The sequence below is a fragment of the Pholis gunnellus genome (genome assembly GCF_910591455.1).
Source record: "Pholis gunnellus genome assembly, chromosome: 19".
NCBI lineage: Eukaryota > Metazoa > Chordata > Actinopteri > Perciformes > Pholidae > Pholis > Pholis gunnellus.
This window is the reverse complement of record NC_136546.1, coordinates 3,593,009-3,665,097: the sequence shown is the minus strand read 5'-3', so window position 1 is coordinate 3,665,097 and position 72,089 is coordinate 3,593,009. Positions and strand designations below refer to the sequence as shown.

Here is a 72,089-nt window from a genome sequence, read left to right as displayed (position 1 = left end):
AATCAGTAAGCAGAGCTCCTCTGGGAATGTTATTTGATTTCACAGCTGGTGTCAGAATGCAGGGAAATAAAAGAGGCTCTGTGATGCAATGACTTGAATGGCAATTTTCTGAATTGATTTAAAAAAAGAAAAAAAGAAGTAATAAATTGTTTAACAAAAGGGCAAAGTGGTAACAAAAGAATAAGATAATTATTGTGTAAAAAAATAGCACATTTCTTCTGATATTTATAGAATTGGGAATATGGCATTTGTGTTTGTTTCATGTATTAAATGTTTAATAACTTTTAGTAAGTCTTTTTATTTCCAGCATGTCCACTCTATTATTCATGTGCTTCTTTTCCATTTCTGACTAACAGCCAGCCAGACGTCAGCTGGCGACACAGCACAACAACAGCAACCCACATTAGTTCTGCAGCTAATGTCTTCTTCTTATCTTGTTGAACAAGCTACTGAACAAATTGTTGTATATAGAGCCAATTAGCAACTGTAGCTTAATACCTTAGTCCACCTATAGCTGACCTGTGAGGCTGTACTTTGGCACAGCAGTGCCTCACTTTGGACGTTTTCATTTTAAATTTGCTAAGCATTTGAATCATCTTAAGGCATATAGCATGAATTGGAAGGGGTGTGTTCTTTTTTTTCTTTTCAAATTTTGGAAGTTCAACCTCAGCTCCTATAATAACTCAATAATACACTGTGTGGCCTAAATACAGCATAAAATCATTCATTCCATTATTTGTTGTATATATATATATATATATATATATATATATATATATATATATAATAACTATTATATAAGGCTTTCAGTCCACAGCCCTCGCTTCCAAATTGTATTTATTTCCACCAGATTGAGCCATTTTCTCATGGATGGAGAAAATACATTTTCATGCAATGCATTGAAATCTTTGTCTTTGCCAATCATTGATACATCCCGTACTAATCAAAAGTGTTGTTGGGGTTTATTTTTCATTAAATACAGCAGTGGCTTTATGTAAACAAACTGATATTTAAAGGGTTAAAACTCTGACAATGATTGGATATTTGGTAGTTATGTTCAGGACTGATGTTGGTTAAAAGGGTTACCTCAGCGAAAAGAGAAAAATAATATTAATACATAGTATTTATGTAAATTTGACACTGCAATAATAAAAGTATGAATATCAATGTTGTTGCTAATCACCGACATATCCCAGACTGTAACAGAAAAAGAACTCTCTCCCCCCCCCCCCAGCATTTGGTATACAGAAAAGAACCATTATACCATGCTAGCGGACGTCCACATATTCAACATCTTAGTTTGAGATTTGAACATGCTAACATCCCAAAGTATCTCTTCAAACTAAAACTGCAGCTGACACAAGTGTTTTGCTCAAACTTTGTAGCAGTTACTCAACCCATCGGGTGCAGGACTTAGGCCCTTCATACTCAACTGGCCATATAAAACGCAGTGTCAGCAGAAAGGTGGTATATGCGCCTGAGGCAGAAATAACTTGGCCGGACAGTTCCTCTTTCTCCCCTGTTAGTGAGGACAAAATGTCTGTCCTTCCTCCAAATCTACACCTACAATGTCCCTCTGTGAAGGTCTGATGCCAGTGAGCTGCACTCTAGGTAAAAAGCATTTTACAAATGTCTGCTTGACATCAGACTGTGTGATGTCATATTGCTGCTTGTCTGTCTAATCAGCAATAAATGCCCTCTGTCTTAGATTTTCTTTTTGGAGAGTCAATATGTTACATCCACGGATGTGTGTAATGTCTTATGGTGAAGGGATTATGTAGGCTATTACATAAAGTGTGTTTTCATTTCTTGTTATGTGTTTTATGCTGTGACTGTTTGTTGTTCTCTCATGAGCAAACTGAGGCAAATTCCTAACTATGTTGTATCACAATAAAGCAGGAGGACTCCAGCTCCACAATTGTCAAATATGGACCAAAGAAACCAAAATGGTGACTGCCAAAACACCAAACTGGAGGCTTCAAAACGGCAGTCCACAAACCAATGGGTGACGTCACGTTCACTTATACAGTCTTTGGTTGAGGACCCATTGGACAGCTGGTTCTGATGAAACCGGAGCTGGATCACATACAAGACACTGAAATGACAGCTGTAGACAAAAAAACTGATTTTTAAATTTGACAGTGCCAAGGCTATTGGCTCATAGATGCCATGGCAAATTCTGATTGGTTGGATAGTGAGAAATGTGAATGTCCTGATATACGCTAAAAAAACTTTGCATGCCGTTGAGCGGGTCCAGTGAAAACCTTTGAACCGGTGAGTTTAGTTAAGTTTGACAAAAGAAAATGTGGGGTTGTAAAATATATACATATTCGAAATTTGACCCCAAAAGTTGGTTGTTATAGTTACATAATTTAAGATGCTTGATTCAAGTATTTATCTATTCGGTTCCCTTATTACTCTTTGTTTTCCCAAAGGGCTCATATTAAGGATGATGAGTGTTTGCACCTGAGCAACTTTTGCTCTATCAGGCGATGGTAATCTGGACAATACCAGGTGAGATTTGAGGGGGGGTGCAAAGGGTTCTCTTTGATTCTGTCTTGTATTAGTTTTGTTGTCTTGACAGCACCAGTAAGATACATGTTTACATTAGATTTTGTACAATTATTGTGAAGGAAAAACTTGCAAACCTAATGTTGCTTGACAGCTTTAATTGTTTGCTTTGTCTAACTCTTGGCTAATGTCTCAGTGGTTTTGACCCTGGTGTTTTTAAAGATGTTGTTTGCAGTCTGTGAGTTGTCTTTACTGATCTGAATCAAGTTTTTGCTCTTTCAAACAAAGTGCCAACCTCCAGTTCTGCCGAATGAAGCCAATGGAGAAGTGTCTTAAAATTTGCATTTTCTCTACTGACCAGCAGGAGGCGACTCCTCTGGGTGTATAGAAGTCTATGAGAAAATGACTCTACTTCTCTCTTGATTTATTACATCAGTAAACATTGTAAACATGAGTTTATGTCTCAATCTCTAGTTTCAAGTCTTCTTCAATAGAGCATGATGTTCATTTAGTAGATGATGGTCCATTTAGAGTCAAACAGACCATAAAGCAGAGTATGATTCAGGGCGAAATTACTGTGATTGACAGGTCCCTTCGGCTACCAGAGCTGTATACGGCGTCTCTATGTCACTCCTTCGCATTTCAAATATGGTAACTTCCATTCATTGGCTGCAAAAAAAACAACATGGCGATGGTTGTAATCCAAGATGGCCAAGGCGAAAATGCCGAACTCGAAGCTTCAAAACGACAGTCCACAAACCAATGGGTGACGTCACTTCATATACACAGTCTATGATTTAAACCTTTAACTGCTGGATCAAATCCACCTTGACAGGGGTTTCACATATATACCTAATTACATTTTTGTTGTGAACGTCCTGTTTCCATTATCTGCTGCTGCAATTGTCTACAATGCAGCAAACCCTCAGATTTCCCACAACATCCGTCATTGCACTAGTTTCCTTATACTTATGGCACACGAGCATTGGAACCCCATACAGAACTAACTGGGAAAGGTTTGATAAAAAGGAGATGAGTGCTGTAGAGTAGAGAAACGGAGCATCGCAGGTAAATGGGCACAAATACTGTATGTCATTCAGAGTGAAAGAAAAGGAGTGGTTAAAAAGTAGGTTGGAGGGCCACAGATGTTCCAGACATAAGTGGAGATGTTAGAAAAAGAAAAAGCGAGAGAGGAAAAGTAAATTTGCATTCACAGAAAGAAACCTGGTAGAGTGAGAGGGAGAAAGAGCATCTCTGATGTATTTTTGCATTCACTACCCATGAATGCTGTGTACTGTCAGCCGTGACAGATAGACATCTCCATTCAAAAGCTTAATCACAGCTGCAGCAAGTCAGCTCTTAGTTTCTCCCCCATCATCACAGGCTGCCATTCAAATGTACGAAAGAGATTACCGAAAAAGATGCCAGCATGCATGATAAAGACACTTTGCTTGCTTTTTTCTCTTAAGTTTAATTTCAATCTTTTGGTGCGTGACTTACATCATTCGTGTTCATATAAAAGGGTGAAGTACATTGATTTGCTGTATGCTAACTGAAAATGAGTAGTACATACTGTGTGGTGTTAGTTATGTACAGTGTACCAGAATCCAGATATTTTTTCTACTCTTCTTAAAGTCCAATACATTGTTAGCTTGGAGCAGTTCCAAAATGAATGTAGAAATAAAGATGGGATCATTTTACAATGGCTTCATGCTGGATCTATTGGAGTCTCTCTTCTCTTTAGTCCAATGATCCAGATAATGACATCACTGTACACCTCATTAGAGCTATGCACTCATTGGTTTGTGGACTACAGTCTTGAAGCCTTGAGTTCGGCATTTCGGCCGTCGCCATCTTGGTTTTCGGTGGTTGCCATCTTGTGTTTTTTTTTTGCAACCAGAAAGGATTCTATGTACGAAAAGACATGTATGAAAGACATTTTTAGGCATACAATTAACTTTCAAGAGCTGAAAACACACTGTGAAAGGGTTAAAGTTTTAAGACAAAAACATACTTGCCGTGGTAGCGGGAACTGTCATTCACAAGGTAGCCCCGCCCCATCCCCTGCTTTATGGTCTGTTTGACTCTAAATGGACCATCATTTACTAAATGAACATCATGCTGTATTGAAGAAGACTTGAAACTAGAGATTGAGACCATAAACTCATGTTTACAATGTTTACTGAGGTAATAAATCAAGAGAGAAGTAATCATTTTCTCATAGACCTCTATACAATCAGAGGAGTCGCCCCCTGGTGGACATTACTAAGAATGCAGGTTTAAGGAACTTCAGCATTGGCTTCACTTTTCTGATCCGGAGGTTCTAGTCTGGTACTGTGTGTATGACATTGAAACACATGTCAGACTGTGCCTGGGGTTCCTTGAAAGCCCCGTTGCACTGCTTTTGGTGTTTATGTTAAAGATTTTATTTCATTTTCTTTTTACATTTGACTGGCACATGACATACAATTTTAGCTTTTTTCCAATATTACAACACTATTTGTTTCTGTCTTCTCTTCAGAAGCTACGCATGGAAGAATTCACCCCGTCAATCTGGAATAGGAACGCGAGAGAAACGGAGTGTGTGACAAACAATTTCAATTCATGAATGCAAATCACATCGCGACTCCTCTGTTCTCTCCTATCTCTGCATTTTCCTTCCCTCTGTTGTGTGTGTGCACCAATGTATATAGTGTGTGTGTTTGACCTGTCCGTTGATTCTCGCTCTGGAGTTAGAGAAGAGATGGGATCTGCACTGTTGATGAGTTGGAATGATTTAATCCAGAGCAGACACTAGCTCAGCCTCGCAGTACGTATGCACGCACACATACACACACTGTTGCATTGACACTATGATGAATTGGAGGGAATGTGGCAACACATACAGGCAAAGATGCATTGGGACACCCACCCATCTTTGCCCGTCTCAAACACGTCCATTTACTCATTCACTACTGTATGCACTGACAAACATATGCAACTAAACATGCAGTCAATTGTGAGCGGGCAGGACGCACACCATACAATTCTAGGCATGTTTCAGTGAGAGTAGCTGCACATGCATAAATACATCATAACTGTACTGTGTTTCAAAATGGAACTTGTACATGGAGCCCACATTATTGCTTCCACAAGAGTTGTTTAAGACGCTAGACCAGTGGTCCCCAAACTACGTCCCGCGGGCCGGATGCGGCCCGCCTCCACATTTGGTCCGGCCCCCTGAACAATACCAGAGACGCATTATGATTTTTTTTCAGTCTGCACAATTAATCGAATTTTAATCGCGATCACGATTTTGGCTGCCACGATTAAATGAGCATGATCGTCTGCGATATTGACGTTTAAAATACGTGCTCTGCTACATATCAAATCAAACGCTTCCTGAATCAGCCAACCACCAGGGGGCGAACGAGATGAGAGCTGTCATGCGCGCACCCTGTAGAAGTAGAAGAGTAGAAGAAGTAGAAGAGCCGAGAGACGGGAGCTTGAAGGACGAGTACTTGTGCTTAATTTATTTACACGCCGGCATGTCATGTCTGTCACTACATGGTCGCGCGTTTTCAATTCCCCTGCTCTCTGTATCGCGCACGGCGGTGTTCCGCCCCGATCCGCGCGCACGATGCAACAGTCGCTCACCTGCGAGTAGCACGCACGTAGCACCACCCCCCCCCCCCCCCCCCCATAATCGGGCCCTAGGTCAAACGATATGTTCAGTGATGTGGCCCTCACAGGAAAAAGTTTGGGGACCCCTGCTCTAGACTCTAATGCTGCAGCTAGTCGCTAAATACATACTTTTATTTCAATAACTGAATTCACTGCAAAACAAAAAAAGAGACTGAAACCAGAATTTGTAGTTTGTTCTTTGTATCGCAAAACAAGCACAACGGTGAGAATAATTGACACTTTGCTAAGACTCACCCCTCGAATGCAGACTGGCCAATCAAAGCGCAGCATCGACTAACCTCCAACAACAAACACTGCTGTTCTCCATAGACTCTCATGCAATTGCTTCAGTGAAGCATAGAGATCCAACCTGGCTTCAGGCCCGATGAGCGGAGGCTAATGCGAAAGATTTGCAGAGATTTACTTGGCAACTTGCAAGCAATTGCAGTGATTGCAGCAAGTGCATTGTAGTAAATGTATTTCTCAGGAAAGTTTTTTTTTTCAACACCGGTTTGACCCGGCCTTAAAAGTTCAGTCGAATTGAACACGTTAATGAATGGTGAGAAAACATATCTCACATCTTTTACCTTAGAAATGAATGGGGAAGCAGGTTAACGTTTGGGAAATGGAACAGATTGAGACGGAGAGAACATCTTCTCTGTTGTCAAGCACTGTGCAACAATTTGTGCATTTTGCATTTTTATGTCTTTTTCAGGAAACCCCTTCAAGACAATCTATCCTTGATTAAGTTTCTTCTTCCTGACTAGGCCACGGATTTATACAGCTGTGAGCCCAGCAAAGGTTATCCGCTCTGCGATCGCTCGATCCTCCATCTCCACAGCCCTTCGGTGGACCCCCACCAGCCCACACCGCTCCCTCTCCGAGACAATCAAATGACCTTCACCCAGACGGATTGTGTCAGCTGTTCATGATCAACACCAGCCACAATGCGTCACCTCCACTAGAGTGACGAAGGAAGGGAAGAGGGGGCGGAGGCTTGTTTTAACGACACGTGGAGAAAAAAGGGGGGGGTGTGTATGTGAGCATGAGGGAGCAGGATGGTTGGAAGACAGGTATATGTGAAGGATGCTGTGCTGCTGCACTATTCATTATCATAGAGGGGGAGAAAAATCCTCCCCAGGAAAACCCCCAGGTCAATTAATTAGCAACTCCCTACGTAGGGAAGATGGTGGTGCGAGGGAAGAGGAGAGGAACGCCAGCAGAGGCATTTGAGGAGCATGGAACGAAACGAGTGGAAATTTTTTTTTAAAAAGGGAGAAGAGACAGTTCTGTATCAGTGACAAGTGGGTTTTCTCACTGCATCGCCCCTTTTAGGAGAGTAGCGGCAGTTCCTCGGTCTATTGACTGCAATGGGAGAAGTGAACGTGACACAGAGATTATGATCGATTCTTTTGCCCCAAGTAAATATCTGACCCATTTTTTCACAAGCCACACATCTCTCGAGCATTCTGACACAAAATTGGTATTTTTTCAGACGGAAAAGAATTTTCATAGGATTTGTTGACAAACAAAGACATAAAATAACATAAGCCTCATCTTCTACACTGTGCTGCACAGCTCTCAGTCCTCCTCCTTCTCTATATAAGTCTTACAGGAAATGAACCTAAACATAACAATAAACATATACATATGTTATGCAAATGAAACCAATCAGCTCTCATCCATCCACTGATGTTCACAACACTTCCAAACGAGATGGTGGGGGATGGGGTGGCAAACACGCCATCACCACACCCACTTATGAGACAGGAAGTGGATACCATTTCAGACCACTGGCGAAGCATGAAATGCGTCATCTTTATCGTAGAGCATTTTTGCTAACAGCTCAGCTGTTGCCATGTTGAGGCACTAGACATGCTCTGAGTTTCATATTGAGCACTTTTTATCTGGACATAAATAGAAACACCAGTTTGTGGTTTGACTGGTACGTGTTGAAACTACCAGTCAAAGCTGGCTACTATGGCACAGATATATTGAGTGAATGTATAAACTGGTCTTCATGACACATGTAGGCCAGCTGTTTCCCCTGCTTCTCCATGTTATGCTAAGCAAGGCTAATTGTCTAGCTCCTTACTTAATGCACAGAGTTGACAAAGATACCAATCCTGTTTAACTTATGGAAAGAAAGCTATTAATTCTCAAAATGTTGGATTATTTCTTCAACATTACTTTCTTTTTTCGAAATATACTTTGTGCACCAGCTAAGCTAATGCTTCACCTTACAAATCTAAGCTACTGTTTTGTTTAGATAACAATAACAACACCACTTTTTTTTCCACTGTTAAGAGAGGGAGACATTCAGCTCAAGGTGGAACTAAAAGAAAGGTGGGAGAGGATCAGAAGAACAGGTGGAAAGGAGGTTCTAAGAAAGGGGTGGCGAGAACATCCAGAAGACTGACGGAAGATGTAACGTTGCACAGAGAAACCCCTTTAAGCCTGGAGGGCTATATATTTCAAGAAATGCTATGTCAGCATGTTGGCGTATCGGCCGCGTCAAGTGCCAGTGATTAATGAGATCGGGAATGACTGCTCCGACGTCATTTAATGAGCAGCTATATTTTTTGGTGAAGGCTGCTTTGCAGTGCATTCCATTGGCGGTTGGGTGCAGGCACCTTGTACCTCTAGCGAACACAATCACCCCCTTACGATCAGCGTTATTTATGCTTTTCATGGAAGAGAAATATTTTATGACAATCGTGTCGAAGATGTGTCGTAGATCAAGGGTTGTGGACACAGGGATGCAGTGTCGGATAGAAGACTCAGAGTCTTCCGGCAGGGAGTTCATTCTGAATCCTACGAAAAAAGCTGGCTTTCTCAAGCTCAATGTGACGTCTCTAATTCAGATAAAGCATTGAAAAGCCCAACTGGGTTACAGCGTTTAGCATATGGATTCTTAGTTTGGCTTTCATCCACTCTTAAGACTACGACTTGTGACCTATCATACTGTACATGCAAAGAAAAGAAATTGTTGCACATGATCAAAGCCAGTTGAGTTCAGATGGATATTCTCAATATCAGTTAAGCACTGTTTTCTCTCCATTCGTCCGTTTCTATCTCTGTTAATAGTATGGTTGTTTTTATGGGCTTCCTTTCTTTTTCTGCAGTAGAAATCTATTGCAGCCCATTGAAACGTTTGGTCGACGGAGTCAGCCATTGCCACGCTGCATTCGAAACTGCCTCGTTATGCACGAGGGATTCACAGAAAACAATGCATGTGTTTACTCAACAGCAGGAATGGAACTAGAGGGAGCAGTGAGCACTTAGATGCGGGCGAAAGTTGCTCATTGAATGTTGGGCAAAGGACGATTATAGACTATTATATATTATAGTCTTTGTCAAAACGTGAGGTTGATTGGTTGCAGTGTAAACAGATGCACCAGCTGCTCCTCTGTTGTATTTTTGACAAAGAGAGCTTCTCAAGGAATGCACGTAAACTGTAGTTGCTGTCACCATGCTAAGACTGAAATCTTAACAATTCCAACTTTAAAGCCACCATCTCTCAAGAAAAAAATATATGTTGTGTTTTGACATGTAAGCTGTAAGCCTGTGGAGCTAGGACAGTGACAGTAAACTTTGGCGTTGAAAAACAAGATCTTAACTGATAAAGAAAACATTGGCATTGAACACTTTCACGATTTGCATTGGGGAAAAAGCTGAATTGGCACTGAAAAGAGTTCTACAGTCTTTTCTTCGCCCTTTTTGGCAGGACCGGGGGCCAGCCTATAAATGGACAAGTCTGTCATTGAGTGAGTGAGTGAGGAAGTTGCTGAGTGATGAAGTTCCATCATTGATTAGTCAAATTGGAGTTTGACCACCGGCCACTGCTCTTTTAAAATGAAATGTAAATTTGGCACGGCCCACTTTGGTGCCCAAGTTTACTGTCCTAGCTCCATATTTGCCACAACATTGCCTATAGATTCACAATTCCCTTTGGAACCCAAAAGCATGACAGAAGCAATTAATGTAACAGGAAACTTCAGCTTTACAAGAATTAGGAAGGAGCGGTGAATCTGAAACGACAGCGAGTTAGCGATATGGCATGAAAACAGAACGGATGAAGAAATGAACTAAGAGTTGGCAAAAAGAAAGTACATTTCCAACAAGTTCAGGAAACCTGTTAAACAAGCTGCACTTTTAAAAATTTCATTCAGTGAAACTGACATTTTGAGCTTCTTTTGGATGCCTTTATTTTGGCTGTTGGGGTTTTCATATGGTAAATCTTTTAGACAAAGTCAAAGTTCGACATTCTAAAAACAATCAGATGGCTGGTTTGAAAACACGTACGTTATTGAAGTCACTCACATATTTAAACTAAACAAAGAAATATCGAGGCGACAGATCGAGAATTGGCACTACTGTAAAGGTCCTTCAGGGCTGTGAAAGCGATCAGCGCCATGGAGAGCGACAAGCCTCTACTGACTTTGGCATCAAAGATAGCAACTCTTTACATATGACTGAAGAGTGGGAAAATAGATGAGAAGCACAGATAATAAACCAATATATAAAACCTGCAACTCCGACAGTAAATTGTATGAATGTATTTATACCACTAACTAGATATGTCCTTGTGTTTATGGTACATTATTCTGAATTTCATAGTCAACGTCACTAAGGCACACTGACTGTACACTTACTAACATAATATGTACAGTACATGCAATGCAGGTCGCTTGGGTCCAACAGAAACACCCTAACCCTAGCCTAAACCTAATTCTAACCTGTTACTTGAAAAGTCTGACCCTTTAACAGGCCTTTGAGGACCAGCCAAAATGTCCTTATTTTCCAAAAATGTCCTCACTCTAAAGGTCTTTAACTTCAATTGGTCCTCACTAAGAGTGATGTACAAGTACACACACACAAACACAGCAAGCGCTGTGGCGCACAGTCCTGACAGTTGTGGAACTGCAATGCAAAAAGGTGGTAGTTTGCTGGTCGGGTCCAGGTGATTGATTGAGGCATATTTTTGTGGGCTGCGATGCAGACTGACTCGCTCATAACTGGTTGGATGGGTCCAGGTATTAAAAAAACTCTTACCCGGGACTCACTAACATACTGTTACACTGTGTACATTATGAAAGCTTTTAGCTTAATCACAGCTGCTTTGACTCTATATGAGCCAGTGCATCGCTCCAGATACTGAATTGGATCCATTCTGGCAAGTTCAGTAAAGTCTAGTAAAAAAGAAAAAGTGCAGAGGGGATTGGGACTTTGCCATCCAGGCTTTTTTACTGAATGCCTGAGAAGCTTAGGGCAGCAAAACCGGTGTGATCTTTGACATCACTTGCTTTTATATCATGAATTCAGTATTATATTGTGTTTGGATTTGGCTGTTTTATATGGTTATTAATATATATCATATTTCTTTGTACTATAGCAGCCTTCAGCAATAAAAAATTGGTCTATGAAAAAACATTCTGTGTGAGTCGTGGAAAAAGAAAGTTGTTAGTAATGTGCCATTGTTGTACAATAAGTGGGCCAAAAGGGACCCTTTCACCATGGCTACATTTGTACGCCACCTTTTGTATCAAAAGGTATTTGACCAACATTCATTTTGTGGGGTTTTTTCACAGAAAAACGTTACTGATCTTAAGACAACAATGGGTTTTAAATGACAAATGGATTTGTTTAGCGTCTTCCGACCACTCAAAGTGCTGTCATCATTCACACATTCACACACATTCATATACTGATGGCAGAGGCTTCCAGGCAAGGTCCCACCTGCCCATCAGTACCCTAAACTAATTCACATTCAGTAAGGTCATAGACTAGACACAATCAAACAATGATCAATGATGTCATCATCATCAATTTTAAGATGATCAACAATACAAAAAAAGCTAAGTGATCACAGAGAATGGATATTTAAAAAGGTACTTGTTCTAAATAGAAGGAGATGAAATATGTTTTTTGCTCAACTTATTTCGATACAAATGGGACCACGAAGAGGATCTGATCAGAGCTTCTTAGTGAATAGTTTGAAGATCAAAATACTTTTTAGACTGAGTTTTTCTAACATTGTGCCATGGGGTGTAAAATAACAGCAACCTAGTATAAATTGTCTGTTTGTGTATATAATTACCATTGAGGCGTTGGAGATGATTTTTATAGGCATTCTTGAAAACAATTTCAGTCCCTCATTGGTCGTACAAGTTGAAACCAGTCTCTTTCTAATATTATATGTAAAACAATGTCTAGAGCGATGGTAAGCACCAGAATTAAAAAGAAATCCAGTGAGGAATAAGTTATCCTATCCTATTATTCTATTATTATTATTATTAAGAGTTAGCTTCAGTCTTGATTTGAATTTTCCAGTTTCAAAATGTAAGAAATTGTATCGCATCTCTTTATGTTTTGTTTTTGTTTGACCCATCAACCTCTTTGCCCACCATATATGTCACCATCTTTCACATGTTATGCTACTTCACAAAGATGTTTTTATCGCAAAATGACTTTCAAATTGTTGTGTCATTCATATGGCATTTAGTGAGAGTTGGCTGCCATTACTGTTTAAAATGGCACGCATCGTACCAACCATTTGTCTACTGTGTTTTGTTGTATGTGTTTGCTTCTATAAAAAAAAACCTATGAATTATCGCTGCACCCTGCACTGACTAACTAACTCAGTCCCCTGGTTGTGGGTTAGTTAGGTATATGAGTATTACTCCCGCTTCACCACTCATGAGGCTTTGTCAAAACCACTGACCCCGTAGTCACGCAGTAGCTGATAATAAAGCTATGGCTGTACTGGGTTTCCCAGTATGAATGACTCAGAGGGAATACCAGGAAGCGTATTGCCATGTCTATTGTAGAGTGACACACATTAAGATTTTAAATAAATGTAGATTTCCACCCCCCACCCCCACCCCCACTCCTCTGGATGGAACAGCCATTGAGCATTAAAAAGGACGAGCTGACAGATTGGAGTGTGGCGTAAAATGGGTGGACCCGCTGACGGACGGCTATAATTCATGACACGCGTGTGTGTGTGTCAGCACAAGTTCGAGGAGGAGAGGGGACCACCTTCCATTCAGGGACCTCCAGTACAACTTCTCGCAGTCTGAGAGGAGTCGTATGGAACAATCGTTGCCCGAGGATTATGATCACAGAGTTTTACCAAGTTGAAAATACGTACTGCATCTTCTACCTACAAGACCCACTCATGAGAACACTGCTCAGTGCTTTTGAGTCTCCCTGCAGGTAGAGCAATGTGATGTTAGCTCAGAGGCCAGAAAGATGCAGAGGGTTTCCTCCATCCCCCCACACATCAGTGATCAACTTCTATCATCTACCTCCTACTTTCTATCTACTGCTCTGTCTCAGTGGAATAAAAAAGCTCTTTTCATGTTGGTAAGTGGTGGAAGAAACCCAGAAGGGTATCTCTCACTCTCTCACTCTCTCTCTCTCTCCTACACAACTTGAAATCCTTCAGGGGGTTGTTATGCACTGCATCTGCAGATTCATAAAACATGGTCTGCATCGTCCTGAGGTGTAAGCACTACTGCATGTTCATATGCTTCCTGCATCAATTATTAATGCTGTGCATTTGTGTTTGCAGTTATTTCTAAATAACAACGCAAGGAACAAAGTCAAGCAGGGAAAGGACACACAGTGCTCATTTTAATAGACATGTAGTGCATCAGAAAACTATAAAACAGCAAATCAAATGTGTGCATGTGTAACTGCTAAATGTAGTATTTAAACTGAGAAGGCAATGTCAGTCCGACCTAGAAGAAAATCTGAAAATACACTTATTTCCTGGAAATTGATATACAATTGTGTCTGTTCTTTAAAAGGCACTCTGTGGAGTTTTTTACCTTTAGCATTATTTACATGTTTTTATGGGCTTGTCCTCAACGTATATATACGCACATGACTTACCTCTGCTGCCAATCCTAAAGAACTCTTTGAAACTTCCTCTTCGCTCCTCCAACCCCCACCCCCTCCTCCTCCTTCCTCCCTTCTCCCAGATGATTTCGCCAACTTCTTTAACAGGAAGGTAAACGATATCAGATTCTCCTTCTCTCAGCCCCTCTGTCCACCCTCTCCCTCTCTACCCTGTCCAGCTCTTCCCCCACAGCTCTCCCTCCCCTCTCCATGCCCCATCTTACCCTATCTGGCTCCCCTCTCCCCTAACGAGGTCCTCAACCTTGTTGCATCTAACCGCCCCACCACGTGCTCCCTTGACCCGATCCCTTCCCCTCTTCTTCAGTCTATTGCGACTGAACTCCTTCCTTTCCTCACCCACCTCATCAACACATCTCTTGTCTCAGGATGCTTTCTCACGGCTTTCATACACAGACGTTTCCACCTAGAATAGTCATTAACCACATTAACAATGTATAGAGTGTATTTCTGATTAATTTAATGTTATCTTCATTGAAAGAAACAGTGCTTTTCTTTGAGAAATAAGGACATTTCTAAGTGACCCCAAACTTTTGAACGGTAGTGTATGTTAGTATATTTAGAAATAACAGTATGCACGAAACGAGCAGAAACTGCCACGCAACACTGCCACGTCCAAAACTGAGAGGGGAAACTGGAGCGCCATAGTTTGAAGCGTCGGGCCACTGACCAAGTGGAAGAGTTGGGAGTGAGAATGTGCTGGTTTTTCACATGTGAATATGACATGGACATGATATTGAGAGGGATTTTTCTCATCTCAGTTTCAGAGTGAAAGGAAATACTGAATTAAGTCCCAAAAAGATCACAAAGATACCCAAACAGATGCTTGTTGGTTCTCTTTGGCATTTATTTGTTACTGTGAACGGTAGATTATGATTACTTTTGTCTAGTAGAGCAGGGTGTCGGGGCCAGTTATTTTGAGATAAGTGGGTTTACTATGAACAGTCGAGGAGGCATTAGGGTCTAGTCTTTGTGTGGAGTACAAGCAGTGGAGTACAAGCAGAATCAATCAGCCACTGCCAAACCCTCATTACGCAAACCCTGTAGATTTTTTCAGCAACTCATTAATAGGCAGACGAGAAAGGTTTGTCGTCTTAAGATTTCTGGAGAATGAATAGCTCGAGAGGCTGTTCAATTTAGCTAAAACTGCATGAAGTCCGTCTCTTAAGATTAAAGGTCATTAGCGGAGAAACTGAAGTGAAAAAGAGCATGAATCCAGTGACAAATGTGAGGTTTTTTTCTTGACATAATAAGGTGGGAGTCTGTTTCCCCATGCATTTTAAGGAGTATTAACTATGTCAATCAACCAGTAAAATGACAACACCTGCTAAGCACTTCATGCAGTGCTCCATTAGATGGATTCAGCAGGTTTTTAATTGTGCTGTCCTGCAGGAAGGAGGGGGCATTCGTTTACTGTCACTATTCCCCAAAGTTATTGATAGACCAAAGACAGAAATAGCATAATGAAACCTCATTATGCGCAGGTATTTTTGGGATACCAATGACATTTTGCTGATGTTCCTCGTGCTGACTGTGAGCTATTTTCAGGGAGGTAGATGTGTATTCATGTCATTTCAGTATCAGAGACAATTGCTTTTATAAACTCAAATGCAATTAATCAGCAAATAGCTATTAGCTGACATTCACAGTTCAACGAGACAAGCCATTGGACTACAATATACTTCATTGTCAGAAATTCAAATGTTAATCAAGGTACTGGCACAATATTTAAGTTTCACTGCAGCTGACATAGAGAAGCACAAAGCACAAAGGGTTAGATTAGAAGATCAATACCACTCATATTTGTCTGTTGAATAGAAGACTACAGCCAGCTGGTTAGCATAGCTTAGCACAAAGACTGGAGACAGAGGGAAACGACTAGACAAAAAAAAATTACAATAACGCTCATCATTAGACTTTGAAGGTGTTGGATTGTGACGTAGCTTTTGGGGTTTACTTATGCAACACAACTACTGAGTTAGGCTTAGCAAAACATCATGGTCTGTTTAAAATAAGTGTTTGTTACACAAAATGAGTAACTGGCATTAGTTAGTTGATGCAGTTTCTCACAGGAGTTTCCTAGTCCTGTTTGTTTTTATACGTCAGTTGCTCTAATAATGACATGGATGGGTTTAAATGGGCGTGCCGTACAAAGCAGTGTCACTTTTAGTCTTTTTCCGTCTACCTTGAGAACAGCTTGATTATCTCTAGAAAAGGGTGAATGACTGCTGTTGCAATGAACACTGGGTTGGTTGATGCTATGATAACGTGGCAGACTATAGACATATCATTTAAAAATGTGTGTATTGAGTTACTCTCTCAAGAGATTCTTAAATATCAAGTGTCCTACAAATGAGCAATACATCTACTGCCACTACCTACAATCTAACTGTGTTTTAGTCTGGATGAAGAGCTTTTGCTGAGAACAAAAAAGATCTCTCAGTTTCAATCTGTGTCTTACTTGTTACACATATAGGGATGTGTAAATATGGATCCTTCATCTCTTTATCAATGAACACAACTTCAGCTTTCAAGAATAGATTTACTCAGTTTGGTCTTGGTTGGTTTACTGACAACACTAATTTACTTGCAAACAAATATGAGTTAGAGATTCAGGACTTTACACGTTCCACTAATTGTGCCTTTGAATATTATAAAGGGTGTTGTGCTATACAGTAAAAGTAGTTACAACAGTGCAGCCTGAAGCTACTTTCTTTTCTGGCAATACAAATGATAAACTATTGCCTCTTGAACCAATAGAAAATGTAATGGACACAAGGAAACATTTATGGCCCAAATTGAATCACATTTCTCCATATAAAGTGGGTCCATTTAAATATTTATGACCAGGTGTTTGCAGAGTATGTTCACCACTGCTCTATGTAAACCCATATTCATAAAGTACAGTATTTTATGAACTACTGAAATGGGGAGATATCGCAGATCAAGCGTGGGAATCTACAATATGGTGTATTGTATAAGTCAGCCAACATGAGATATATTGATGTGAGAGCTACATTGTATTGAATAATAAGTCAAATGTACTTTTTCCACTGAAAATTCCTGTATGTAAGTTTAGTATTTGAACAGTTCATGAGCAACTGAAGCTTAACAGTGAAGAAAATAATGTATTTTTGTGTTTTGCTCATGCAATTAATTTGCATGTTAATGCATTTTTTCAACAAACAGTTTTTGTTGTTAATACTTTGACACAGAATGTGAATATTATGTGGCAAAAGGCAATGTACTTTTTATGTCTGAATGACATTTTTCTGAGCTTTTGCATCGCTAATTAAGGCTTCAATCAATCAAGTTGTGTGTTGTGTGTCAAGTTGTGTTTAAATTTGTGAAACAGCAGCACGGAGGCTCCCTAGTCCGAACCAAGATGGCAAACTTTATTACTCCTTTCAACCCTGACAAAGGCAACGAATACTAGATCCACTCCTTCTGTCCTTACTTTTCACTATAAAAACCCTGAACAATAATAATAATTTAATAATAAGTATTTCACATACATTTATTCGTTATGCCCCTGGTGTGTAAAGGTCTTTAGCCTACAAAAGCTGTGAAAATGAGCCCCAGCTTAAAAATAACTGGGGTTCTCCTCAAGGCAGAACTTTAAACACCTACCTTTTATAAAAATAAATCTGAATATGCAGTAGTTAATGTCTTAAATATTAAACATTGCCAACAACCTTAAGACCCCTGTGTGTCTTCAAGCCAAAATAATGTTCATTCGACCTGATTAGCAAGTTTAATGAACAGAAGAGCAACTCCCAATGAGCTTTCTGCAAAGGTTGTGGATCCTGTCCTTATTTGTGCCGAGTAACCCTGTTACACTGGAGTATCAGTGTCAGTATAGGAAACTACAAACACTTCTCTAGCCTTGCCCTTGCTCAGTTGCTATCTAGAGTAAGCTTCCAAGACCATGAAATTATACATAGCCTGCAGCTATTCAGCTTACTAGCTAGAACAAGCAAAGTTAACTAAGCTGTGTCATAAAAGTGCAATATTGAGGTTTAACACAGCAACCAGTAAGATTATTTCAGCCTAAAGAGGACACGAGTGGGGTGTGATTTCATGTGAATCTGTCAAGTGTCTTTCTGTGCATTTTGATCATCGTGGTGTAAGGGTTGTCGTGTGAACAGTAAATGTGTTGGTGTGAGTCTTTGCGGAGGTGCTGATGAATGGCTTTGATTAGCAGTGACGGCTACACCGGAGCCCTTGGAGCGCCCTGCAGGATTACAGGACATCGCCAGCATTTGGGAAAACAACCACTCGGGCAGAAAATCACTTTCATGAAGTGACACAGAACCCGCACTCACATACACACAAACCGACTGGAAGGCACACACACGTACGGAAGCATACTCCATTTGAATGGATGAAGCCAACGCGTATAAACATACATTAACACAAATGTATATAGTAAACTTGTGAGCAAACAGCTGCTTAATTCACGACCCCAGCAGCAATATTACTGTTAACTCGGAGTTGTGTTTTTGAATGGAATGAAAGTCCAATATTGACACTTTTTAGCTCTGTTTTTTCGCTTCACCAACTACTGATGGAAATATCTGCAAAATACATCCCATTATGTTCACTAGCTTGTTGCTAACTTTTGTTTGTCATTTTTTAGGTGCGGGGCAGGCAGAGCAAAGTGGGCTGTAATAGGTTCTTTAGGGGAAACAGCTGCCGAAAACGATAACAATAAACTAAAACTCAATCCGTAAAGCTGTTTTAGCATTTGTAGGCTGATTATTGAAAACATCTGTGTCTGCTGACTTCTCCCAAATTCCAGCAAAGGTTTTAGCCTTTAGTCCTATTTCATTTTAATCTAAATCAGAGACAGCAATGTGCACAATCTTTATGTTTATGTTAATTTGGTGTCAATACTTAAATTAGTGGAAAAGTGAACAGCACAGTGTAGTATGTACACAGCCAAACACATCAAATGCTTGTAGAAAGAAAGTTGCTTTTTTAAAGATTTTTTAAAATACTAAATATTTGAAATAATTGTATTCAACATACTAATCCACTTAACTCTTACAATTATCATTCCTGGTTGCTATGAAAGTAATGATATTACAAATGCAGAAAGATCTTTGATGTACATATTTTATTTGACCTTCAAATTAAAAGTACATTGTGTTATTTGTCTTTACCACTGGTGGTTTTGTAGGACAATATTGTAACGAGTGGTCCCGTGTGTGGTGTGTATATGGTTTTCTTTTAAAGAATGCAAGTGGCCCAATACATATTTCTGCCAACTGTGAAGGGGCAAAAAAGTTTGCTGCAACACAATGAAGTTTGTGAATAACTTAACTTATGGTGTGTTCACACCAAATGGGAAGTGCACTTTTAGCACTGTGCAATTAAATGCAAAGATGCAAATACGCAGACTTGTAAGTCTTGATGGAGCAGCTACAATGTTAGCAAAGCCAAGCCCTGATCCATCCAAACTCCATTCAGAAAAGTAGCATTTTAAAAGCTGTTTGGTTGTCGCCTTGCGGACAGACCTGACAAAGCATGAATTCAGAGTTTTTGCAAACCAGTATCATTATGTTGTTATTACGGCATCATTTTGATGTGTTTATTGCGATTAAATCACAGCAAAATCAGTTTATTTTGAATTGGGTATACAGCTTAGTGTTTGGTGTGAACACAGCATTAGCATTTGTGCGACTTTTACATGTGTGCTTTCACCTGCATATGTTTTTCATGGGTTTCCCAATCCGACACAAAGAAACATGCATGTTCCTGTACGCATATGACTTTTGCCGTTTCAGCTAAACTGTATTTAGATGCCCTGACTTTCCTTTGGTTTGGCTTGGAACCAGAGTCATGAAAAAAAATTGTACAATGACAACATCCACCATCAAATACAGCAAAAAGAAACGCAGTTATGTACACACTGGTTTACTGCAGACTACTATCACAATACTAACAGGTTACCAGTGGTGAACCTCTTCCCTTTGACCAGCGACTTTGGTTTTCTAAAGGAGGCACTTGGCATCCAATCAGAGGCTAAATGGAATGTGGTCACTGTGCGACCTTTAATTAAGCCCTTCCAGAGGGGAGGAATTACTGCTTCGGGAAGGAGAAAAGAATGAGTACATAGTATTTTCTCTGCCACTTAGGGCAGTAATCCATAAAGCATTTGTGTTACTGCAAAGTGTGCGTACAGATGTGGTTCTCATGCTTAAGTAATGCATTAGCAGATGCATACTGTATGACAGCTATATCATAACATAGCATATTTACAACGACATGAAAATTAACTGCTGAATTAGAATATACCTTCTCTTTGGGGGTAATACATTAACATTAGCCATAACAGCGGTTTTAGAAGCAGTCCCCATGGCACTGGATGTCTGTGCCAACCATCTTGGATACCAGGCTTTTTGTAAAGGCTACTCCAGCCCAGCTGATAGTGTGTCGCAACGGAATGTTGTTTACTCAGCAGTGGAGGCCGTTATGAAGAATGACTTTTTGGAAAACTGAAATTTCAAAATATAATGTATTTAACGAAAGTGCACGGCCGAGAAATCCGCAGTGTGGGGGGGGGTGTGACATTTAAAATGACAAATGCCTCCGAACAGCTTTTAGCATCAAAGGAAACCAATAAGACCAAACGACGCTGTCTTACGCTCAGGAGGCCTGTTTGGCAGAGTGGTGAATGAGGTTTTACTCACGACAAGAAATTATTCAGGAGCAGAGGTAGCGACTGTACATGCCCTACTTTTTATGCTGCTTCTCTGCTGCTGCTGCTGAGAATATGAGGAGGTGCTGCTTGGAAAAATCCGGCTCTACTAAAGCAGAATAAAGGTCTTGGTCAACAGCAATGACGTCAGTATCCAACACTTACGCAATGAGATTTTAGGTCTGGGGGATTCTTCAGTGGCTTCTTTTTGTGTACAGACTGGGAAAGGGCTTCGGTGATGATAACCACTGTAAACCCAAGTGTATAGAGGCAGTATTTACAGTGTAACAAGTGTGAGGTAATGCTAATCCTGAGCTGTCATTGATTTTTCATTGACGAGATGTTCACTCAAAGACATTAGACGAGGACGAGGTTTAATCCTTGTCTGTGAAACTCGTCAACAAGCACGCAGCTACGTGAGTGGGCCAGATACTGTCGAGTCTAATGTTATCAGCACAAATTATTATTTAGTATGTCGTTTTTAAGAAAAAGGTTTTGGAAAAACATGTTAGCCCAGGCTGGATTACCAAGAAAGTGGGCGATGGCTCCAGGGTCCCATGGGGCTCCTACATGTTTACCTAATCTAATAAAAAATGTTGTTTTGAATGTGCATTCGACCAATTTTAACATGTCAAAATAGAAAGAATTCTATGGTTGTGGAGGAAAAATAAGGAGGACGTGGAAATGTACCTGGGTGGGAAGGTGTAACTGCATTGTGGGAAATGCAGGATCCATTATTTTTGGAGCTAAACCCATATAATATATTTTTTCAAAGTTGCTAGATTGCCCCTTTATTACCTTTTAATATTTCAGTCGATATTATGCCTACATGGTGAATATTTGTCAACAGATTTGTGTTTCATCACAAACTAACTGACATTCAGCAGACCTGGGGCAACACAGTCTGAAAAGTGAATTCAATTCAGATGTGCCTTAAACCTGCATTCTTTCTAATAGCCAAAGAACGGCAACTCCTCTGGTTGTAAAAGGAAGTCAAGTTGCATAGAATTCTATGGGGAAATTACTTTACTCCTCACATGATTTATTACCTCAGTAAACATTGTAAACATTAGTTTATGGTCTCAATTGCTAGTTTCAAGTCTTCTCCAATACAGCATGATGTTCATTTAGTAAATGATGGTCTCATTTGGAGTAAATGAACAATACTAATTACTAATATTAATCTCTGCTGTAAGACCTTGCACATCTGAAAGGTGGCTAAAGGGACATTAGACCATTTTTACACTGGCAATGAATACTGTAAGACAGGGAATTTAGTCAAGACTAGGCTGTAGGCTGCCACATACACGTGTTCCCTTAATTTAGTGACAAAAGCACAGTCGATGGAGCATCACTACAATCCCGGCATGCATTTAAAACTTACTTGACTGACCAAGATAGTCTGACAGAATTTGAGTTCTTATAAAACAAATAACAATGTTGAAATAATTTCATCATCTCTACTAACTTCGTAAAAAAAATGCATGTATGTGAATACAAACATTGATATTACATATGATGGTCTTGCATCGACTGTAGGGGGTTCTAGACTCCCGTAGGTCCCAGTATTAACAGAGGTGGTAATAACCGCCCAGGGTTTAAGAGGTATGTACAGTATGTGTACTTTTCAGCTATCTTTGTGAGTACCAGTTGGAGTTTTAGACCTTCCGAGTGAGTACATTTTTTTGGGCAGTGAGGACGTGTTGGTCCACACTTCTTCTATAAGGCCTGTTTGAGGGTTTTAGACTTGGCTTTTAGGTTCAATTTAGGGTTAGGGTGAGAGTTGGGGGTCGGGCATTTAGAAGTGAGGTTGGGTGAAGGGGCTATGGAATGCATCTTGTCCATATGAGTTTCCTCAGGAAAATAGAAGTACAGGGTTTGATGTCCGTGTGTGTGTTCGAATGTACTCGTTCAGCAGTCTTTGTAAGGACTAACTTGATTTTTCTTCAGAGTGAGGACATTGTTTGTAAAGTGAGGACATTTTTTGCCGGTCCTCACTTCTTCAAAGGATTAGAATAAAATTAGAATTAGAATTAAAATAAATGGTTGGAGTTAGGCATTTAGTTGTGATGGTAAAAAAAAAAATGCTGGCCCTGTCACATGACCTTGCCTGGCCTGCATAAACCACTCAGCACTAAGCACAGCACAAGGTGCCCCCCCCCCATTCACGAACCCACTGACTCGTGCGCGCTTATGGTCACTCGGCCACCAGCGGCGGGCACATTTGAACAACTATCATGTTGCCTGTTGCCTCCACTGTTCTTAAAATAACCAGGAAACATCAGCCCCCCCCATCCTCCTCCAGCCCCCCCCCCCCCCCCCCGCCGCTTCAACGCTGCCACATGGTTACAGTTAAGTACATAAATCAGGCGCCACCGCCGGTGTGTGTGAGAGGGGCTGTAGAGGCAGACGGGAGGCACACGAATGCACTTCACGCCGCCGCGGCTCGTCGCTGCCACTGCAGCCGGTGCGGCGCAGGAGAGGATTCGCGGCGCGTCTCTCCCCCCCCCTCCCCCCTCCACCCCCCATCCCCACTACATCACACGCGGGAGGCGGCGGAATGGCTTGAGAATCAGACAACGCGGACTCGATCTCGATCGGCTGATGTGCGATGGCTCTCTGACTGTCTGCCTGTCTGTGTGTGTGTGTGTGTGTGTGTGTGTGTATGTGTGTATGCATGCATGCGTGCGCGTGTGTGTGTGTGCGCGTGTGTGTGCGTCCGTCCGTCTTGCCGCGAATTGCTGCAGTGCTGTTTCTTTTTCTTTTTCCAGGTGTTGCGATATGTGTGTGTGCGAGTGAGTGTGCGCGCGCGCGCGTGCGTAAGCGGCAGTGTAGCCTGGTGTAAATCTCTTAACGAATTGGACTAAGCCGGGGTGGGGGGGTGGGGGGGGGGGGCACGGAGTCTGATGTCACATGTGCTTCATCGGAGGAGACGGGGCATCTGCGAGCGGGATTTTGTGGAGGATGCTGCGGCAAGTGATCCACAGAGGGCTCAAGGCTTCGTTCTACTGGCTGGGTTTATTCGTTAGCAGGCATCCCGTGTTCTTCCTCACCGTCCCCGCGGTCCTCACCATCATCTTCGGCTCCACCGTGCTTAGCCGATTCACGCCGGAGACGGACCTGGAGGTGCTGGTCGCGCCGACCCACAGCCTCGCCAAGATCGAGCGCAGTCTCGCCAACAGCCTGTTCCCCATCGACCAGTCGAAGCACAAGCTGTACTCGGATCTGCACACGCCGGGCAGATACGGCAGGCTCATCTTGCTCGCCAGGTCCGGGGGGAACATCCTGGAGCTCGCCGACCAGGTCCTGCGGGTCCACAAGCAGGTGCTGGACCTGCGCGTCAATTACAAAGGGTTCAATTACACGTTCGCGCACCTCTGCGTGCTGAGGCACCGGGACAAGCGCTGCCTCTTGGACGACATCGTCACCATCTTCGAGGACATCGGGCAGGCGGTGCTCTCCAACAGCACCTTCCATAAGGTGCCCGTGAGCTACCCGAACACGACGCTAAGGGTGAGTTTTTATTTTATTTTGCGCGCCCGCACAAACAGACACACATGCATGTCAGGCCGGGCCTGTGCATACTAGCCCCCCCCCCCCCCCCCCCCCCTCCACAAATAAAAAAGAATCCCTCCATCAGAGCTGTGGTGACGGTGCAGCAGCAGTCAGCATGTGAATAGCAGGAGCTCGGAGCTCGCCATAATTTGTGAATGAAGGAAGCCGGGCTGTGTTGTGTGTGTGTGTGTGTGTGTGTGTGGGGTTGGGGGGGGGGGGGGGGGGGGGCACATATGTCAGCAGGAGGAGGGAACCCTCTTTCTGTATAACACAGCCGGCTTGTTTTTTACAGTTCACCCTCCTCCCTTGTTGGTGCAGGTGAATTGATTGGCTGCATGTAGCCCCTCACTGCTCTCTGTTCTCACACACTAATACACACACACACACACACACACACACACACACACACACACACACACACACACACACACACACACACACACACACACACACAGGGATATCCTGCCTTTTTTTTTTTTTTGATGCAGTGTCTCCCCTCCTGCCTTCTCTGGGGCAGCACATGCCTGCATGCAGCATGACTTGGCTCCACGCAATAGCTAATAGACTGCCATGGCATCCTCTCCTGCCTGGAATTCTTTCCTCTCGGTCTCCCAGTGAGATCTGACCGCGCACATGCAGCTGAGTCGATGCTTTTAGCAGCAGCAGCAGCAGCAGCAGCAGCAGCAGCAGCAGCAAAGCAACGAGATGATGCTTGTGGCTGCACGTTCAGTGCACAGGCCCACAGATGCATCGCATAAGTGCGGTTGTGCTCTGCAGATGGAGCCCCGTTGCTATTTGTCTGATCGGGCGCGCGTGTGTGAGGCTGTTACACTAAAAATCTGTTGCACATATGCAAGAGTATATATACCGTTTGCCTTGGCTTTTTTTTGTGTATGTGTTGTACAAAGAATGAACAGATGTACATCCGTGTTACACCCCAAGACATGTGCAGTGCTAGGTTCAGGGTTTGTTGCTAGTTTTAAATCTCTATTGTGCTGCGTTCACAGTACTGTACAGATTTGATAGACATTGGGCCTCATGCATTTTTTTGCGCTTTTCGAAGTAATAGGGTTTGTTATAGCGTTTGATTTCAACTCAAACCAGATTGTCTTTTAGGGTTTAGACTCTAGAGGGTATGATATACATTTTGTTTCATATTTATTATCATTCTTATCTACCCAAACACTTCCTCACTGCCAGTATTTAGCTCATTTGGAATACTCTTGAGTACAATTGAGTATCATAAGTAAATCTTAAGTAAAGAGGCAAAAGTGAAACACCAAAGTACGGTTTACATGTCGTACTACGTTGTCATTCGCGAGTACTTTCATCATTTCAAGCGTTAACTGTGGAAGGTATTTGATTTTGGTGGTCAGGGGCACTCTTACCCAGAAAACATCTTGTTTTTACAGGCCACACATTCTTCGTCCAACGCAAGGAAACATACGTGTTCAATTTGGGGGATTTTAATTAAAGAGAATGCATGAATATCCCATAAACAAATTTCGATCATTTTCAGTTGGATGTTTGTGGATTGTTAAAGAAGTGCTGTTAGTCCATTGATCCAAACCCTTGCGTTCAGCTTCTGAATGGCTTACCTGCTTGCTCTTAGACGCTTTTGGATTTTCCCTGTAAAGCCACCACTGACCGCTCTGGAAAGTCACATTTAATTTGTTGAAATTTTATCCAACAGCACCTCAATTTCACTTATGCTGTAGTTCTTCATCCCCTTTTCTACATTTGTTTTGGTTGCAACAGAAATTTAAGAGAACGTTGCAGCGTGAGGCCCAATGGACACAAGCACACACTATAACACACTCATTCAGCACTATATATATATATATATATATATATATATATATATATATGTGACTAGGATGTGGTGTACGCACTTCTGTACACGTTACACACACATATTTAATGTATCACAGCCCTGGTCATCAGCACGGCGGGTTGAAGCTTCCATTGAGAGCTGCCACAGCAGCACCTCCGTCTGAGCCTCCTGATCTTCCGGTGAAGGGACACGCTGTGTATTCCTGTTTTGGATGACACGTGGGAGTCCAATATGGGTTGTGACTTTTGCATTTTCATCCCAGTAAGACTGTGTATTCCATTTAAAAAGGCACAGCATTGCCTCTACATAACATTGCCGTTCACTGAAAAAAAGCATGCATCTTCATATTTTGGGGATTTAGAATGAAGCAATAAATGTTGATCAATGTCTGGGTTGACAAAATCCAACCTCTTAAAGGGACACCTCCAGAGTCCAAGTGTGGTAGTATGATGTGGTAGTATGATTACCTACAGTGGATGGAGTTTAGAGAAAAAGACAGGAGTACCAGCACGGGAGCAAAGCAATGCACTGCTGTGGACGGGGTCAGCAGCAATCTGATATTCTTTTTTCTTAGTGTACGCCATATTTAGAATATTTTCCGCCCTTTGTCTTGTTGTCAGACATCCATTTCCATCAGGGAACTGAAGCTGTGGGCGATGCTTTCTTCAAAGACACCAGACTCCTTTTGAAAAGAATAATTGAACACAGGAGTTGCTGCTCTACCGCTGCCATTGTTGGTTAGTTTGTTTTAAAACACCAAAGTCACACAACAAATGATTTCCCAAACTTTTTCTACGAGGAGCCACTTCTTCAAAATGACAAACCACTGCGAACCAATTCGTAAACGGTCCTCATGTAACAATCGTGAGAGGAGAGAATTTGTGCGTAAAAGAACGTTCCTGAGCATTTTTACTGCCAACTAGGTAAACCAGCCGTTTGGAAGAGATGTACATTTGAGAAATCACACTTTCTTTTTATGCATGTTTCTTCACAAATGAGACCAAGTAAATGCATTTAGTTGGCTTAGATTAGTAACAGGCTATCTCATTCTTTTCATTTCGTCTCATCAGTTAAACAAGCAGATGTACGCTAGCCTTTCATATTAGAAGCCATGTTATAAGTAGACTACAATTATCACAATAATACGGACATTCAGGCTCCCTCATGTGGCCCACAAGTGTTCTGCAGATATAATTGTTCAATAAAAGACTGTGGAAGAAATTCTGCAAATTCATTTGCGGACCCCAAACATTTTTTCCTGCGTCCCACTCGTGGGTCCCAACCAGTCTTTGGGATTGACTGCTCTGAAGGGTTACTTCGGATTTACTTAAACGGATATCGATCCGTCTACAGCAGCACTATGTGGATGAGCACCTCATGCAACCCCACTCCGAACTATCCCCGTCAAGAAAAACACACCATGCAAATGATCTGGAAAATGTGTCACTGATCTGAAATACAGGGCGGATTTATTTAAAAGTCGGCATTTTGGAGATGCCGCAGTCCAAAAAAGGCGTTGATGATAACTGAACCTTTTTCACAGCGAACATTTCGACAGGCCGCAGCAGGAGAGGCACAGGTGTAATTAATAACAATAACGACCCGGGCTCAGTTCAATGAAGCGTCCCGGCGAGTCAGCACACACACACACACACACACACACACACACACACATTTATTTATGACAAAAAGAAAATAGACAGTATATTTTTGTGCTGGAGAACCGCACGATTACAATGAGACACTTCACAGTCTTGGCTCTGTTGGAGAACAAACTCAGCCACTCAGCAGAGTCAGATAGCTTATATTCACTATTAAATAGACATGCATGCTGCAATATCTCTATTTAAAGTTTATTTTTATTCTTTTGCGTCTGTATTTCTCACGTTGTCACCTGGCGGTGAGATTGTTAAAGGATTAGTTCACCTCAGGATACGAATACAATACCCTTAGTGGTATCAGGCCACTGCTGCTGCCCCAATGGAGGACGGAGAACGGACTTTTGTTCCTGTTGCTGAGTCTTTCAGGTTCAAATGATGAGGGTTAATAGTGAGGTCTATGGTTAATCCGGCGTAACAGGACATTGTTGTTGGAGAGTTTCCGTTTATCAGATTCAGATTGCACTGCAGCGACGTTTTGACCCACGCAAGCAATCTTCCTTTCAGTTGAATGGCAGAAGTTTCAAGATGTACTGGACATATTTGAAGACATCACCTTTGGGCTTTGGGGAAAGACGAAGTTTCTTTATGCTCACATGATTTGATTCAGCTTATCGACTAATGGAAATAATGATGAAGGCTGCAACTAACAAGTATATCTATTATCAATTATCGTTTTCTTTTGGACTAATTGACTAATTGTTTGGTCCATAATAAGTCATAAAATAGTAAAAAGTTAAAGACATACCAAAACCCAATTATATTTTGTTCACAACGATTTAAAACAGAAAAGCAGAAAGAATGGAAAAGCTAAAACAAATGAATATATAATAATATGAAAAACCCAGCAATTTAACCTAGGAGTTGCTGGTCTACCGCTGCCATGATTAGTTAGTTTGTTTTAAAACACAAAAGTCACACAACAGTGTTTTCCTAAACTTTTTCTTTGAGAACCGACTTATTCAAAATGACGAACCACCGCGAACCAATTCTAAACAGGCCTTATCAATAAATCGAGAGGAGTGAATTTGTGCTAAAAGAAAATGTTTTACTGCCATTTCCAACTCCCATTATAGTATCTAAAGTAAGTAAACAAGACATTTGGAAGAGATTTATACATTTGATGAATCACAATTTATCTGCTGACGTTTTTTTTTTTGTCTAATTGATTAATCACTTGGTCCATAAAAGGTCATTAAATAATACAAAAAAAATATATAAAAATCCACAATTAAAAAGCTAAACCCAGACTCCTTTGAGAAAAAACTGTGATTTAACACAGGAGTTGCTGGTCTACCGCTGCCATGGTTGGCCATACCTCGTTTGGCCATCCATGGCAACGACATTTGGCTTTTTTGTTTGAAAAAATCATAATCGATTATCCAAAATCAATCTACAGTAATCATGCATGGCACACTCACTTTATCATGAACTCCTTCCTGACAGAAGTTCCAGTTTTTCTGTTCTTGAAGGTTGGTGTGACCTCCTTCCTCTCCGGCTCCTCTCAGTCTCTCTCCCGTGTTCCTGAGTTCTTCTTCTCTCACCGTCTGCCCGTTTGACGAGCTGTCTGGGCTAATTCATTTTCCGGACTTCTCATGCCTCATACTCTGCTTTGATGTCATAAACTTGGGGTTTATTTCTGTTGCTTGTTATACAGACAAAATCCTACTTTTTTGCTGAGCTGAACTTTAGCACTGTTCCCAGGAGAAAATGCCTCAAATATGTGTTCTTTGTTTTGCCCCCTCTGCTGCATTTTCAGCCGTGTAATCTTTTTAAACTGTCAGGTGTTACAAAAATAAAATGACATTAAACAGTATGATTAAAAAAAAAGACTCAACAAATGGGGCATCATGAATAAATTAGGAGAACTATATCTAATAAAGAAATAAATATCTATCAAAGTACAATTACGCAGCATTCAAATGTGAAAAAATACCTGCCAGCACTTAATGACAATAAGCGTATTATTTATACATCATTGTATATACTTAAGCACAAAGTGCTTTCCAGATGAAAAGATTTACAGAATAAAAACGTTTTATTATATTTAACAAATTCAGTGTTACAAACAAAAATGACATCACATCAAGGAGCACTGAACCCATACATAAACAGATGGAGGTGCAAGTGCAAAATACAATTTTTTAAATAACTTCATATAATGAGATGTGGAAAAGGGAAATAACCATGTATATTTAAACAAATATGATGCAAGTATCAGAAGTGATCGCATAATAGACAGACAGACAGAATTCCAATAAAGGAACAAACTCCTGAATTCATATAAATAAAACTCTACACAAAGAGGAGATATGAATTGGTGCAATAATGGAAAAGTAAAACTTTTTTAAGTGTAGATCGTCTTGTAAAAGTGAGTTTTAAGGAGGCACTTAAAAGCTGCAGTGGAGGCTGGTACAAAGCCGAGCGGCCACAACTGAAAATGCACAATCAACCTTGGCTTTCAGTCTGGTCGGTGGAACGACTAAAAGGCTTTGGTCAGCGGATCTTAGGGGCCTGGCTGGGCTCTAAGGGGTCAAAAGGTCTCTGATATTATATGGTACCAGATCACGGATGGCCTCTTAGGTAATTGATAGAATCGTGAAATTAATTCTAAAGGTAATGGGCAATCAGTGCAGGGGTGCTAAAAGCAAAGTGATATGACAAGACCTCATAGATTTAGTTCATAATCTGGCTGCAGAGTTCTGGATAAATTGCAATTGTGAGACTGAGTGGGAGTTTAAACAGGTAAAGACAGATTTACAGTACGTGATGATATAAAAGCATGTATGCTTTTTTTCCTGTGTCATTAAAATTGAGCATGTGTCTTATCTTACAGATGTTCCTTAATTGATATTGATATTGCTGCTCAGTGGATGAGTGGCAAAGGTTACCCCAAGGTTCTTCGCCATGGACGTTAACACTATCAGTAAATGAAGCAATGGAGGACTCTATCTGTAGTTTATGATGTGCTCAACCAAAGATCAAAACCTCTGTTTAATGGCTACTGAATTGTAGGATCTTAGCTTGACATTGCACTGTGGTTTCATCCTGCATCCATACCACTAGCAGCCTATTATCTGATGGTCAAATAGAGCTTGTTGATTGCTAGTTGAAGAGCCAAATCTGTTGCAGCAACAGATTGGACGTATGGCAACGCTGGTATCTGATCATCTGATGATAGCCAATTGGGCTATCAGTTTGAGTTTTCCTATACTGACAGTCAGTTTGTCTCAGGTCATACAAATGGATTCTGGTTTCCAGTTGCCCATATGTTAAAAATGATCATGTGTTACAGTTTGAAAGCCCAAAACAGCCATGGTTGAATATTATGTTACATACAAGATCTCAACTTAACTATCTCATGATGTTGGGTTCCACAGGTCTACAGCAGTTAACGGTTAGAATTACCCATGTTTATGTGTTCCTGAAAGTTCACCTGTCAAGTGGGTAATTAAGACCGACAGATATTAGACTTTTGAGGCTGATACTGATATTACCAAAAAAAGATATAACTTTGAAACAAAAAAAATTGTTTTAATAAGGATCCTTAAATTTCCAGTGTGTAGCATTTTGGGGGATCAATTTGCAGAAATGGAAAGTCATATTAATTACGATATTTTCATCGACTAATCGCCTGAAAGTAAGAATCGTTATGTTTTTATTAGCTTAGAGTGAGCCCTTCATATCTACGTAGGGAGCAGGTCCTCTTCACGGAGTCCGCCATATTGCACCATCATGTTTCTACAGTTACCCAGAAAGGACAAACCAAACACTGATTCTAGAGAGAACCTTTTCTAGTTCATACGCGTTACTTTAAGGCCAACGTAGTTCTCCGACATGCTTGTCAAACTGTGGTACCGCGGGCCTGCAGCCTTCTAAATTCCGTTGCTCCTAAAGTAGGTGAAAGTCCTGAAAGATACCAAGGCTTTGCCACAGTTTTGCACTTGGAAGTTCAGATTACAGTCCTAGAAGGGGTATTAAGTTAACCTTTAGGTTTACTTTTCAGCCATGCTAGTGGTATGGCTCTAGGGATGGCAATGTAAGCCGAACGGTTGGTTCGGAGGTCAGTCAGAGAACCACTTTGTTTCAAAATGAAATATCTATATGATGGTTTGCCATGAAAGACATCCAAGTGACTTTGGTGATCCCTTGACATTTCCCCTAGCGCCACCAGCAGATTGATATGTTTTGGTTTTTATTAAAATGTCTTATGAATAGTTCACGCAATGTATGTCCTCAGAATGAGTTTTATTCACTGTGGTATTCCCCTGACTTTTCCTGCACAAACTAGTTACGCTCAATCAGCCTCAGCTGTACTTTGTGTTTAGTGCTAATTAGCTAATGTTAGCATGCAAGCAAGCTGAGCTGAGAGGAACATAGTAACATTATACTTTCTTAGCATCAGCATGTTTGCTTTAGTCACAATTGATAATCGGTTTTGTTGCAGCTTAATTTTCTGTCAATCAACGAATTGATTAACCATATAACCCTGCACTACAATTTCTTGTTACCTATCAGCCTACATATATGCCGATACCAATGTATTTCTGGTGTGCTAATAGTTGTCGGTTGGGTAATGACGTCTGTCTGAGAAACAAAGGTGACAGTGACGTTATAGTATTGTAGCAATGCAAAACCTCTTAGGGAGGAGGTCCAGTCCACTATTAGCATGTTGATACTTCAATGCTATTACCATACATTTTGTAACCTTAATCAAGCAATTTTTTTGCCCGGACCACAATCTTAAAGGTGGCTGATCAGAAAACACTACAAATACTTTGTGTAATAGTGATTCGTAATAGTTTTGCGAGGCACTGGCAAACTTATGTCATCGAGCCCATAGGGCTGCTAGATCAGAAAGCAATTGAATCAATTGTTTTGGAAAGTAATGACAATTTTATTTTCCTTTCATCCGTTATCCTGCAATACAAATTGTATTATGTTATTATTTTGACACATCGAAAGTGATCGCAAATGAAATAGCGCATCGACAGCAAGGCCATGGATTTGCTAGTCTTCGTGGGTAGAGAGTTTTTCTATTCTATTGTCAAAAGTTTACAACAAGTTGTCATATTGTGGTAATACGAGACCTTAGCAAAGAGTAATTTGACTGCTCTGGGCTTCCGTAGGTAAAGCTCTGATAGTCAAACTAGATTTAAGAAGGCAGAGGTCTGCTTTATCTGGAGTGCACACACATTCTAACACTAATAATATTGTGTTTGACAAGATAAAGCTTCTTGTTGCATTCATGAGAGGACAGGGAAATTGAGTGCCGGATTGAATTAAGTTATTGGTAGTTTGGGTTTGTATGATGCGTGGCAATGTCAAGCTAAGGTCAACGTCTATTTAACCCCCCCCCCCCCATTCACTTTAATAAATCATAAAATTGGAGGTGAGAGCGGCAGCGCCGAGGCAGCAGGATAACAGCCGATAAGCAGAGAGGGAGGTCCGTGACAGTTTGAATGCTGCAGGAGGGGGGATGTGATTGAAGGATGGGAGAACAGACAGGCCACAGGAATGGGCTGATGGGGTTAGCTATATGTGTGTGTCAATAATTGGCTCGCCGCTGGGTGCGTTTGGGTACTTGATAATAAAAAACAGTCATTACAATCCTCAGATCATTCTCCTGAAACTGCACTAGAACCCTTAATTTAGAATTTTCAGCATACAATATATTTTCTTAATTCGTATTTGCCTGGTTTCATGAATTTGGATAATATCAGTTATCTTGTAAAATGAAAACTAAAAGCCACAATACCACTGAAATAATTTTATTTCAATGAATTGTTGCCCAACCATGCCACAATAGTTTATTTATTATTATTTTGAAATCGATAGATTGGTTGCATTGTAGATGACAATGAATGAAAGGAAGCCAGAAAGTAAACTACTCCAAATGGTGCATTTGTGACCCAAAATAAATAATGTGTTACTTTGTGGGTTGAACGCCTTCATGATTCTTTTCTCAATGAAAAACAGAAACGAACAACGATTTGATTCGGTGATGTCCTCAATAATTGAAATGTTGCACCTTGAGATGTTTTTCATGTTGAAGGTGCATTTCACGCTGTTCTGACGTCTGATCTGTGATCAGACTCTACATTTGACACATATATATATACTACTTTTTATAAACTAGTTTTAGGCTTCAAGATTAAGCTTTAATCTAATTTCATTTAAGCAGTGGAGTTCCCCCAAAGGTTGTTCATACTCAAAAAACTGTAATATTCTGTTTCCTTACAAAACAGTAAAAGTATATTAACACTACATTTGTTAGCTCAGGGATGATGCATTTTTGCAGGCCAAACACAGGAGTTAGCATCACATTGGTTCCCTTGACAAAAAGCCAATGGGATTCTCCCATTGGCTTTTTGATCTTTGCAGAAAATATGCTCTGTGACAAATAAATGTATATCATGCTTACACATTTTCTTCAGCAAGATAATCTTCACAAAAAGCCCTTTCATGATTCTTGAAGTGTGACTGCAATCGGCAGATGTAAAAAGCTAACGTTAGGCTGTAAACTAACTAAAATACCGTCTCATGAGTAAGTGAGTATACACAGCAGGGCTGTAAAAGCTCAGGACTGCTCACCACGATGTAGTCTCAATTCGTAAAAGCAAAATCATGAGATTACAGGTATTTACTGACTTACTTTAAGTCAAAGAACCAAAACATCAGGTTGTGTTCCCGAGGCATCTAACCAAAAGCCCATTGAAAAATAAATGCAAACTCATCTCCTGGTTTTAAGGACTCCTTCCTGCACCACTCTATAGAATGGTTTCTCTGTTTAAATGTGTTCATGAAACCTGGAAGTGTCTCTCTCCACCTCTCCCGCCCGTCACCAGAGGAGAGTTGTCACTTCCTTTCTTTTCAGATATCACTCAACTTCTTACAGGGATTTCTCTATACACGCACACATGCCCTATCCACCACCTACTCTCATTCTTTAGCTCTTTGTCTCTAACACACGCATACACTGAGAACTATATTTTCTCTTTGCTAAAGGGTGCCAAAAAAACAAGAATAGAAAACAAAGCTTGAGCGTTTTTTCAAAAATCTCTACCGCGATTATGCATGTGTTTCCGCCCTGCACACAGTCTCTGCACAGCATTGGCTCAGTTTGGGCTGCAGAAGTTTATAGATAAGTGCGGTGGAACTGTTGAGATTCATTTTAATAAAGCTTTCGTGAAGTTGCAAAGTCAGTGCGGTAGATTGATTTGACCTTTGTGCAATTACACAAGTGAAATTAGAGGTAAAGCTTTCCAAGTTCCCTTAGCGATTACTGAGTGATTACATTACACAAACACACTTGTACACTGTCATGAAATGACAGATTTGAAGCACAGAGTGGGAGGGTTTTTGAGAGTAATAATGCAGCGCGGAAATAATGCAGAGATCTTGCCTGATAAATTGATACATTAGAGGTAGTCAGTTACATAATGCCCGGCCCCAACAGGAGGGCATTGACTTATGAATGTTATCAATTATGTGACTTTTAAGGTGCAGTCTCCACCACCACTAATTTATCCTGCTGCCCACATAATGCCACGGCAGAATAACTCATCCATTTATTTTTTTGTCTCTCTGCTGCTAAATTGTTCACAGAAAATGAAGCAAACCATCACTGGGATTTATTATTATCTAGAAGCGAGAGAGTTCTATCAAGCTAACCCGATGTGAAACAGCATACTGCGGCTGTTTGATTGTGTTTTGGATTATTGTGGTCGTAACAAAATTAACTTATATCTACAATAAGATGCAAATTGACGTTGACGTTGCTCCGGTTGCAACAATAAAGCAGTGTGCCGTGTTGGAGTTCACGATGTTGTGCGGCCGTTCCGTTTAATCAGAAAAGTGTCTCAATAAAGCATCAAACTTTGATGTATGTGCATGATTGCATTGGTCATGATGGAATTCAGGAAATGCACTGCATTCTTAAATGGGTCATACAGGTGGCTACCATAATCCGTGAAAGTTAAAGCCAGGGTGCAAGTGCATTAAGATAAAAAAATGAATAACACTGTTCCTTTCTTAGTTGGCTGTGATACTGAATCCCCAAGCTGAACTGTATCAGGATCCATTTTATTGCGTTGACTCCCCTAAAAAAAGGCCTATTATCAGCTTAGCCATGATAAACAGTAGCTTCCTTACTTCTTGGTTAAAAGCACTTTGGATGTATGTTCCGTTTATGAAAGCTATTTAGCCATTTACTCAGAACTAGAGACACTGCAATGTCTACCAGACACACTCACAGCACATCCCCACCCCTACAGACAGCTGTTTCATTGATGGCCGTCAGTTTCGAGCCGTTTCACGTCATTCAGATACAGAGACACCGTGGACTGTTCGGGAAATGATTACCCAGGACTGGATTTAGGTAATTATTATAATCATATGGCATCTTAGATTTAATGAACTGGAAAAAGAAAACAGGGACAACTTCCAGACCGGCCAACGCCGTGGTAGCGACCTGTCTATCACAAGGTAGCCCCGCCCTAAAGCATACTCTGCATGTTTACAATGTTTACTGAGGTAAATAAATCAAGTCAGAAGTAGGGTCATTTTCTCATAGACTTCTATACAATCAGACTTAATTTTGCAACTGGAGTTGCCCCCTGCTGGTCATTAGAAAGAACGCAGGTTTAAGGCACTTCCACATTGGCTTCACTGGATGTTGCTGCCTGAGGCCGATAAAGGATCAATGATTCTGCCAGACTAGACTAACGTATTCAACGAAACAACCCCATGCCCCTTGCACTGTAGTAGCTAAATCTACACACAGAATTTATATACATGTTTAATTGTTTCAGTTTGTGTCAGATTTAACTTGAGACATTCTTAGGTCACTGTCTTCCTCCACTGTTCTCTTTCTTTTTTACTGCTGCTTAAACAAAAATGTATATTGTACATATTCAGTGCTACCATTGCTGTATAAATGAGAATGGTTCGGCCAGCAATAACCTCAGTTCTGTATTTTCTTCCTGGCAGACTAACAGACAGACTTTTATTGCCCCGGCTGCTCCGCACAACTCTTATTGCACATTATCTCCAAACTCTCGCCACCGTGGTGTCTTGAATGCGCTGTATGATGAAATGAATTCAGTCCTAACAATGGAGTGGCACATCAACCTTCAACAACCAGTTCTGTCCACAGCTGTGAGCCGAGTTTGAGCGAAACAGTAAATCAACACTGAAGCAAAAGAGGCAGAGAACTGCTGCTGCACTGCTCTGCGTGGGCTGGAACTCTCCGGTATATTGTACAGCTGGCTGCATCCCAATCACTGGTGTTCCCCGTCTGCTGTCAAGGCCAACAATACTGGTTTCCAGTCAAATAGTGTGATTTAAAATGTGTTTTTCACTTCCATCAGAGCTAATGTCAGACATCTTTAAATCACCTTTACAGGATGGCCGTGTGTCCTTCATCGGCCACCAGCTGGGAGGCGTCTCCTTCTCGCCCAACAGCCGCGACCAGCAGGTCAAGTTTGCCCGGGCCGTCCAGATCACCTACTACCTCCGCAACCACGGACCCGTGGTGCAGGATGCCATCGCTGAGCGCTGGGAGAACGAGTTCTGTGCACTGGTCACCCGGCTGTCGACGGCCGAGGCGCCCCACGCGCCCGACCAGCTCCACATCCAGTCGCTTACCTCCTTCAGCCTGTGGCGGGACTTCCACCAGACGGGCGTGCTGGCCAAGGGGGAGGTGCTGGTCAGCCTGGTGCTGGTGCTCCTGGCCGCCACCATCTCCAGCTCCATGCGGGACTGCCTGAGGGGGAAGCCGTTCCTGGGCCTGCTGGGTGTGCTGACCATATGCATTGCCAATGTGACGGCCGCGGGGATCTTCTTTATATCGGACGGGAAGTTCAACTCCACGCTGCTGGGGATCCCATTCTTTGCCATGGGTGAGTGTGAGCGCCGGGTTGTGACTGAGTCCGACTGTGTGTTTTGGGTGTGTGGTGGTTGGTTAAGGGTCTTATCAGGAGTTGACACTCACATCGGTTTGATTGGGGGGGGAAGGGATTAGCAGAATTGTGATGGGCTTTTTCTCGGAGGAGATGCCGGCAGTTCTTTGTAGCTGTGGCAAAATAGGAATGTGTGTTAGTGTGGACCTTGCAGCTGCATATGTGCAGCACATTCTTTGGCCTGTCAATTGTGCTGTCATTCTCGTGCAAGGTCTTTCATTTTTTTACTGAGCTTGAAGTCATGTTTTCCTCAGTGTGGTGCAGGGGCCGGCAACCTTTTTCATTTTTCAAATTGTCTTGTTCATCAATGTGCCATGTGAACATTAAGTTTATTTATCTCATCAAAATTGAAATGTCCAGCGAATCTAAACATTTTCCACCCATATAGGCAATGTGCATAGCAACCCAAAAAAAAGATTTTCTCCAATAGTTATTGTATATATGAGAGCACGATACAAGCAGGCTGCCATCCTTGTAAAAAAATCCACATCTGGGTGTAATTCATTAACTCTTCCAAACTTCCACCAATCTTGATTATCAGCATTAAAGTTACCAAATTCTGCAAGGAGTCAACGAGTACTAGCCAATCAGAGGCAGAGTATGGCGGGTTTTTGCCAAATGCAAGTGAGGGAAAGAAAATCAAACAGCAAATAAATAACAGCATGCGCAACTGCCAAGGGTTGTGAGAAAGGTCGTTTGGCATGCATAAGAGAGGCATTCCTAATACAACTTTATTGCACACTTATTGCTAGTGTGCCATTGATGAGCTTCCAGGTGCCAATGGTGTATGTCAAAGGTTGCCTACTTCTGGTGTGGTGGACTTAGTAATAAAAGTTGTAGATCCTTTTACAGTCAATGTCATAAAACACATGTGTTTTGGAAGAAGTGGCTTCCAGACGAGATAGCAAGCTTTAGACAGTTAATCAAAACTGTTAACAGCTTCAAAATATCTAGTTGTTGCATGTTTGGTTGTAAGAATCCATATTCCAACAGCGGACTCTAGTTCTACAGAATTCCGACAGGATCATGACCCTTTCAGAAAAACAGATGTTTAACGAGTGGCGATTTTAACTGGTGAGTTTCTTAAAGGGTTGGCATAGATAATAAACACAGATAAGTATGTATTTAAAATTAATTTAAGGCTTTTATGAGGACACCTACATGTTCTGTTTGTGCTGCCATAACTACGAGCAATATAATGTCTAGCTGGTGTAACGTTACACGCTAGGTGTCTCCACCAAATACGTGTCCATATCTGGCGGCTAAATATTGAGCCAAGCTTATGTTTTCTACCCACTCACTAATAGCACACAGATCTGGAAAGTCAATTTGTTTAGGTTTAATTCGCGATCTCGGTTATTAGAGCCCTTACAAAGCTTGAAAAGCCAATGCATTCCGCCATACTTCAGTTTCCAAACTGTGTACAAGCATTAATGTACGCTATCTTTGTTTAAAAACTGTGAAAGGGTCTATTAAAGTCTATACCAACCGCAAGAGGAGCAACACAAGGACAGACCACATCCTGGAGTTCTGTATGGCAAGAAAAGGAAAGAAAAGAAAAACGCTGGAATTCAGTATGAAGGCACATTCAAATTTGTATTTATATTCATATTTCAGTGGTCTCACACGCACACAAACTGGTTGTTTTGCAAAGACATACTGTGAGAAACGAGTGCTTTGTTAAACATAGAAGGTTGGATTTGAAGAAACAAAGAAAGTGGTTTTGTGCGTAAACCTGAACTGATAAGACTAGTTATCAGGATTCCAGTGGTGAGCATGACTTGTGAAGTTACAGGTTAGTATGGGTTTGGGATGAAGTAGGGAATGTTCAAAACCTTCTGATGGCATTACGGGTTGGATAGCACCACAATCATTTCTATGATGACTCACTGCAAAAGCTGAAACTTTTGAAGATACATTTTTTGCCTATAGAAGGTGACAGTAGATACGGACGGGGGGAGAGAGGAAGTGGTATGACATGCAATGACTACATACAGAGACCTCGGGCTAGACTACTCAGGACATTGCGATTGTATGGTAACCACTAGGCCACCACAACATCAAGGGATCCCATCATGGTCCCAGTCGATGCAAAGAAAATAGTGGACGCAAAAAGTCAGGGGTTAAAGTGGGCCGGAACCATGCGAAACGATCCGGATCGAGGAGGGGTCTATGCCCATTCAATCGGTTGCTTATCAGTGATTGTCACTACCGTTCTAATGCTTCATGTCGAACAGCACATACTACGCTGTAAAAATTGAATTCAACATTTCAAGTCCAGGAAACAAAATGATGGACCAAGGTTTGGGTGAAATTAGGTACGTGAGTTACAAAAATAAAAATATGGTAAAATGAGTCCACGTTGACTTTTGGTTTCACACCAGACATGAACAGTGGTCGCTCGTGTGAAAGTCCTCCGATGTTTGTGTTGTTTGACCCTTCCATCCACCACTGACCTCCTCCTTTGTTCCTGCCACAATGACCACGGCCACTACATGTCGACGTCGTTCTCTCGTTTCGTTCATCACCCATGTGAATAGATGATAACGGCCCTCTGAATCCACTAATAGGTGTAGCTGACCCAATTCCGACCCTTATCTATGAGGCTGGTAACCGCTGATAATGCCTATTCAACTGGCTGATATCGTTCAAGGACGGGTGACATAGCTAACCAGCAAGAGAGGGGCGGGTCGCACACATCGACACGGATCAGCTTTTGGTGATTTCTTTCTGATTTAATGTGAAATTTGGGTTTAGATCTGTGTTTCTGATTCTCATTAGATATTGCCAAATCCTGTCCTCTACTAATGGTACTCCAATACACATTAGTTAGTCTTACACCCCTTACTTACCAGCTGTAGCTATTACTGCACAGTCGATGAATTATGTCACTCAGAATTATACTATACTTATAATTAAAATGTGAATTAGTTACTGGGGTTCAGAAACACTGTTACTGAATACAAGTTCCTATCTTACGCTCTTAGGACGTCCCGGGGAACATTCCACACCTTCGCAGCCGTCCCTTCCTCCTCACAGACCGACACCACCAATGCAGAAAATTTGCTTTACCTTTATGATGACCTCATGGCATGTTCAGTCTGTGAGAAAGCAAAGGTCGCCCTGCTCGTGCATGGTCCCTGTGAGAAGTCCTCCTGGCTGGCTCGCCAAATGTTGTGATTTGTTTTCTGTTGATGATGCTCAGCTTCTTTGACTTTATGACTTATGGTAAAACTCAATACCTAACAGCTGGCTCAGTAACTGTAATCTATCTGACTCATGATGAGACACCACAGGATCTCAGTAACGAACACCCACAGAACACAAGAGAGATTGGATTTTCTTCAGTTCACGCAGATTTATTTGCATCACAAAGTATACAAGTAAACAGCTGTCCGGAGTCAACTAACTTCACATTAACATTGTACATTATTTTATACTTCCTTTCTACCCTAAATCTTACTTATATGTATATTATATGTAACAGAATCAGATTGTGTAGACTCTTAATATATATACTGTATATTATTTTCCTTATCTCTTCCTCCTCATCGGCCCTCTCTTTGCTTCTTCAGACTCCTCTGTTCATTTAAACTACAGTATATCTTGCATTTCCTCACTAAGGTCACTGGTTCCCTGGGGCTTTGGTGCGGCTCGGCTGCGGGCCGGCTGACATAACTGAAGTTTAAGTAAGACTCGGGAACAGGAGGCTGGATCAGCTCCTTGTAACCTAGAGGCAAGGAGAGGAGAGGAGAGGGGGGAGGTGCGACGAGGGGGCGGGGTGGTGAGAGAGGCTAAAAAGGAGAGTCAAGGAGAAAAGAGTGAGGAAGACAAAAAAAACCTGTGTGATGTATAGGATCGAACTAAAGGACAGCCCATAGGAAGAGGGAATGGACAGAGACAGATACGGAGGGGAAGAGGTAGAGGAGAGGGGAAGAGAGACAGAAAGTCACATAACGGGGGGAGGAGGTGGGGAAGGGCAAAGGAAATGGAGAGGACTTGATTAAGTCTGTAATTTCATGTGACAGGACCCCAACGGCAGCAGATGTCCACCCTCCTCTTGGGAGGTCCTAACTGAGACACACCCCGATTACTATATCAACGCCACATCAGGGCAGATGCTGAGGAGTGAAATGGATCCTGACACTTTACAAGTAATGGCAGTGTGGCGCCCCCTCCTGAGATGAGATCACCAGGTTTAATGGAAATTATGAGTTGCAATATTATTATATAATTTTTTTATGACATTTTCTTTTTTTCTATCATGATTTTTCAAACCATCTTTTACATCACAATTACATTACGCCATATGAGGGAGTTGGTGTCCCCACAGTGCACTTTGTGTTAGTAGGTGGAAGTGAGTCTGGGCAGTTTTCAGCAGGGATGAGTACGAGAAGTAGATTACCAATCAGACCAGAAAAAGAAAATGTGAGCCCAAATAAAAGATTTATTCCTTGAAATGTCAGGGTTGTATTATTTCAAGGTATCCTCATACAACGGTTTGTCTTCTATCTTACGCAAAGTTTCTCCACATTTTTCTTTTTCCTACAAAAGCCTAGCAACATCAATTTCCACTTGTTACATGCATACAGTCGTTTCAAAATAAACGTTTACAGGAAACCGCTTGGGTTAATGCAACAACTTGGTTAGGTCTTTGCAACAAAAAAACTTGGTTAGGTTTCGGAAAATATTTTGACACAATCGATGATGGTAAATTACAGCCATTTATTATAATGAAGTAAAGAAATAGCTACAATTGTGAAGTGTGTCGGTCAGTAACATCAGTAATGTAAACGTGAATGTGTGAGCATAATGAAGTGTGGGGTGTTGTCAGCGAAAACAAAACACCACCAAAGCAAGGCAAAAAAAAACGTCCAGACACTGGCAGGGACGAGTCCAGGTGAGCAGAAGAGACCAGAGCAACACCTGAGTAGGGCTTTTATTAACTAGGAGCTCCAGGACCAGGTGCTCTGCATCCGGCACCGCAACCACGTTCCTGTGACACCTTCAGGGACACCGGGACAAATAACTGGCAAAACCACACTTGTAAGATAGGCAGGGGCCGTTAGGTCACAGTTAGGTTTGAAATACTTATTAGGTTTAGGCAACAAAACCACTTGTCGTTTGGGTTAAAATAACTACGGAAGTGCCCGTTTTTTTGCATTTTAACGTCTTGGCTAATCTATCTCGCTAGCTAATTGTTGTGTTTGCGCATGCTTCATAAATTCAAGCATGTCAGGACATTGAGTCATTAGATTTCTGAATTAAAAAAAGAGCATTTTTTTTGTCCCTGGATGTGTTTTATGCTGGCGATGAGATGGGATTTCAATGTCACATCTCAAACATCTCTCTCATTCCTCTAGTTCTCTCAATTTACTTATCTGACATCCAACTAGCTATAGCAGCTGCACATTAGTTTCTGCTGCAAGTATAAGGAAATTGCTAATTGTTTTGATACTACAGCATTATGAAGCGTTACTTATCTGTCCAGTTCTTCACTGTTTCTTCTCACACCACAACTTAAGTCCTTATTTCTTTTCTTGGAAGAATATTTTAACTTCACTATGTTATCCTTGTGCTAATGTGTTAGCCTGCGGCTACAGATGTCTGTTAGCCACAGTGCTAACAAGTATTTTTGCTGAAGCAGAGGTACACACAGTCATTCTGCACAGTCCCATGATTCATTTGAGCTGGCGATGCACACAATAGACCTCATTATCTTATCTGAATGTAGTCCCCCTGGCCTTTTAGCTTGTTTTTGATCCCTTCATCTCCTCTGTGGGGACTACTGTGACACTTGGGATCATAGAGTGATATTTAAAGCCCCTTTGTGTAGAAATGATAGAATGTTATTATCTTTCAGAGGCCTGTGCTTGTAGAAAAACATATAAATGCCATAGTGTCCTAAAATGTTCAGACTTTCAAATGATCCACACAGGCACTTCAAGGCTACAGGAGGTCCTATAAATATGCAGCATTTTCCTAAAAAAAAGGTACAGACTGATATAAGAAAAATCACTCTCAATCATCACTTATTCATTCATTTCATCATTTTGCTGTGTACGTTTGTGGGCATCAGCAAAGAGCCTTTGGGCTCCACGTGGGGTTGTAACTCCCAGCTCATCAGCAAGGTGTGAAGCTAGATCTCATTCCCACCTTGTCAAATACCGCCACTGTCAAGCCCCCTTTTAGCGTCTATGATCGAAAGTGGTGACGAAAGTATGTGACGATGAAGCTTGCACTTCGGCACCTTCCCGCAGCATTGTGTGGAGGTGTTTGTTTATTTGTGCTTTAGAACCTGTTTTGAAACTATCAGAAAATAACTTTTTATTTCTCTGACTCACTTCTTTGTTCTCGCTAATGCTTCTCCTCCCTGGCTAATTTCTCCAACTTTCAATGCTTACAAACAGACAGACCAACAACGGTACATCGTAAACCTTTAACAGAATCACAGGCAAATATTAAAGGTGCTACATTTGAAATTCAGAGCATCAATATAGCAGCAAACAACTGTTTGCAATGTAAAGATATAGTGCTGTTATGTCTACCTCAGCATAGACTGAAGTTGCTCTACCTTTGTGTGTGTTTTAATCCAAGCTTACAAGCCTCTCTTTAGTGTTTTCAACCAAGCTCTGCAGGGTCCGACAACTATCTGGCTCTTCTCCATTGACTCTCATGCAGTGGTCTCACATTGTCTTCACTTTGAGGCTGTTTTTGTGGATTTGGTTCTAATAACGTAATTTTGTCCTGAAAAATAACTTTGGAGGCTGTCTCTATCATCCGGTGATGGGATGGTTCACTTTTACACTGTGATCTATAGGCTTTAGCTTCTATCTTTATCTTTGTAACCTGTTTCTGCTGCTAAATCACTTTGACATCTCTCATCCTTCAAACGCATAATATATACCATTTTGTCTGCTTCTCTCTGAAATAGCTTTTTCGTTTTTCTGAAAGTTAGATAGTATTTCTTCAGGGACTACAGTTAGTGACAGTGTGGGCTCCGTGGTAGCTCTGACAGTTTGGTGGCGTAGCAGCATTTAGCAAACAATTAATTCAGTTTTACAGATATTGAATGGTTGGATATTTAGAATTAAAGGCTCACTTCGGACTTCTTTTTATAATTCTTTTGAATTCTAAGTCTCTGTGGGATGCTATGACAATGTTTACCATTTGTTTTACTATTTGTATCAAATTTGAGCTGAGATGCATTATGTCTCATAGAGTTATCCTTTAAACTGACCTGGGGTACATTTGATTGGTTGATTTTAATTTGTACATATCACTTGGAATACCTTTTTAAGTCTAAATAAGTCACCATAGACCTGCAACACAGTATTGTCTCAAGGCACTAGCACTGAAAGCTGGCACAACGGGCTCCATCGCCGCAGAGGGGAGGGGACGTTGTAACCACAAAAACACCCATCCTTGTCTGCACTTCTTCATCATGCCTGTGTGGTGGAGTGGCCAGCTAAAAGCCACTCCTGAGTGAGGTCAGTGTGACTGCCCAACTAGTGAATATGTGTTGGCACTTAAAGAACTCTGAGAGCATGAGGCAAAATAACTCTCCCGTCAGAGTGGAACAAAATGAAACTTTGACCTGAGAGGGGCCCAGTGCTGGAGTCGGGCTTATCACTGTGAGGTGTGGTATTGGCAGCACCACGTTACAAGGAAGCTTTTACTGGGACCCGGTACTAGATAAACCAAATATAGAGACGGGCTACAAAGGGCTAAACAACATAAAAAAACCTGCACAAGTAGCAAACAGTCTTGGCACTACAGTAGGCAAGACACGAGGGCTTAGTATTGTTCCAAATGTTTCGATACTTGATCAATAGAGTGCTATTTTGTTACTCTGCCAATCATGGCTAAATGACATTCAATTTAAAACTGGCAAAACTATGATTTCAGTCAGGAACTATCTGATCAGAAAATAAGCAAATTAAATAAAATAAGCAAACTAAAGGCCAAAAATCTCACCAGACGTTTGATGCCGATCTCTGTACTTGACCGTTTGAAATATTCCAGGCTTCACACCCAACGCTACGAGGCTCACAAAGGTAGCACCGATCAGAAATGTAACACTCAAAGAACAAACACAATAACGCGCTGTGTCAAAGTTTGCATCGGGGGAATACAAAGACTCTGCTCTCTGAAGCTCAACGTGGCTTGTTAAATGTAAAGCTGTATCACGGTTTCCCTTTCTTCCGTTTCACTAAAGCCTCCGTTAACGTAAAAGTAAAACAAATGCATTATTCTCTCTGAACAGTGAAGCTAATGTCATCTCAGGCCTTTGAATCATGTAGAGAAAGAAACTCTACACGGGGCAGGTACCACCACGTGCGGGTGGACCTTTTGTTTAATATGGAGCAGCTTCTCCTCCCGTCCGTCTCCCCTGTGTCTATCTGCCGTGTCATCTGCGAGCTGGCCAATTACTGCTTAGCTGAGCTTGTCACTTCCTTCTCTCTCTGGATACGTGAGGGCTGTTGGAAGTGTAAAAACAGGAAGGGTGAGGAGAAAAGGGAAGAGACTCATGAAACATACATGCAGCAACATCACAGAGGAAGGGGTGGCTCCGTCTTTCTCTCACAGGCAGTGACGGGCCTCAATCAGCTCAGTATATTGATCTTCCCCAAATGTATTTTACTCACTTACCAATAACATGCAGCCACTGTACATCCCACAGGGAAATGGTGGTGCTCCATGGTGCCGAGCCGTAATCCAATATTCTTTTACCTGGGCCACATTTGGCTCAGCATAAATCGTTTCAAATGGCTGCCTTGAACTGTGCGCAGGTGTATTTTATTTATTTTTGGGTGAGAGTCAAACTAGGAATTAGTTCCACCACAATCAGACACACTTACCTTAATTCTCCTCCAAAAAATCCTATTAGTGGTCACAGCAGTATTTAAAGCATAGAGGTGCACTGGGAAGTGATATCACCACCAAAGAAACCAAGTAGAAAGTGCTTCAAAATCGTTCTAGTTTTGAATGTTTGAAGAATAGATATTGTCGTCACTGTTAGATTGCCAGGCAACCGGTGTAAAAGTCACTGCATCCAGTCAAGATGTAATCCGGGATGTACCATGTTCATTTGTGAGTTTTGGAGGTAGTTGTACTTGCAAGTATTTTTTTAAGTCCAAGTCAGGTCTATGTTCTTTGAGGGGCAAGTCCAAGTCAGGTTGCAAGTCTTTGATGGGCAAGTCCAAGTCTCAAGTCTTTGAGCTAGAGTCCAAGTCAAGTTCAAGTCACAAGAACTCTCCACCCCTCGCCAGAGCTCCAGCTGCAGGTCAAAGGCGGTAACAAAGCCGTATCTGGGTCTGTCCGCGGCAGACTGGTTGCTGCTGCAGTCTGAGCTGAAGGAGTTTCTGGTGAACCTACGTGGCGTAATTTATGTCGTCTAATTTTGTGGGTAATCGGACCCGATGACAGGCATTAAGAGTAACTGTGTAGAAAAAGCCAAACTTCTCGCTGATGGTCTCGTTTACTTTTGTAGGTCAGAAAGAGGCATCAGTATTACATTGTGACTGTTTCTTAACGAGTGAAAAGTTTATTTCTTGTAGTAACTTCAACTACCATGGGGACACTGCTTTTGCTGCTTTGGCAAGCCACATTCTCTGCTGTGAAAAGGGTCTACAGGTACCCATGCAAATAATGTGCAAGGTTGCCAAAATATAAGTATGGTTTAGCTGTTCAGTTGTGTTGCTCTGCTGTTCTAATCATAGCAGTTGAGTTTGAAAAAAGCGCCTTTTAAAGATGATTTCATGAATCATCTTTTCTCTCTCTGTATTCTGCCACATCTACTGTATCTGAGCCTGTGACGTCCCCGGCAGTGCTGCTGCATGATTTACAAGCTTGTTGGGAGTGTTCTCTTTCTGAACCTTGATGTTTTTACGGACTGCTATTCTTCTATCTTGTGAGGGCAAGATAAATAGTGACACTCAACATTCGCAGCCAGTCACACGCGGCGGCCATCTCTGCTGATGGTGAAACGCCCGCTGGGAATTCCTGCCTGCTTCTATAAGTAGGGCCGGACGACTAATGATCGATCTATGGATATTACTGCCGTGAGCGGCTCTGGGATGATGGAAGTTTGACAGCTTGGGGGTCGTAATTAAGGACTGCAGGGAGGAATCATAAACCAGGTCTATACATCAATTAATATAGCTCTATGATGATATGGTCCCAGATGGAAAAACACGCCATTTCTGGAAGCCATTTGGAGTCGATATGATATACTCCTCCTTGATGTTTCCGCCACAAATTTATGTTGCCGTGGGCAACGGGAACAATGTTTATTTTTAGATTCTGAGAACTAAATTTATTCCTGGTTCCATTCCCAGTGCGATGTTCTCGTTTTATTTCCCAATTATTTCTTCCTTTCTCAGTTTACGATTATAAAATCAGCGTTCAGTATTTTGCCTCACAGCAGCTTCAGCTGAAGACTGTGGCTGTGCCTATAGTGTAAGGAGTCTGCGTGATTCTTGCATGTAAAAGTGGTTGCAGTGGCAGAAAGGAAAAGTCACAGTTTAATCAAAGCAGACAACAAAAATAACACAGTTTGCGACTGCACCACCTCTCCACATTCCCATGGCGATCCGGCCTATGGGTGAATCCAGGAGAACACTTCATGTTTCCTGGAAAGAGGAGGTATAATTCTGTTTACCTCAAAGTACTCTACTGTCCTCTAATAGCACTGTGTCTGTCATTTATTTATGACAGATACTGTAATGTTCAGTGTCGATTAATACTGCTCATAAGAACTTTGTTGCTTGTGTGACCTACAGAGTACATAATTATGCACATTGTTTAATCATTTCTTTTTCACTTAGCACAAACTAAATTAACCATTATACTGGTGTCATTTCTTTTTTCAGCTCCTTTTTTGTTTACCTTTAGTCAATCTGGGTTATAAAAGTTATTCCAGTAAAGGTTATTCCAACAGAGAACTTATGTATTCAAGATATGTAACGTTCAGTTATGCTTTGTATATGTATTTGTACTGCACTTTCATAGATTTTGTCATTGTTAGAGATGCACCAATACTGATATGTATATATTAGTGCTGGGCACGTTAACACGTTATTATCGCGTTCACGCATTCATTAATTAACGCCGACAATTATTTGATCGCACATTAATGCAGGTTTTTTTTAAATTATAAAGCATTTTTAACAGAAGAACCGGGCAGCGAGCGGTGAACAGCTGAGTGTGTGTGCGGCGTCTCTTCCTTCTCTTCCTGCACCTACATTCCCCTGGGTCCTAAGTCCCTCCATGTACAGCTTCTTATCACCCTCTATGTACCAACGTACATTTATAACAAATACCACACATATTACGGTAATCAACGGTAATATGTGTCTGACCAAAATATCAAAAAAAGCACAAAAATAATTACTCATCTAAATTATTTTTTTTTAGTTTTTAAAGTGTTTTAGTTTGGAATATGTATAATAATCATATCATTTAGTTATCGCTACTGAGAATTTAAAAAACATGATGTAGATAGGTTTTCAGTTTTCAAGGTGTATATCAAATTGCATCTCTTACACACATGAAGATAAAGTTATGAACACCGGCTGAATATCTATTATCAGAATCATCATAACTGTATTTTAACTTCTACTGTGTAAAAAGAATACTGCTGTTAAAAAGCACCTTATTTGTTTAAAGTGTTTGCAAACCAAATATTATTGCACGTTTGCAGTACTTTTAAAATAAAAGTGCACAATACACTACTTTTGAATTCATTAATGAATTTTGTGCATAACAATGCGATGAATCACAGAAAATAATGATTAAAAATTGTAATCGTTGTCCAGCACTAATATATATATTGGTCCGATCCTGACTCTAATAGGCCGATCTGGTATTGGATATCATTATTTAATTAAAAACAATTTAGTACATTTATATCTGCGCATTTATATCTTACATTTTGTTCAGTAAAATTAGAAAAGCAATGTGTAAGTCAAGCCTGATGTTGCCTGAAGCATAGAATATTGATTCAAGCCACGTTCACACAGTGAGGCATACTTAAGGCAACTTATTGATTAAACGCTGGTATCAGATTGGTACATGGTATAGGCCGATGCCCAAAGCCCCAGTATCACTGCATATATATCTATATATGTATATATATAGATATATATATCATGAATTAAAATGAAAACGACTAAAAACGTTGGATCGAGGCATAACTTTCGCATTTTTGACGATAAGGCCAACAAAGATATCACAATGTTGTTTATTATTATTGCTGTTAAAAGTTATCATATATTTATTCATAATAATGCACAATTCATAGTTTTACGCTTATTGTCCTTATTGAAAATGCTGATAGTGAAACAAGTCATTTTTCTTAAAATGTGACATTCAAAACATTTTAGGAACAACAGTGGCGACGGTGTAAATGTAGGCGACGGCAGAGACTATGATCTATTGGCTGTTCTTCTGGTGTTTTTGTTGGGAGTGGAAAACAAATTCAATAATAACTTTTCAGAAAGCAATAAATAATTAGCCATCGTTATCGCAGAAGGTTTTAATTTGCAAATTTTGAGATTGAAGAGAGTTTTATCGCCCATCTCTACTTTGGTTATCTACGTTGCTATGAAATATGACCAGAAAATGGCATTATTATAATCTCCGAGGTAAACCTGTAAGTTACCCGAAATACTGTCCAAACCTGGTCTGAACACAATGGGAATTCTTCTCTTTACATATTTTTTACGTTCAGTCAAGAATAATACATCATCAAAATTGTACTTTGCAACATTATTTTGGAAGCAGAATCAAATCATCCAAATCGTTTTGGGTCCTGTCGGGTTTAATAAGTAACACACAATAACATAATTGTTACATAGGAGCTTGTGTTTATTTTTTTCATACCATCAAAACATAACTCAGGTACAGCTTTTCTCTCCCAGTGGATGCTGTCAGACACGGTGCAATGTCTGCTACACAACCAAGTAGAACCACACCAGATTATCTGATTTACAGCCTCGTTTGTCAGCCCCTTTTGCATCACAGGAAAAGCATGTTGGTGGTGTTTGTCTCTTCTTACATGCTTTTAAGTTTACCTCTGTGCACACACCTTCACACCAACTCCACATCCCGTTCGTGCATTTTGTCTCGGAGATGGGCAATAGTTAAACTTTGGACTCATCCATCTCATCCATGCCGTTATTCTCCGGCAAAGTTTTACCGTCCTGCTCTCGACCACAAACACGATATCCGGTTTGCCGTCTTCCGTCTGCCTGATGTCATGTGAATGCATCGTAACAGGACTAAGCGTATGATCATGTGCCGAACGCATCCTCAATCCTCACTTTGTTGTCTTTCAAAACGTTATTCCTAATTTTCTCTTTTTCCTACAAATGTCCAGCAACACACGTTCATTTCCACTTGTCACACGCATACATTCTTTAAAACAAAATAAACGTACTCCTTCACAGGAAACAACTTGGTTAGGTTTCGGCAACAAAACGGCTTTGTCTGGGTTTAGGAAAGGAAAGGGGTTTGGGTTAGAATATCTACGAAGTGGTGTAACCTAAGTACAGAAGTCATGCGACAGATAACTCAACGTTTGTGTTTGATCAATTTTGTAAGTAACATGACAAATAAATCAACATTGTGTCTTCTGGTTACACATGAACAGCGGTCTCCCTGATGAAAAGTCTTGGTGTGTTACTCGCCCATCCCCTCCGGTCTCCTCACTACTCTTCTTTTTTTTCTTCCCTATTCTAGCTTTACGTGGGATAAATAGGAATTGATTTCATGGGATGTATAGAAATTGCAGTGCATCGCTTTTCACAGATGTATAGCTATGAACGGTGCACGGTGAAACAGCCTGCATGTGCATGTGTAGAGTTATACACGTGCCGTGTGGAGAGATGTTCCACAGCTCCACAGCGGCTCCTCCTCCATACGTCAGAAACTATCGATCTCCACGTCACTGTCAGAGTTCCCTGCTCAGGAGATAACTGACCTACACACACATACACACACACACACACACACACATACATGCAGTATTCTCTACTCAACATAGCCATGAATGTGACTGGTCATGACAAACAGGCAGGTTGGAGCCGGGTTGAGGAACATTTCAGTATGCCTCTCTCTCACACACACACACACACACACACACACACACGAGTAGCATGGAAATGCATTGGGTACACACTTGGATGCAGCGCGTCCTCCCATAATCCCATGCTCTTCCTTTTAAAGTCATTGCATCTACGAGCTAATGCTGCTAATGCTAGCATAATACTAACTATTACCTGTATTATCTATTGATCTACAAGTATGGAGTAAGTAGAATTGTAATCGACACTAGAGAGTTTCTTATTCCAGATACCTTCAAGTGTGACATATTACATGCCATTGATCGGGCTGCTGCATAATTCCTCATGGACAAGTGTGTCGGGGGAGTGATGGGGATTTGTTGCCGATGGCTTCAGGTCGTTATCACGCTAGAACAGCACTCTCGTATTCGGGCCCTGAAGAGAAGAGATGATGATGCACAATGACTGGGAACATCTTTTTAATTTGGTATCGATGTGGCCGAACAGTTATTCATTCTCAGATTGGAATTACCGTTGAAAAGAGTGCAATATTCAAATAACGAGAGCCACAATGTTGGGTGTAACTTACATTGAGTCTTAATAAGCTTTAAGGTATAAAGATTATGTCGTTTTTTGTTAGCCTCAATCTTCTGCTGAATAGAGTTGGCCGAGCTGCAAAATGAAGCTAGAGGCTGTTGTTGGAATGATGTTGTGGATTGTATCTTCATCTTCCCAGCTAAATCAAATCACAGGCCACAGTGAATACACCTCAAAGCTGAGTTGAACGTGTTAGTCTAGTCTGCCTGCCTCGTTGATCCTTTATCTCATTGAGGTCGGTGCAAGTTAGAATCCATGTTCCCCACCGACCACGGCTCTGAAACATCAGTAGCCTCACACTGTGCTGCGTACGGATGCCTGCGTGGCGCTGTCCGTGGTGCTGAAATAGAGTCCTGTCCTTCCATCGCTTCGTCCTATAGTATTTAAAAGATAAATACTATTTTCTCAATTATACAGCTGAAAAAAAAGTCTTCAGCAGAGAGCTGTGACCAAATAATAATCTGAAAAGAAAATGATGAATTTAGATGTACTTTGGTTTTGTTGGCCATCAGTTCAGTCATTGAGCGTTGAGCTTACTAGTACCCTTTTAATATCAATCACAATGAATCATAGCGTAGCCTAACTTTACTGTCCTAATGATAAAACCATTTTTAACCCTTGCAATCAAAGAAAAAGCAGCCCGATTTGTCCCAATCTGGCAAACTGATTTGTCATTCGTGAATGTGTGAATATTGAAAGAGGATGAGAGCCACCTTTACAGATCATAGTCAATGAGCAGGCGTGTTGGGGGCTAATCCATTTTTAATGTTCAGCAGGAAGTAGGGTCTCGGAAGGACCCCTCTTTGACATCGCTAAATATAGCATCAAAGAGTGGTGAGCTCTTGCATATTTAATGGCTCTACTGTGCATCATACTTCCTGTGTCTGTGTATTTTCGTCCGTGGTATTTATGTTCACAGCATGCCACTGATTGCCTGTGAACTAATTTCACATCAAAGGCGAGAGAGTGACAGCAATGTTTCTCTCTCCGGTTATTTCAGACTCATGTTCACACATTTGGGTTACACTTGACAGTTGTATTAAATATCACTCAGATGGGGAAAAAAAATGTAGAAACACAATAAGGCGTGTGATTGGTTGGATGGCTGGGTGTAACTGTAAGTGCTCCATGTTGTCTCGTGAAGAGTGGCACTCTAAAGGGAAAGAAATGCAGCGAATAAATGACTCTTCCATGAAGCATCCCGGAGACCTTTTACTCTCATTATTATTATTTTTTTAATTCAGTCAAAAGCCCAAGCAGCTGAGCAAAAACCTACACAGCAAAATCGGGCAGTATTGCCGACAATTTTATCACAATATGTTTTTTTTCAATATTGATTAATGTTGATAGTTATCACTATATATTATAATAATGCTGCTGTGACCATAGACTGTATTTAAGAAGTGGACGTAGTCATCAACTAGTCAATCACATCATGCTGTATTGAAGAAGACTTGAAACTAGAGATTGAGATCATAAACTCATGTTTACAATATTTACTGAGGTAATAAATCAAGAGAGAGTAGAGTCGTTTTCTCATAGACTTCTATACAATCAAGAGGAGTCGCCCCCTGGTGGTCAGTAGAGAGAATGCAAGTTGTATGACACTTCTGCGTTGGCTACACTCAGCAGAATTGGAGGTTGCCTCCTGGTTGTGACCCTCCAATCAGTTTATTCACCACATTACAGCCACAACAGTTATTACGAACAAGGCTACGGCGGAGCCTACGACGTATTGGCTATTCGTGTAGTGTTTTTGTAGGTAGAGGGAAACAAAATTGACTTCGGAAAAAAGACCCAAATGTATCATCGATGAAATGGAAGATTTTATTGTGAAAATCTTTTGCGATTGTTTTTACGGATAACCCTGCAGCAACATCTGACACTCGCTGGAATCTATCATTAAAGATCAGCATCTCCAGTGAATTAATTACTTCTCAGGATCTGATGGAAGAGACCTTTCTGCCAGAGTCAGGAGGAAACACATGACAGAGATCTCATCAAAGCTGGAGGCACTTTTTGACACAGCTTTATTGTTGTCTGTGAGTTTGAAAATGGCAACCTATGGAAGTGGCATCGGCAGATGGATACAAACAAAAGCCTATAAATAAATGGAGACGTGCGTACACGTATCCAGGCAACTCAGTCAACTAAAGATAAAACAGAATCACTCAGCTTGGTGTCAACACTGCATGTATCCAACGTACAGAGAAGCTACTTCAATAAACTACACTTACACCTGGTGCGCTTTATTTGATTTTTACTGCAAAACCTGCCACTGGAAAGACACAAATAAGACGGCACATAGATGTGAATTCCATGTTTTGCTGCAGAAAAGCAGAAGCAACATTCTCTCAGAAGTGGAGAGCTTAAACATGCAAATGATCAAATTTGCTGTTTCACACCCGGAGGCAAAGCCAGCCAGACTCCTACTCAAAATCCAGGATAGTGTTGCTGCCAAACTAGGGAGTGTGAGTGTGTGTGGGTGCGTGAGTCCAATATCATAAAGATACAAGAAAGGCAATCTTGCAGTTATGAAAAGCAGAGCAGGGCAGAATTTTTTTTTTTTGGTGCAAAATTTGATTTGATATGGTTTGCAATCATTCTGTCTGCAGTGAAGTGACTCTTAAACCCCACGCGTTTATGGCCACGCAAGTTTTGAATTTTCTAAATGTTTGCCAAGGGAAGTCCAATTTAAAGCCTCTGCAAACTGGGTTAGAGATGTATATAACAATAACAACGAATATTTCTGACTAAATATTCAAGAATCAAATTTAAAGGCAGTTTTCCCCAAAATATATATATTTTCCTTTTACCTGCAGTACTATTTATCAATTTAGATTATTTTGATATACGAGTGAAGATATCAGCCATAGAGAGTCTGCCTTCTCTCAAAACTAATGTGTATATGGCACTTGGCTATTTTCTGTGGAATATCTTGAGTAACGGCGTCATGATTTCTGGAAAGAGACATTGCTGTCTTTGACAACCACAAGCTGGTTACTATATGGTCCCATTATATGTGAGAGAAGGCAGACATCTCTACGTGCTGTATCCCCAAAACCAGGCGAGTCACAAAAAAAAAAATCTACATTGAGAAATAGCACCACAGTTTATTTAGTTGTTTTTTTAATTGTGGGGGTGAACTGTCCCTTCTAAAGGTTTTGCATCTTATGTGATGCCTCTCATATGAAATAACTAAAACTGTCTGGCCCTGCAGTCTAATGACTTTCAGTAGTCATTACTTCTGTATGTAACCCACTGCAGCAGAGTCAAACTCACCTCCAGCTAAAATAGTGTATTAGCTGAAATTATCCAGGACAACTGTAGGCAGCAACGCGGAGTTAAATTGGATCAAATTTCCTTCTTGGTTTGCGAGAAAAGCCCCCAAAAGATTGGAGTTTATAAGCAGTGTTATCGTCCACGTATTGATTTGGATGTGAAGATTGCTTTTTGGGCTCCCCTGTGCTCGTCCTCACTTTCACTCCCCTCGTGTGTTTTTTTTATTTTTTTTTATTGAGTTTGCATCACTCTTCTGCGGTGGGACCTCCTCTGTGCGATATTGGCTCCTCCGTCATCTCCACCTGTGTGACAAGCCGGCGTGGTTAACGGTCGCCCTGATTGGAAGAACCCCGCGGTGGGCGGGAGCGCCGACACGCTCTCTCGCCACGTGATGGATGTGCTGCGAGGGTCCGCGTGCCGCAGAAGTTTTAGAGCAGTAATGTAGTTTAATGACTCGGTGGCTTTTATTCAGTGCTGGCCAGGGGAGGAGAGGTGGGCAGCGAATGCAGGCCGAGCCTCCATTATGGGAGCAACCTTGTCAAATAGTCTGCAAGACAGCCGGTGACAAACTGCCCTCTTACAATCCATTCAGGGATGTACCTGCCCCTCTTGCCTCTTCATCCTTCCACACAGCCTGTCCCTCATTAGAGGGAAGGGGAATAGGTGACTCAGTAAAAGGTTGCAGACGGGTGTACGGATGCTTTGCAGCTGCTCTCTCTGTGCAAAACTTCATCAGTGCCGCAACTAAAAAATTAGCAAAGGCTGTCACCGGCTAATCGGTAACAATGGTCAGATAATTACCAGAATGAAATGCCCATACTGACAAAAAAACTATATTTTTATATATATAAAAATACTCTGCGTAACAATTGTCAAGCCAGCGGGAGATAAAAGCATGCATGACCGATTTTGGTTATATGCCTTGAATAAAACAATACTGCAGTACTTTGGTGACTTGAGCATCACATTACAGGTCGGAGTCAAAAAATGACCCCAAGATAACGAGCTTCTCATTTAGATAGCGCACCCAGACTAGACTGTAACGATGCAGGCACTTGGACCAGGGGGGACTATATGGAGTTGATTTCTTTCAACTGAACGTTCAGCACTCAATATCAGCAATGTAAGATATTGCATAGCACCAGGCTTCATTGGGAAATACACATGACCCTCGGTCAACCCCACGCATCTTAGTTGGTGTTGGATAGTGTAACAATGGCAGATTTACCACTCAAAATTCAAAGTAATTTGGGAATTTTCCCTTGATTTTTGGTAGATAAAAACAGAGTTCTCATTTCTGTTTTTGTCGCTGAAAGATTTCATCTCGTGTTTCCATTCACTGATTCTTATGCACATTTTGAAGTGTCGCTTTAGAATAGCTGTATGAAGATGGCAAAATTCCAGAAAATGTCCTCACTTGCGGAAAAGGATTTTACGCTCGCTTAAGAGGTGGGTTTTTGGCCTTTGTTGAAAAAGAATTGATACACTAAATAGGACACGGCTGACCTTGCAAACATTTACAAACATTACTGATAAGCTGTTTCTGCTGTTGCCGTCTTCCCGGATATTCCCATAACTTGTGAATGCTTTTCTTCATCTCCGAGCAGCATGAGACATGCCCAATACAAGCAGACATGAAAGTACAATAAAGGACATTCCTGAAGACCTCTCTCCATTTTTCTAATGTGTTCAAATGCCAAGGCAACTTCTTTTTTTTTCTGGTTTGCAACCTCTCCTTCTTCTCTGTTAACTGAGAGATTACAGCCGTGTGTAGCCTATAGTGCCACACAAGGCTAGTGACAGTCTGAAGAGTGGCACCATGTATATAGAGAATTACAGGGAACCCAGGATTGACCCCTGAGGGACCTTACAAGAGAGATAAACCAAACAGGTTTGGCATTAAACAATCCGATCTAGAGTCACATGCCGCTGATAACGACACAGCTTTTGAGAGGGTTGATTGAAACAACATTGTCCACTTTGTTGTAAACTGCCCGGAGCTTGATTTAAATTGTGTTGATTATAATTTCTAGTTCTGGAATGTAAACCCCCTCAAAAGATGCTTAAAACCCATTTTCAGACAAAATGCTGGGGACATGATCTCATTGTCCTCAATGGCAGCTACACTTGGGAAAACAGCAAAACCAATGCTGCCTGGAAAGCAGATTTTGATTGTTTTTGCAGGTTGACATTGCTTATAACAGGCTGTTATTATCCATCTCAATCCCCAGTCAGTGCACTCAGCTGTGAGCCTTCACTGCAGCTGCCAGAGAGTGTGTTACACCACCTGCAGTCTCGTATATAGAGGGAAAAGGGCGTTGAAAGGAGGCAGACTAGTTAATTTGCTGTCTGTATGTGGGTGTTTGCTCCACAGCGTCTGTGTGTGGGTGAAGATGGCGAGAGCAACAGCAAATGAGAGTGTGGTCTCCCCTGCAGACTCATAGATGTGGCTATAAAGTTCTAACAGGGTAGTCATACTGTGTGTGTGTGTGTGTGTGCCATTGTTTAGGGGACATCCCAGTGACACTGATGGAGTTTTATAACTGCCATAATCGGGAATGTAATCTCTATCTCAGTCTCTGCTGCCGTGTTGCCTCACCCCCACGCTTCTTACGTCATCGATTCGTATTTCACAGAGGCCCAAGTGAAACATTTGGACATTCAGTTTTGCATCTATCAGCATTCAGACATTGAGAGAATTGTCGGTTTGCACCAAATTTGATTAACATTGAGTGGCAGTCATGCTTCCAGCCATGTGCTCCTCTCCCTCCTGCTTCTTTCACTTTGTCATTGATTACATTCCTTGCACTGTCCACATTGACCAGGGTTTGTTTTTGTTTAACAACATTTGTCTCAGACCAGATATCTAAACGGGACATATACACCTAATATTAGTTCTCTCTCTTAGTTCATTTAACATTTACACTTACTAGTTACTGGGTGGAAATATTTACTAACAACTCATCCCTACGTGAGAACTAGTTTGTGTCGTCTAACCCATTTTAATTAAGAGATATGTTTACCCTCACTTAGTGAGCATTTACATTACAACTACAAACAATTGGTGCAACCAGCCACTCCAACCGTGTCTCCATTGGGTCAAGAGAAGCATGGAGTTTTCAGCCAAAGGATAAACCAGTCATGTGAAGGCAACATTTCAACCAATCATGTTTCATAAACAATTGATTCCCCAAAACATCCAAAATTAATATACTCCTTTTTTTGCGTAAAACCACGTCAAATTCCCTGATCGATTTAGGGAAATGTGTGCAAAAGCAACATATTTTGAGCAACACATTTTAAATTCGCTAAACATGAGATGTGGGGTGCTATCCTTGCCGTGTTTCGTTGTTGAGTTGCCCACTAGAGCATCTGTCTTTGTTTGACACGGTTGTGAATACACATTACCCCAGCGAGCTTGTTGCTGATTTTGATCTTTGCTTGCACTCTTTCAGTTCTCGCTCAACCCGTCTAATTGGGATTCTTCTCACTTTCAAAGACCAACCTACTCTCACAGAGAGGCAAGACAGGTGTGAAATCTCCCGCTGTCATTGATGAAATGATTTCTGCTCTTACTAGAAAGCAGACTTGTTTTGTAGACCGTACGATGAATATAGGTCTACAGATTCATTGATAATGGCATAGTCATTAGTGGTAAAAGGGTTATATATGTGTGTAGAAATTAAGCCATTCAGTCTCAAAAATAATTAATGTGAGCGCATGTAGAGCTGAGCCACAATCAATTACTTGATTTGCAGAAAATCAATCCACAAGCTCTTTTATAAATCAACCAAATGGGTTTGTTCCAGCCACTTTAATGTGGGGATTAACTGCTTTATTCTACTTGGTGCGATTGCAAATTCTGTAGAATTTGGTTTCTGGAACTTTTTTCACCATTGTCTGTGATTAATCATAAAAATCTTCAAGGCGTCCTGGTGCGGTGGACGTAGCCCCCAGCTCTGAAAAGTGAAGCTAATGCTGAAGTGCCTTGAACCTGCATTCTTTCTAATAGCCAGCAGGGGGCGACTCCTCCGGTTGCAAAAATATTCTGATTGTAGAAGTCTATGAGAAAATAAACCCTCTTCTCACTTAAAATATTACCTCAGTAAAATATCTTCTTCAATATAGAATGATGTTAATTTAGTACATTCATTTACAGTAAAATACATCATAAAGCACGGTATAATTTATGGCTTGACCTGTCAATCAGCATGGCAATGCATATCCCTCCCTCCACCATCCAAATATTGTTGCGACCAAAATCCATAAATCGAAGCCTCAAAACAATAGCCCTACCAAAAATAATCAACATACTAAATGTTGTTGAAAATAAACAGCTGCAGCACAATCAGTATGCATCACTGTTTTTGGCCTTTTTTAAATGTTTTACTGTATCTGAAAATATATAGTATTAAAGGGACTGTTATTCCCTACAACATACAGATACAAAATATGTTGTCATGTAAGTCAATGAGTGTATCCAAAGATAAAGACTTTATAAGACAACTTCTAGCTATTGCATCGGGAAAAAAACCCAACCATCAATAGTAACCAGGGATACTTTACCAGATGGGCTCATTGTTATTATCCACCTCCTCCTGCCAGCAATCAATCACTATAATATATCCCAGGGCTTTTCCAATCATGACTAGCAAATGACACGCTACTTAACATCCTATTTGGTAACTGGTGAAGGGAAATGCATGCCGACGCCCCTGGTGTAATGTTGGAAAAAACATGGGCATGCATTTCCCTTTTCTCCACACCCTCTAAACCAACTGGCACTAACAAATTGACTTGCAGCATAGAAAAACCATCTAGCCAGCTCATTACAAAGGCCTAATCCTTTATAGTTAATTAACTTTTTCCCCTCTGTATCAGACAAGGGGAAATGTACAATGCTGTCAAGTGTTACAATCCCTCTCACCTGCCAGGTTTGAAAAGAACATTTTACAGCTTTAAATGTTGGCCGAGTGCCATATGCATGGGCCCAATCCAGTGTTCACTTGTACTGAAATATTTACATGATAGAGGAAATTGATTCTAGCGTTCAGAAATTTATAGCACATTCCCTCGCAGCAGTTTCCCCCTCATCAGAAATGCAGCTCAGGCATTTTACAAATAAATAAACAGTGTGCGTGGGCGGGCGGGTGTTCCTGTGTGGGAGATTTTGCACTATGGAGCACATGCCTTTGAACGTTGTGTATTCATGTCTATATTCTTCGACTGGTGAAAATCCCACAGATTTGACTCACATGAATGGGCCTGCTGCAGACAGATTTGGATGCTGCTTACTGGTGCATGGTAGGGAGGACTGTGTACAACTATATCTCAGATATGAGCAGAAAAGGAAAGCCTGTGTCTCTATTAGTGGAGTTTAACCAAGGGTGTTCAAATTTAAATTTTATTTTTAATCTGTCGTGTCACACTAAAACCGTTCAGCAGCTTTGCTGGTACATGGTGAAAGTACCCCAAAACATCTGTGCATTGTCTTCTTTCTTTAGCACTTGTGTATTGAAGTTTGTACTGGTCATGGCGGCCTCTAGGGGCCACGTTGGACAGCAAAGATTGGCAGATACCCTGACATATTTACTGCTTTTATGAAAACGCTCCGGTAAACTGTGATGCCAGCTAGTTGATCATGGAGCCCTCAGAACTTCATGTCAAAAATCATATTACAAAACTTTTTGTAATCTCTACCAAGAGATGTGTGTGAACACACTGGCTGATTTGACATTAATTCTATATCAGAGTACTTGCCAACAATGTTTTAACAAATCTCACAGAGTTGAGGAGTCAGAAAATTTGAATTCCCATTTCAACTTTTTCTTGTAAAAATATTCTCAATGTTCCTCAACAAAGAAAAACAGGATGCTATAACAATACTACAGGTTTATGTTATGACCACGAGTTCAAAATTACTTAACCTTTAATCTTTAAACCTGTGTTTTTCCATTAGCCTCTGGCACTGTCAGAGACGCAAATCAGTGGTAGGGACCTAAAGATCGATTCATTCTTGCGGTACAAAACATGTCAAATCAACAAAAATCTGAAGATTTCAGAAATTAAGCTTCAGATTGAGTTTTTCTCTGCTTTATTTAAATAATTTAATTAGTTTTTGGACAAAACATGGCATCTGAAGATGTCGTCATAAAGTAGTTGTGGTGGCACAGAAGTTTAAAGATAAGATCCAAATTGAAAGAAATTCTTCAAAATGTTGTGCTCATTTGTACCATTATATATCTGTTGATGCTGCTTCATCATGTGTAGCAGTTCAGTTCAGTCACAAAAAATGTAGTTTTAGGAATCCTGAGCATTCTGATAATGCTATGACTCAGTGGCGCCAAAATCCCTCTGAGACGAGGACCATTTCACTTACTAGGAATGAGTATATCATGCAAAGAGAACCATTTTCTTAACCATGTCATGTTTGATGTACACAGTGCTAATACATCAATCAAAATCAAAACCGAATTCTTACTGAGTTCTCTCTCTTTTCATTCTAGGCCATGGAACCAAAGGGGTGTTCGAGCTGCTGGCGGGCTGGAGGAGAACGAGGGAAAACCTCCCCTTCAAGGAGCGCGTGGCGGACGCTTTTGCTGATGTGATGGTGTGCTACACCATGACCAGCTCCCTCTACATCATCACCTTTGGCATGGGAGCTAGCCCTTTCACCAACATCGAGTCGGTGAAAATCTTCTGCCAGAGCATGTGCGTTGCCATCCTGGTCAACTACTTCTACGTTTTCTCCTTCTACGGCTCCTGCCTGGTGTTTGCCGGACAGCTGGAGCAGAACCGCTACCACAGTGTTTTCTGTTGTAAAATCCCCTCAGTGGAGTACCTGGACCGCCAGCCCACATGGTTCAAAACCATGATGAGTGATGGCCATGACTTGTCCACACACCACGACAGCGTCCCCTACCAGAATCACTTCATTCAGCACTTCCTGCGTGAGCACTACACAGAATGGATTACCAACACCTATGTCAAACCCTTTGTGGTCATTCTATATCTCATCTACGCCTCTTTTTCATTCATGGGATGTTTACAGATCAGTGATGGATCAAATATAGTGAACCTGCTGGCTAGTAACTCTCCGAGTGTTTCGTACGCTCTGACCCAGCAGAAATACTTCAGTAACTACAGTCCTGTGATTGGGTTCTACATTTATGAGCCCATCGAGTACTGGAACTCCACGGTGCAGGAGCACCTGAAGACCCTGAGTCATGGCTTCAACAAGATCTCTTGGATGGACAACTTTTTCCACTACCTGCGCGTGGTGAATGTGAGCGCGTCAACCAAGAGCGACTTCATCACCATCCTTAAGGGCTCCTTCCTTCGCAGCCCGGAGTACCAGCACTTCACTGAGGACATCATTTTCTCCATGAACCGCGATACTGATGAGTACGACATTATCGCCTCTCGGATGTACCTGGTGGCACGGACGACAGAGAAGAAGCGAGAGGAGGTGGTGGAGCTTCTGGAAAAGCTTCGCCCGTTGATGCTGATCAACAGCATCAAATTCATTGCCTTCAATCCCACGTTTGTGTTTATGGACCGCTATAGCTCCTCTGTCATCTCGCCCATCCTGACCTCAGGCTTCAGCGTACTCACAATCCTCATCCTCACTTTCTTCCTGGTCATCAACCCATTGGGGAACTTCTGGCTCATCCTCACGGTAACGTCCGTGGAGCTGGGCGTCTTGGGTTTGATGACCCTCTGGAACGTCGGCATGGACAGCATCTCAATCCTGTGCCTTATTTATACCCTCAACTTCGCCATGGATCACTGTGTACCACACCTGTACACTTTTGTGCTGGCCAACGAGCACACTAGGACGCAGTGCATCAAGTTGGCACTGGAGGAGCACGGGGCGGCCATCCTGCAGAACGCATCCTGCTTTGTGATCGGGATCATGCCCCTGGTGTTTGTGCCTTCCAATCTGACCTACACACTGTTCAAGTGCTCCCTCCTCACGGCGGGCTGCACCGTGCTGCACTGCTTTGTCATCCTGCCCGTCTTCCTGACCTTCTTCCCGCCGTCCAAAAAGAGACACAAGAAAAAGAAACGGGCCAAGCGCAAAGAGCGGGAGAGGGAGAGGGAGCGGGAGAGGGAAAGAGAAAGGGAGGAGATAGAGTGCATTGAAGTCAGGGAGAATCCTGATCATGTGACAAACGTCTGAGTAGTTTGTAATTTTAGCAATGAGTATCAGTGGTTATCCGTCAGTTATTGGTGGATTAGAGGTATCCTCCAATGGTGAGCCGCCTCTCGAGGTAAAGGGGCGTCCGAGAAGTCCCCTGAGGAGTGGGAACTGATCACTCCCAACCAATAGCAGCTAAGCTGGCCAGAGTAGAGCGCAGCCCCATTGGTCAGTCCTTCAGTCTGGACAGTGTATCTCATTTGCACAAACTGCAGCATGCCCACGGTTCTAAAGCCCTTTCCCAACTATTTGGTATATTAGACAAGTTAGTTCCCAGAACTTATGCTTGCTAAGTCTGTAAGTAAATTCCAAACAATCGGTATGTGAGTCCATTGAAATATTAGCAATTCTATGTTCATCTCCTGCTGCCCTTATCTCAAAAGAAGTGAGTGAGGAGCATAGCAGTCTGTTAAGCCAAGGACAAGTTGGTGAAAGTGGTCAGTGGGATCATACAAAAGTGTATAAACGAAACTGTGCAGGAGACGACTGCACGCGCGCCTTACTCCTCACACCGTGATAACAGCAAAAACAAACAAAACCAAATTCCATTGACGGAGAGAAACTGTGTAGAGCACACAACATACTTTTCTGTGACATTAAAAAATAGCTGAACAGCTGTACTGGGCAGATGGCATACACTGTGTCCATTATGAAGAATGATCTTGCACATTGCATCGTGGAAATTGAACCGTCGAGGTTCATATTAGCAGGAGACAAATATTCCTGCTTTATTCCAGAGGGCAAATAAGGTCGTAGGCAATGGCAAGAGGAACTGCAGTGGGCTGCAGCTTATGAAGAGGAAGTGATAAGTAACTGTCGTGCAGCAGTATTTTTAAAAGGCAGTAAGCCTGAGTATGACTTATCCTAAACTGCTTTTGCCCCAGACCAGTAAAACCAAAAGTGAAGGGTGTTTCCATGGCTGGAAATATGGAACTTTCTTGCAGGTCGATAACAATGGAAAGTTCCTGAGAGAGTATGAATGTCTCTGTGATCCACTTACAAAAGCTTATGGCATGGCACTGGTAATTGGAAGGTCTGAATGTGATTCAAAACTAGCAGTGGTGCCAAATAGTGTACATAATGTTTTGTTTGACAGAGTTCTATAACAACAACAAAAGTCTCAGTAAGTTTGAACTTTCACAGAAACCAACCACGAATCATGAATTATTCAAGCTAATTTGAATGATTGCTATTTATTGTTCAGGTTTGTGAAGCAGGCTTTAAACTAAGCCGTGAAGCACCTTTTGTTCAATAGACTGTCTCTGAATAGTGTGAAAAAAACTGATAAGGAGCCGTAGTGAAACTAGAACGTCCAGGTATTTGTTCCAGAAGTGAGGTAAAGTTATTCAAAAAGCATTGACATTTGTAATAAAACAAATTACTACTAATCCAGCCCTACAAAATTATCTTTGTATTTTGTTCACTCCATTTTATAGACCTAGCAAGAAAAATGTTACCACCTGTTGAAGCTACACTAATCGATATGTTTGTTGACAAGGGATCAAAATACAAAGTTTAATACGAAGGGTTTGATCATTGTGACAAGAGCACAGATGATTATTACCCAACTCTGTTGTTCACCGCGGCCCTGCAGAGCATTGTAGCGTCTTTTAGCCCATTATTTTGTGGCCAGCAGCCTAACTGTATGGCTCACTCTCACTACTCTCATCAACCTCGTCTCCAGCAGTAGGCAGCTTGTCCTGTGAAAAAGCTTTGATATACCTTCTCTTTGCTACCTTCCCAGCAACAAATTGCAGACAGGGACAATTAGTGGACATAGCATTTAGCGGCTAAAGAGCCACACATGTCCATCAGGAGTCAGTGGAGACCAAAACAGAGCTTGAAGAAGAGGAAATATTGGACATACATTGATCAGGCGATCAGAAACACAATGCCAAATTGTTGCTAATGTTGCTCCGTAATCTGCTAGATGTGTAAATAATCAATTGCTTTCTAATACATGCCTACTTTTTGAGGTGATAATTTGTCAAGGTGTGTTTTTCAGCATGTTCCAAGGCCCCTACGTGACCAAACAAATGCTGCTTTAATGAACACCATTTCCCCAAGCCTAAGACCATTCTGGGTTAATACCAACTGAAAGACTAGATATGACATAGCACTAGCATTGGCACCAGCCAAGGAAGAAAAGTGTTACAGTGATGTAAAATATGGGCAAGGCCATGCTAGGAAACCAGATTTTTTTACAGCTTTTTTTTTTATGATAACAAATCAATCGTATAACTTTTATTTTACAATCATCAAGGGTTTGAATGCTAATAGCAAATACTATAAAAGACACCCATTGATCTTGGAGTAGTAAACCACAGCAGAGCATTTCACTTTTTCCGAGAGGCCAGTTAAAGACACCCTCAATGAGATATTCTACTGAGCTACGATAGCTTAAGAACAGCATCTAGCCAGGAAGTGACGTCAAGACTTCAGCTATCTAATTTATTTGGAGCATTCTAAATGTGAAGGTACACACACACACACAAATACCCTCTTTTAATAGTCAGCCTAAGAAGTCTAAAATGTCTGCCGGCTACCTAGAGGGTTTTATTTATATATATGTATGATTATATGTGCCAAGGCCCGATAAGAATCTTGGTTGCAGTACCAAAACAAACACACTCAAGGTCAGCAGCTCTGACAGATACCAATCTCACACTGACCGCTTTGGAGGCAGATTTTTAGCTGGTGGCGTGTGATAGAGAGGCCCCATACGTGAGCAGATGTGGCTGATTGCAGACCAGTCAATATCTTCTTAAGTGATTGGCTGGTTCTTACGGGGCTGTCATTGAGGGGGACACTGCTGTCTTGTTTCTTTGTGGTGCCACTGAGAAAGTGAGCGGCTCTGACAGAGGACAGCTAAACAGGCATGTAGGGGGAGATTAGAATGGTAATACTGGACCAAATGTGAGTGAGAAATATGTGTTTGACATAGGACTGGACGAGAGAGTAAGATTCAAGTGGAAAATCAAAAGCTAACTGTCAAAACCCAGTTCTTGTCAAAATGTATATCAGTGAGAAAATGAGACACAAAGGTAGAAAGGAATCATTGTTTACCTGCCATACTTTATCACAAACACATTTCCTGCTTCTCTGGAGTTAGAAAGTAATTTCAACTGCTGAAATGTCAATAATAGGAACCTTATAACTTTCATCAAGCAAACATTGGCCGACTTAGAAGGGAGGAGTTTTTGGCAAGCTACTTCTTGCAGCAGCTGCAGTGAACGTCACATTATGTAAAAGCCATGTCATGTATGTATAGCAAGAAGGCATGAAATGTTTGAAACACGGGAAAGAAATGCAAATCTTAAACCATTTACTTCCCAAAATGAACTGTGTTTGCATGGCACTGTATTGTATGTATGCATGTATTTAATTTTTCTGTATGAAGTCTGCGTTTTTTACATTTTGTTCTGGGTTTTCTTTGCTACGCTGTAGTGACTTATATTTGTTGTTTCGATGCATATTCTGTAACACCATGTGCTGCATAAGGACAAAATGAGTCACATCTGTTCCAAAACAAAAGCCAGAGGATATTTCATGTGTAAAATAACTGTACATTTCTCTTTTCTATATTTTCTAAGAAAAAAATATACTATAGAAAGATTTTTAATGACAGAATTTTCTTAAAAAAAGAATAAAAAGGGAAAAAAGTTGAACACAGTAGGCCAGTAATAAACAGTGGAATGTTACCAGTATACTAGATCGTATTCCTTGCACACACTGCAGTGTCAATGTTTGTTGATGATTCACGTTTTTATATGGGAAACTGTGGACACCATCTTATTGTTTGTTTGTGTGTCTTGACGCCTTTACATTATATACTTGGTCCTAACATTTAAGGAAGTCATCCACTACTCGACAGCCCTTTTTGAAACAACAGAACAGATTATCAGGGTTTGTAAAAATCACTTTTCACAAAAACTTAGGTTAGAAATCTACAGAATCTGTCTGAAAAACAACTGATACAGTTTGCTGTACAGCAGGTCAAGCTTAACTGCAAATATTTCAGTATTTAGCATTACCGGTAACTACTCTGGTTCATCATTCCTAAATATTCTTGCCGTCCACTTGGGCAACCTGTCATTGCTGCCTAGAAAGCTATTGCTGTTACCTAGCGACTTTTACAACTTTTCGGCTTTCTTACAATTAGCATCATTCCCAATGCTGAATGCTGTCTGATTAGGCACCTGTGTATTTAATAGCATTATTATAAATGAATAAGAAATTCCTCTAAGGCAACACACTGAGTCTTACCAATGGGTTGCATTAACAGCATGTGATATCCGATATTTAAACACATATTTATAGTCTTCGGTCTTTTTCTTTTGAAAAAAAACTCCAGCTTAAAGGGCCAGTGTGACGCATTTCAAGGGATCTATTAGCAGAAATGGAATATAATATTCATAACTATGTCTCCTGAAAGAATTGTTGTGTTTTCGTTAGCTTGGGTTGAGCCCTTCATATATTCACAGAGTTCGCACCGCCATGTTTCAACAGTACGCAAAAATGGAAAAACCAAACGCCGGCTCTACAGAAGGTCTTTCACGTTTTGCATTACCTGAAGGCCATCGTAATTTTCCGACACGCTTGTGAAACCGCAGAGGGCAAAATCGTGGCAACCGCCAGCCACTGTCTAACTTGCGCTGCTCCCACAAAAGTGTTATTGTGGTAAGGATGGCCTCAGAGCAAGGCAAACTGCATTACCATGGTTTTGCACTTGGGGGCATACGTTATCTCAGTGTGGAAAGGGAGTGTGTGCGCATGGGTATTGCAATTTGCAACCACACCGCTAGATGCCACCAAATCCTAAACACTGTCCCTTTAAACTATGAACTTGGCGTCATTCAAAATGATTCTTTCTGTCAACAAATCCCCTGAAAAGACCAAAACCGTCACTTTGTCTGTCCATCTCTTAAAATGCTCTAATTTAGTCACCCTACTGTATCGGTAGGTCTCAAATCCACTGAAGATAGGCTTGGTTCCCATTGTTTGCACAGTAGTAGTCAAGAAAGGTTACTCAAACATGGGTGCATTTGTAGGACTATTGTCAGCAGAATATGAATTATATAATTGAGCAACTCAGTAATAGAGCTATATGATATAAAGCTTTGATACACACAGGATCAATACATTGGATTTGTTGATAGTATGTTTTTCATATTTTATCAGTTTGTTTCTGTGTACAAATATAGTTTGAATCCTATACATTCATAGTAAAATGTGGTTGTTTGAGTCACATTTATTCACTTGCTTTATAATCATGTATAAAACTTACTTTCATCCACGAAAATCTTTAATTCAGAAAAAAACGTACAATCATACAAACATTGCACATTTTCTAATGTTACAAATCAGTTCCATTGGATCCACTCTGTAAGCTCCTGCTGCATGGTGTGCTGTAGCCTCTTTTTGTCTTACTATGGGGATATGAAAACTCAAATGTATGTACTCTGATATTACAGCTGAAATATTGATATGGCATCAAATGAGGTATCCTCAGAATCTATTTTTCACTAAAATAATGAGTACAATGCATTATCATCAAAAAGCAGAAACACAATTAAAGTAGGGTATTGAAAGTAAATGTTTGGGCAGGTAGATAGGGTGTACTGTCCTTTGAACATGCACCAGCACATATTCAGTATTTACAGGAAGAGATTGCACAATACAGGGCAATAAAAATATGCAATCACCGCTTTGCTTGTTGAATAATCTACATTGCAACCACACCCTCAGAGGACAAATTTCTGTTTTATTGCAACTCATCTATCTTGTATGCCAACAAACTAAGTATAGACTCTAGTGTCCCCCATTCATCAAACTTGTTATTTAATGGCATCTACAGTAATTCAACATTTTTCATCAAGTTTCAAAATTGTGCAGAAGATCTATCTATCTATATATCTATCTTAGTAGCAACACTTATAGGTTTGTGTGGCTGTCAAGAACCTATTTTCATGCTTCTGTTCCATACAACATTGTCTAACCGATGGCTTTGTATTACTCTTTGAGTTTTATGACCCAAACACATGAAGTAAGGATACAATACATGAGTATAATGTGTCCATTTAACTCCGGTAGGAGTACGTAAGGTTGTTTGCTCTTATTATTCAATGTATTTGGAGGAGTCTGGTCAGTTCAACTTTGCCAAAGTCTGAGCCTTAAATACTGTGTCTTAAAAGGGTATACCACTCATTTTAACGAGTTACATATGCTATGTCTGGGAAGTCCAGTCCTCATGGTCAGCTCTCGCTCAAACCAAGTACTGTTTCAATACAGATCCCTGAAGTACAAGTTGTATACAGGCAGGCCGATCACTTTTTGCGAGAGGCTACATTGATAGGCTTAGAATTAGTAATGTAGCATAACTACATCACATTACAACAATCTATGGGCATAGTGAAGACTGGATTATAATTTAAGACTAAGACTAAGACTGTTAGACTCAATCTTAGGTTATTCATCGAAACCAGCAACTGAATGTTATAATACATGTGGTTTTTAGAATACTCTTTAACGCTATTGTTAATTTGACTTTTTGCTAAACATCGGCCACCATGTCTACACATTACAGTAATGGGAAAAAGTCATTGAATTGACTCAGTCATTTCAGTTATGATAAACATGTTAAACAGCAAATTTGCTTCCATTAACTATAATTTGGCCACCAAAAGCTTCTGGTCATACCAGAGCCAGAAAGATTGTATCTGGGAAATTGTTGGTTACTAGAATGTTCTTTGAACAGGTTTTGAGGTTGTCTTAACCTTTCTGAAACATAACTGAGTGGTCCAAGATGTGGTTGCTGGGACATTCTTTAAATAGAGAATGTCTTTCTTTAGCTGAACAGTGGCTGTACTCAAGTGATGATTATGGAATCATTTTAAATGCTACATGTTGTGTGACAAGTCAGAAGGATCATAAATTTGACAAACTGACTCAGTAATATCTGTTATTTAGTCATTTTGAGTTTGCTCAAATTGAGCTTTCCACACTGCATATTGCATTGACCTTGGGATAACTTAGCCCCTTTTCACACAGTCACACATTGATTAACACTGCCATTCTACTAGCCCTGGGTTGAATGTCAGTTTAACACATGGTTACTGTTAAGGCTAAATTGGTTACATTTTAAACAATACCAGTGTTTGCTTTAGCCCATCACACTAACACATTTTAGTCTTGTGTTTATTCGTTTTTCAGGGGATAACCCCACAAACTAGAGACTAGAGACTTTGTCTGGAGCATGGCCAGCAAGCCCTAGCTTAAGTCTTGGTTAGCCCACTTTGGAATGTGCCAGGGTGAAAGATTTGTTAGCCCCAGGCTAACAGCTCACTTAGCCTGGGTCACAGTGCAGTGTGATTAGCCCTAACTAGCTAGCATGAACCACCAGAAGCTACTTGCCATGCTAGCGTAAGGGAGGTTGTGGTAGCTAAACTAAAGCGTACTGAAATGTGTAATTGCATCTTTTTTCCTCATGAAATTTAATGAGTAAGAGAAAGAATATGGAATTGGTTTTTTTTCTTTACCTAAACAGTAACGGCAGTTATACAGCAACTCTATACTCATTTAGCTTCTGGCCAGAGCAAAAAAGGTTGTAACGGCAGAACCCCTCCGAGTGTATTAACCAAGTTAAGTGTAAATGGTTTTGCTATTGTAGTTAACCTTTCATTCATAAGAAGAATGCCATGTCATTTCCTCTTTCAAAAGCTTCATAGTCTCACTTTGAATGTTCATTTGGAGTTCTCCAAATGTTCCATGGCGGTGTTTTAAAAGTAAACAGATTTTTGGAGAGATCTTTTTTGGGACACAGCATATTCTCACAACAACCTTTCAAGGTAGTAAGAAGTTAATGCAAAGCAACAGTATGTGCAGTATTAGCTGTATGTAGAGAAATTAGATTTTTTTCAAAAACATTTTCTGCTGGTTAATCGACATTGCATCTTAAAATGTAGTTCAGATGGGCCAACAGAGTCAGTCTCTGGTTCTACTTTAACTTCAGCTTCACTTCTGGTTTTGAGGGATTCGTGATCATAATGACTGATCTGACTCTACCTGACTAGAATGGTTTCTTAGAGTGGGTGGTATTCCTCTTTTAAGGGTTGTAAGCGCCTGGTACCTTCAAA

The 72,089-nt window shown here is 41.1% G+C and overlaps 1 protein-coding gene across 1 annotated transcript; it reads left to right on the top strand.

Moving 5' to 3' along the window:
- Positions 1-23,713: 23,713 nt before the first annotated feature.
- On the top strand, positions 23,714-63,936 carry ptchd4 (patched domain containing 4; the record flags this gene model as incomplete). Its single annotated transcript, XM_079179901.1, has 3 exons — positions 23,714-24,313; positions 37,254-37,749; positions 62,261-63,936. 3 exons carry the CDS (start codon positions 23,714-23,716, stop codon positions 63,934-63,936), a joined length of 2,772 nt encoding a protein of 923 aa, XP_079036027.1.
- Positions 63,937-72,089: the final 8,153 nt, after the last annotated feature.